Source organism: Aegilops tauschii, chromosome 3 (assembly GCF_002575655.3).
Source record: "Aegilops tauschii subsp. strangulata cultivar AL8/78 chromosome 3, Aet v6.0, whole genome shotgun sequence".
In the NCBI taxonomy this organism is placed as follows: Eukaryota; Viridiplantae; Streptophyta; class Magnoliopsida; order Poales; family Poaceae; genus Aegilops; species Aegilops tauschii.
Genome location: NC_053037.3, coordinates 513,979,026 through 514,050,215, shown reverse-complemented (window position 1 = coordinate 514,050,215; position 71,190 = coordinate 513,979,026). Strand labels below are relative to the sequence as shown.

At 47.5% G+C, this 71,190-nt stretch overlaps 3 protein-coding genes and 1 long non-coding RNA gene across 6 annotated transcripts; 1 reads left to right on the top strand and 3 right to left on the bottom strand.

The window, feature by feature from the left end:
* Positions 1-45,999: 45,999 nt before the first annotated feature.
* On the bottom strand, positions 46,000-54,613 carry LOC109736555 (uncharacterized protein At3g49140). Its single transcript, XM_020295768.4, has 13 exons — positions 53,974-54,613; positions 52,865-52,971; positions 52,555-52,780; positions 52,267-52,369; positions 52,105-52,169; positions 51,685-51,801; positions 51,482-51,577; positions 47,990-48,146; positions 47,855-47,905; positions 47,667-47,776; positions 47,373-47,525; positions 46,727-46,822; positions 46,000-46,642 (listed from the first exon to the last, which is right to left on the bottom strand). The coding sequence occupies exons 2-13, from the start codon at positions 52,939-52,941 to the stop codon at positions 46,547-46,549; spliced, it is 1,347 nt and encodes a 448-aa protein (XP_020151357.1). The 5' UTR covers positions 52,942-52,971; positions 53,974-54,613; the 3' UTR covers positions 46,000-46,546.
* A 454-nt stretch (positions 54,614-55,067) lies between these two features.
* Positions 55,068-60,523, top strand: LOC109736554 (uncharacterized). 2 transcript variants are annotated; one of them, XR_002226433.4, is made up of 4 exons: positions 55,097-55,958; positions 59,709-59,827; positions 59,933-59,994; positions 60,135-60,523. It is a non-coding gene; the product is annotated as an uncharacterized lncRNA (long non-coding RNA). The 2 variants fall into 2 exon arrangements; XR_005773550.3 differs by lacking the exons at positions 59,709-59,827; positions 59,933-59,994; positions 60,135-60,523 and adding an exon at positions 58,742-59,241 and having other exon boundaries at positions 55,068-55,958.
* On the bottom strand, positions 55,982-58,991 carry LOC109736553 (uncharacterized). Of its 2 annotated transcripts, none has more exons than XM_020295767.4 (3): positions 58,735-58,991; positions 56,970-58,183; positions 55,982-56,778 (listed from the first exon to the last, which is right to left on the bottom strand). In XM_020295767.4, the coding sequence occupies exons 1-2, from the start codon at positions 58,958-58,960 to the stop codon at positions 56,994-56,996; spliced, it is 1,416 nt and encodes a 471-aa protein (XP_020151356.1). In that variant the 5' UTR covers positions 58,961-58,991; the 3' UTR covers positions 55,982-56,778; positions 56,970-56,993. The 2 variants fall into 2 exon arrangements, with proteins under 2 accessions (XP_020151356.1, XP_020151354.1); XM_020295765.4 differs by having other exon boundaries at positions 55,984-56,784.
* A 4,097-nt stretch (positions 60,524-64,620) lies between the features above and the next one.
* LOC109736552 (uncharacterized) lies at positions 64,621-69,197 on the bottom strand. The gene is made up of 8 exons (XM_073510941.1): positions 68,894-69,197; positions 68,117-68,804; positions 67,633-67,715; positions 67,275-67,363; positions 66,905-66,978; positions 66,755-66,805; positions 66,550-66,626; positions 64,621-65,911 (listed from the first exon to the last, which is right to left on the bottom strand). Exons 1-8 carry the CDS (start codon positions 69,006-69,008, stop codon positions 64,989-64,991), a joined length of 2,100 nt encoding a protein of 699 aa, XP_073367042.1. The 5' UTR covers positions 69,009-69,197; the 3' UTR covers positions 64,621-64,988.
* Positions 69,198-71,190: the final 1,993 nt, after the last annotated feature.

The window sequence follows — 71,190 nt, the reverse complement described above, 5'->3', positions numbered from 1 at the left end:
CGCGCATCGCTCGGCCCCCGACCAGCCACCGTAACCGGGGACTCCCCGATTTTTCCGCGCCCTCGCTTCTACCACGGTTTTTCCGTCATGGACGGCCCAAAGAATGTCATGATGCTGCTACTCTGGCCCGCCCAGGACGAAAAGCCCATTTTCTGTCATGATTTTTTGTCATAGAAGTAGGACCCCACCACATCTATGATGATACTGGGTTTTGTCACAATTATCGTCATAGAAGTGTCATAAGTATGACAGAAAAGATTGTCGTTCGGCCCAAAATGTCACGGATGTGTCTTTTTTTGTAGTGGTTGTTTCCCGTAAAGCAAACGTCAAGTGTGCGTATAGTTGTATCGGTGGTCGATAGAACTTGAGGGAATATTTGTTCTACCTTTAGCTCCTCGCTGGGTTCGACACTCCCATCCAGACACGGGTGTAGTCTTCGGTCTTTGTATCTTCACAGCCCATCAGTCCAGCCCATGGCTAATAGGCCGGACGCCCGAGGACCCCTTAGTCTAGGACTCCCTCAGTAGCCCCTGAACCTGGCTTCAATGACGAGGAGTCCGGCGCGCAGATTTGTCTTCGGCATTGCAAGGCGGGTTCGCTTCTTTCTGAACTCCAACATAGTCTCCGGACGTGATGATTGTATCCGGACCTGTAACACACACCACACACAACCGCAGAGAGAATATAATATTACACGAGTCCAATCCGCTGACAACTTTTTATAACATGACGTCATATCTATTCGGTCGTAATTTCGAACCGTTTGTCATCTGTTGCTCCACGTTTCGAGACGCGGTTGTCATTAGCACGTCTTGTCAAAGCAGAGATCGTGTCCCCTTATTGCGGGATTCTCATGAATACGGGCGTGGGTAACCCAACTGTGTCGTTTACACAGCCCTTGGGAATATGCGAGTTTTAGGGTGAGTGGGGAGGCGTTCGACATTCGCGGCCTTTATAAGGGGATAAGGATTCGTCCTCATCCACCTACGCCTTCTCCTTCCTCTCCCCTTCCATCCTTGAGCTCCAGCGCCCAAGTTGTCGGTGTCAAAACCGGCGGATCTCGGATAGGGGGTCCCGAACTGTGCGTCTAAGGCGGATGGTAACAGGAGGCAGGGGACACAATGTTTACCCAGGTTCGGGCCCTCTCGATGGAGGTAATACCCTACTTCCTGCTTGATTGATCTTGATGATATGAGTATTACAAGAGTTGATCTACCACGAGATCGTAGAGGCTAAACCCTAGAAGCTAGCCTATGGTTTTGATTGTTGTTGTCCTACGGAATAAACTCTCCGGTTTATATAGACACCGGAGGGGGCTAGGGTTACACAGAGTCGGTTAGAAGGGACGAGATCTACATATCCGAATTGCCAAGCTTGCCTTCCACGCAAAGGAGAGTCCCATCCGGACACGGGACGAAGTCTTCAATCTTGTATCTTCATAGTCCAACAGTCCGGCCACAGTCCGAGGACCCCCTAATCCAGGACTCCCTCAGTAGCCCCTGAACCAGGCTTCAATGACGATGAGTCCGGCGCGCAGATTGTCTTCGGCATTGCAAGGCGGGTTCCTCCTCCAAATACTCCATAGAAGATTTTGAACACTAGGATCGTGTCCGGCTCTGCAAAACAAATTCCACATAGCACCGTAGAGAGTATAATATTCCCACAAATCTAATCTGCTGACAACTTTTCATAGCGTGACGTTCTGCCATGGTCTGGTCATGATGAACCGTTCTTCCCAGCCTGCCACTGCACGTGTTGCGAGGCGGTTTTATTGGCACGTCTTGTCGAAGCAGAGATCGTGTTCCTTTTATCATGGGATTCTCATCAATACGGGTGTGGGTAACCCAATCGTGCCCGTGGGTATGACTCCTCGATTTTAGGCAAGTTCCAAACGGTCACGCGGAGGACGCTTGATATTCACCCTCTTTATAAAGGGGCCAAGGCCTGTCCTTTTCTTCTCACGCTCGATCCTTCCCTTGCCCCACCTCGAATTCCAACACCCGAGGCTCCGGCTAAGCGCTTCGGACCTTCAATCATGTCTGGATCCAACCTTCAAGGCCGGTGGATAGCCTCCTCTGTAACAGAGGAGGACATCAAGAAGCTAAGAGAACCCAGGTATCTGACCGCCGAAATCTCACACAGGCTGCCTGCTCCAGGGCAGGTCATCCCTACTCCCGAACCCAACGAGAGCGTCGTATTTGTTTCCCACTTCCTCCGAGGGCTAGGTTTTAGTCTTGATCCCTTTGTTAGAGGGCTTATGTTTTATTACGGGCTCGATTTCCATGATCTGGCTCCGGATTCTATCCTTCACATCTCGTCGTTCATCGTCGTGTGTGAGGCCTTCCTCCGCATCACCCCACACTTCGGCTTATGGCTCAAGACCTTCAATGTGAAGCCGAAGATGATCGGTGGGCGACACGCAGAATGCGGAGGTGCCATAATAAGCAAAGGCGTCGATGCTCCATGGCCAAAGGGTTCCTTCCCGGAGATGTCTAACTTATGGCAGCAGGAGTGGTTTTACATCACGGCTCCCCGAAGTACTAAGTGGGCAGCTGCCCCGCCATCCGTTCGGGCCCCCCGCCACAACTGGCGTCATGGGTCAACAAGGGGCTGGACTGGGGGCCAGTTAATGACGTGCCGATATTGCAGAGTCGCATTCGAGATCTCCTCAAGAGAGATGTCGGCCTTGTCAAGGTAATGCAAGTCATGCTAGTTCGTCGGGTCCTGCCATGCCAACGTCAACCTCTCCGTATGTGGGAGTTCCACCCGGAAGGACCGCGAACTATTCAGCACTTCTTTGGCGTGACGCTCGAAGAGATGTATGGATTGTTCTTCGGATCATGAATAAAGTGTCCGGACACCACCGAGGATGCAGGTCTAAACAGCAATCGTCCAGATACCCACGTAAGTAATTCTGCGGCCGAACACGATGTCTTTTAATTTGTCACAACATCATTCTGAAAAATCGCTCTTTGACCAGGATTGGATAAAAAAGGCGAAGATGATCAGGTGTTCGGCCCCCCTTCCCGAGGGCTCACCGGATCCTGTACTAGCCAGGATGCTTGAGCTCGCACCTTATCAAGCGCCATCAGGGGAAGATAAAGGGAGGAATAAAGAAGCCGAAAGCGGGCCTCGCTCATTACTCATCCAAACCGGGGGAATTAGTGTCTCCGTGAAGGAGGATAACCGGGGAGAAGAATCTGAAATTCCCTCTCCCCAAGGAAGGAAAAGGACCGCCTCTGAAGACTTGGAAACAAGAGTTTCCAAACGAGGGAAGAAACCTTCACTAGAGGGCCCTGCCCCGGAGGGCATCCTTACCGCACAGTGCCCGCAAGGGGATCAGCCCTCCACCGAGCTGTAAGTGAACAAGAGTACTTTTGGTAAATATATCCTGCTTCATCTTCGAGGACAATAATCGAGACGCATGTCTTGCAGTTCGGATCGTAGCCCTTCTCAACAGAGTTCATCTTCGGGGGATCTTCTTCCGGAGATGATGGAGAGTGAAACGCCTCCTCCTGTCTCCCCGCCTCATGAGGCGGACAACCCTGAGGTGTCGTCACGGAGGATTTCTCCCGATCCGCCAAGGCCGGAAGGTAACCCTTCGGCCACCCGAAGTCCGGAGGATTCGGCTCCTAAGGAGAGCAATAGAAAGAGTCCGGGACTGTCCGGTGCACAACCGGACGTACTGATGGGTCTTCTGGAGCAAGAGGCTATCTCAGAGGTGCATCGTACTTTAATGGGTATGGTGGTTGAGAGGATTTCATCCGCTAAAAGTGGGTTGCATGAAGCTTTTATGAGCCTGCTAAAAGGCTTTGAAGTACGCAAAGTAATATATATTTTGACGGTACTGCACATGCTAGGTGTGACCTATATAGATAGTAGCCCCTGAGACTCTGGTTGTCGTCTTAAAGGCGGCAACCAGAGGATCATAGTCCCAGGTGATGATCATGCTGTTTTCATGTACAGGCGGCTGAGGGTCCGGTGGCTAGCCGGATTGGTGGGTTTGCCGAACTGAAGCGGCAACTTGATGCGGCAGATGCCGACATCGTGCTTGTAAACAAGCGGCTTGATGAGGCACAGGGTATGTATTCTTCGGTGGTTAACAGATATTTAAGAGGAGCATGATGCTAGTATCTATAATATGATGTGACTGCAGATGGAGCTGCCGCCGTGGAGACCCTTCGGGCTGAGCTTGCCCGAGCCAAGGAACAAGCCAGGAGAAGTGATCCGGCCGCCCTAAAGGCGGTCGAAGAATTAAGAGCCGAACAGGCTGCTCATCGCCAGAGCGAAGATAAAATAGCCAAGATGGCTGTTGAGCTGAAGGATGCCGCCGACCGATATGAGCTTCTTGAAAAGGAAAGCCAAGCGAAAGCGGCGAACCTGAAGAAAGCCATGGTAGCAGCCAAGGAGTCCCGCTCTAAAATTAGAGCGGCGAAGGAGGAGCTTCGTCAAGCCGGAGATATCACGGCTGTGAAGCCCTTTTTGTTGCAGACGAAGTTCGGAGATCCGAAGTATGCCCCTCTGGATCAATTATGGAGTGCTGCAGATGCGTACTTGGACTTGGCAGCGAGTGCTGCTGATGTGACTGAGTATTTCAAAGATCAAAAAGATCATGAAGTGGAAAGGTTGTTCTGGTCGCAGTTCAGTGCTCCAACGCGTCCGCTGCTGTTAAATGAGCAAATGGCCAAGTGGGCTGAGCTCCATAGGTTGTTCGGGCTTGCCATGAGGTCTGTCGTGGATCATCTTTGGCCGGAAGGACCAAGGCCGAATAGTTATTTTGGTTTAGTGCAACGATTCCTTGGTGTTGTGCCGCATATCGATGCTGCAAAGAGGTCGGCGTGCATAGAGGGTGCGCGGATGGCTCTTGCCCGTGTTAAGACATACTGGGCAGAGATGGAGGCCACCACTATTGTGACCCAGAGTTCGGCCGTAGGCCAGGTATCGACCAAGCACTATTTTGAAGAAGTCCTAGAAAGCGCTCGTTTAATAGAGGCTCAGTGCTTGAAGAGTATCATGTTCTAGTGACATGTAACCCGATTGTAAAAACAATGCTAGTAGGATTATAAAGGATGTGTTTATACTTTTGCCTGAAAGTATTATGATGCCTCCTGTGCGGCCGTTTATGTATGTATATAACCTGAAAGTTTGCAGTCGTCGGCTTCAGCCCCCACGCATATAATGCGGGGGTGTTCGGAAAAGCGCGTATTCACACTTGATCCAACATCTTGGTCCATTAAGGAGGTGATAGCGCGGCAAACAAGGCAATCGTACTATATTTCTTTAACACTTTCACTTAGCCATAGGAGTTTGACGGTGGGGCTACTATATAGCCCCTGGTACTTCCGCGTCTAGCCGGATACGGTGTGCGTACATACATGACCAGGAAACCGGTCCTTCATTAATGCGGAGGAATCGCGAAGATTCCGATGAGTCATCGAGTGGTTGACCAGTCTCGCGCTTTATCATGACAGTTAGTTTTCGGCTTTCTCTACTGAGGTGCTCATCCGGATGAACCAGGGCACAATCGTAGTAGTTCTCCCGGTGCCACCTTAGCCGATAGAGCGGAACGTAAGGTAGCAAAACACGGGAGCCGGGAAAACCCAACTATTGACCAAAGACATGATTCGGAGCTGATGCATATAAGGCCAAACTCGCTACGCCGAACACTCCCTAAGGTATTCGGTCTCTACAGCATATACCGGGCTGAGTAACGCCCTTGATAATGAACCCTGAATTTCTAGGTACGTGCATTAGTCTGGCGTGGCGAAATGCCAATAACGCCAGCATCCCTCTCGGATGTGTTTAGTATCCGGAGGGTGTGAAGCAACAAGAGACAGTAAGAAAGGTTTACACAGGGTCTTAATCTAAAAAGAAACCTTTGAGCGGGGCCCTGCTGCACGTCTGCGCCTGTGTCTCCATTGTGCCGTATCCTGGAAGGGTGTAGCACGATTATCATCTGTAAAAGAGAAAAACTCAGGTGAAAGTATTCGTGCGAAAAATTGGTTATTCTTAATAAACCACTAAAATTCAATCTAAATAAGTGCAACCTGAACTGTAGTTCTTTTTACATGCGGAAAGCCCCTAGCGCCACTTACGGGGATATATCCATCAACCCAATCTCAGGTTTATCTGAGCTGTTACAGCCAGTGTTGCGCCGGACTCGTCTAGCCGTGTCCGCGATCTTGACGACAGATCATTTATTCTGGTTGGAGAGGCCAGCCAGTGTTCGGCTGCTAAAGCCACCACACATTCTTCCTTATGCAAGGAACGCTCTGCGTTTCCGCTGACTATGATGGTGCCACGTGGACCGGGCATCTTAAGCTTAAGATAAGCATAATGCGGTAGTGCGTTAAAACGACCGAAGGCCATTCTTCCGAGTAGTGCTTGATAGCTGCTTCGGAATGGAGCGATGTCGAAGGTTAACTTTTAACTTCGGAAGTTGTCGGGAGAACCGAATACAACCTCTAGTACCAGAGAGCCCGTGCAGCGGGCCTCTGGGCCTGGTATTACTCCTTTAAAGGCAGTATTGCTTTGGTTAATTCTTGTCGGGTCTATCCCCATTTTGCGGACTGTTTCCTGATATATCAGATTGAGACTACTGCCGCCGTCCATAAGGACTCGGGTGAGATGGTACCCGTTAATTATTGGGTCCAGCACCAAGGCAGCAGATCCTCCCTGTCGGATACTATTCGGGTGATCCCTACGATCGAAAGTGATCGGGCAGGCCGACCAAGGGTTGAATTTGGGGGTGACGGGCTCCACGACGCATACGTCTCGGAGTGCACGTTTGCTCCTCCTCTTCGTTACGTGAATCATGTTCATTGTTTTGACCTCTGGCGGGAATTTTTCTGTCCCCCAGTGTTTTGCCGGAGAGGCTCATCCTCGTCTTCACTTGGTGTCTCCCTCCCCTTATGCTCGGCGTTTAGCTTGCCGGCTTGCTTGAAGACCCAGCATTCTTTGTTGGTGTGATTTGCAGGTTTGTCGGAGGTGCCATGAATCTGACATAATCTGTCTAGAATCTTGTTTAGGCTGGATGGTCCATCTCGGCTGCCTTTAAATGGCTTTTTCCATTGACCGGGTTGAGAGCCCCTGAATCCGGCGTTTACCGCCGTGTTGTCTGGGCTATCTTCATTGCTTCGACGCTTGCTTTTATGGCGTCGCGGTTTCCCATTACCCTCCCTGACTTCGGATGTGCCTGGGTCACTGGTGCCGCTACGGGCCAGCCAACTATCTTCGCCCGCGCAAAAGTGGGTCATACGGCTTGTCAAGGCTGCCATTGTCCTCGGTTTTTCCTGACCGAGGTGTCTGGCGAGCCATTCGTCCCGGACACTGTGTTTGAAAGCCGCTAAGGCTTCGGCGTCCGGGCAGTCGACAATCTGATTCTTCTTAGTGAGGAATCTGTTCCAAAGCTTTCGGGCTGACTCTCTGGGCTGTTGAATTATATGACTTAAATCGTCTGCATCCGGAGGCCGGACATAGGTCCCTTGAAAATTAGCCTGAAAAGCATCCTCAAGCTCTTCCCAACTTCCAATTGAGTTTTCGGGGAGGCTCTTCAGCCAATGCTGAGCTGGTCCTTTCAACTTGAGGGGCAAGTATTTGATGGCGTGGAGATCATCTCCACGAGCCATATGGATATGAAGGATAAAGTCCTCGATCCAGACCCCAGGGTCTGTCGTTCTGTCGTACGCCTCTATGTTCACGGGTTTGAATCCCTCTGGAAATTCGTGATCCAGCACCTCATCGGTGAAGCATAGGGGGTGCGCGGCACCCCTGTACTTGGATGTGTCAGGACGTTTTGACGGTTGTAGTGTTCGGTTTTGATTATGTGCCGGAGCGCGCTTCCTAGATCCGTAGATGGACCTGGTCATACCAACATCGTTAGCTGCCCTATCGCGGCCACAGGGTGGTCGATCCAACTGATCAGCCGTTTTATTTTTGGTTGTATGGGCTCTAAAGCCTCGTCATCGAATTCAGGCAGCAGCTTGCGCTTTGGATAGCTCTTTGTGTGGCGACTGCCACCGTACTTTTCTGCAGTGTCGAGCACTTTGTTCCATCTACTGTTGAGTGTATTTTGCGCGGCCTTGAGCCTTTGCTTCTGCTTCTTTAGACTCCTCGCGGTGGCAAGAAGCCTTCTATGGAGGTTCTCTTGCTCCAAGTGCCTTTCCGGGATGATGTGTGCATCGTCGTCCGGACTGTTCTCCTCTCCGGAGACAGGTTGATTAGCTTTACCCTCAGCGTCACCGTTGTCGCACAGCGGCTCCGTACTATGTTCGCCGTCCGCTGGTTCATCCTGCTCTGTCGCTGGGTCCATGTGGTCGTCGTTTCCTCTGGAGTCGTCCGGGGTATTATTCTTATTTGCGCTGTTACCGCTGTTTTTGCCGAGGCGGGGTTTGGAGCGGTGCCTACGCCGTCGCTTTGGTTGCTTCTCGAGGGAACTGTCCTTCGCTGCTTCTTCCCGTTCCTCGTCGTTGTTTTCTTTGGGGGTGTCCAACATGTATATATCGTATGATAAGGTGGCAGTCCAGCGCCCTGTGGGCGGCGGTCCTGTTCTTCTCCTGCATCGTCGTCCATACCGTCGATGTCTTCGGAGCCGAAATCGAGCATGTCGGTTAAGTCGTCGACAGTGGCTACCAAGTGGGTGGTGGATGGGGAACGAATTTGTTCGTCGTCCGCCTCCCACTCCAGCCGGACATAGTTCGGCCAAGGGTCTCCTGACAAGGAGAGAGACCTTAATGAGTTTAGCACGTCGCCCAATGGTGAGTGCTGAAAGATATCCGCGGAGGAAAACTCCATGATCGGTGCCCAATCAGATTCGATAGGCACATACGCAGGCGGTTCGGAGCCCGTGGCCGGGGATGAATCCGAGGATCCGGCAACACAGGTCTCGTAGGAGGTGAAGTCCGTATTTGGCTCTATTGCTGCTGCGTGCGCGGCCTCCGTGGCAGGGTCTATCCACCTGTCCTCGGACGACACGATCAGCTCCGGATTGAGGGCCGGAGTAGCCGCAGGTGTGATCTCCCGAACACTGTCCGATGGTAGAGCTAAGTCATGCTCGTCGTGACTGTGCGGCGCACCTGACATGGGCTCGAATCCGTCAAAGATCAAGTCTCCGCGGATGTCGGCGGTATAGTTCAAGTTTCCAAACCTGACCTGATGGCTAGGGGCGTAGCTCTCGATCTGCTCCAGATGGCCAAGTGAGTTGGCCCGCAGTATGAAGCCGCCGAATACGAAGGTCTGTCCGGGGAGGAAAGCCTCACCCTGGATCGCATCGTTGTCGATGATCGAAGGAGCCATCAAGCCTTTATCGCGTCGGCAAAGTGGAACTCTCAATGAAAGCACCAATGTCGGTGTTAAAACCGGCGGATCTCGGGTAGGGGGTCCTGAACTGTGCGTCTAAGGCGGATGGTAACAGGAGGCGGGGGACACAATGTTTACCCAGGTTCGGGCCCTCTCGATGGAGGTAATACCCTACTTCCTGCTTGATTGATCTTGATGATATGAGTATTACAAGACTTGATCTACCACAAGATCGTAGAGGCTAAACCCTAGAAGCTAGCCTATGGTTGTGATTGTTGTTGTCCTACGGAATAAACCCTCCGGTTTATATAGACACCGGAGGGGGCTAGGGTTACACAGAGTCAGTTACAAGGGAGGAGATCTACATATCCGAATTTCCAAGCTTGCCTTCCATGAAAAGGAGAGTCCCATCCGGACACGGGACGAAGTCTTCAATCTTGTATCTTCATAGTCCAACAGTCCGGCCAAAGTATATAGTCCGGCAGTCCGGCCAAAGTATATAGTCCGGCAGTCCGTTTGTCGTCTGCTGCTCCATGTTTCGAGACGCGGTTGTCATTGGCACGTCTTGTCAAAGCAGAGATCGTGTCCCCTTATTGCGGGATTCTCATCAATACGGGCGTGGGTAACCCAACGGTGCCGTTTACACAGCCCTTGGGAATAGGCGAGTTTTAGGGCGAGTGGGGAGGCGTTCGACATTCGCGGCCTTTATAAGGGGATAAGGATTCGTCCTCATCCACCTACGCCTTCTCCTTCCTCTCCCCTTCCATCCTTGAGCTCCAGCGCCCAAGTCCCCACCTTTCTACATCTCCGGCCAGCATTCGACCATGTCCGGATCCGGAGGCCAAGGCAAGTGGATGGTCTCCTCCGTCAAGGAGAAGGACATTACTCAGCTTTGGGCGGCTGGGTACTTGGGGAAGGAAATCGCACACCGTCTCCCAGCTCAGGGGCAAGTCGTCCCCACGCCGAAGCCCAACGAGAGGGTGGTATTCATCCCTCATTTCCTCCGCGGGCTAGGGTTTCCACTCCACCCTTTCGTCCGCGGGCTGATGTACTATTACGGGATAGACTTTCATGATCTATCCCCGAACTCCTTCCTCAACATCTTGGCGTTCATTGTCGTGTGTGAGGCCTTCCTCCGCATCCAACCCCACTTCGGGCTATGGCTCAAAGTCTTCAACGTGAAGCCGAAGGTAGTGGACGGCCAGCACGCGGAGTGCGGGGGAGCCATGGTGAGCAAGCTGGCCAATGTCTCCTGGCCAAAAGGCACTTTCATGGAGACTGTCAAGGAATGGCAGAAACAATGGTTCTACATCACATAACCCCACGGCACAAACTGGGCCGCGGCCACCGAATTTAACTCCGGCGCTCCCATGCGACTCACCTCCTGGGTCGAGAAGAGCCCGAACTGGTGTTCGCCAGACGAGCTGATAGCACTGCAGACGCGCGTTCAAAGCATGGTGGACAAGAATGTCAAACTTGTCGATGTGATCCAGGTGATGCTAGTTCTCCGGATTCTCCCGTGCCAAAGCCGAAGCCTCCCGCTATGGAAGTTCAATCCGAAGAAGCACCATACCCTGAAGAGGCTCTTTGAGACCACTCGCGAAGATGCCTAGAAATTGCTCTTCAAGGGCAACGAGATACCGCCAACCACGGATTCGGACCGTGGACACGACATTAACCACCCTGCCAGCGAGGTGAGTTTCCAACACGTCCTCTACTTGTCCGCTCTAGGGAAGACATCCGAACTTTCACCGTCATTCCTTTTTCAGGAATGGATGAAGAGGGCAAAGCGGATCCAGTGTCCGACTCCGCTGCCTGAAGGACCAGTCATCCCGCGTTTAGCGAAGATGCTGGTGCCGGCGACCTATAAGGCGCCAGAGAAGAAGGCCAAGAAGAAGGCCAAGGGGGTCCGGAGTGGCCCCCGTCGCAAGTGCGCTTCGGACACGACGTCCAAAGACGAGACCTGCTCCTCCGCCGCCGAGGATGACGACGATGAGGAGGAGGAGGAGAAGGACAACCTTCCCCCTGACGAGGGAAGGAAGAAGAGGGCGGCCTCCACGAACCTGGAGGCAGGGACGCCCAAAAAGGGGAAGGGCTCTTTTGCGGACAAATCCGCGTGGGACGTCGGCAGCAGTCCGGAGCGACACCCCCACACCAAGCCTCAAGCTGCTTCGTAAGTGCTATGACTCCCGTATGTCCAGCCTCTCTATTTCAATGTATTGACATGGTTAATTATGCTATCACAGTCCAGCCCACAACAGCTCCCAGCGATCCTCATCAAGAGGTTCGTTGGACTCAAAGGAGATGGCCAGCGAGACACTGCCAGCCGCCTACTCTCCCAAGGCCAAAGGAGATGATGAGGTGCTCTCTCAACGGACCTTCCCATGCCGGGGAGAGGATCAAGAGGCGCCTGAAGGCGAAGCCCCTATCGCCGAACACTAGGGGGACCAATCCCCCGGGAGACTGGGGAGGAGGGCCGTACTCAGTTCGTCCCTCAACCAGACTTGATTCCGGAGACCGATATGGCTCCAGAATCCGACACGCAACCTCCTTCGAAAGAAGGGGGTGTGCTTATTCCACCAGTGACCCCTGTCCAACCAGGGACACCAGATGATCTGCTGGAAGCACTACAAGGCGCTTCCATTGCGGATGAGCACCGTGTTCTTATGAGCACAGTGATTGAAAGGGTTCAGTCCGTTAAGAACGGACTGACCGAAGCCTGCAGCAACCTGCTGACAGGTTTTGAGGTAAGCGACGCAAAAGGAGAAAATCCCAATATAGACAGTAGCCCCTGAGACACTGTCTGGTGTTCGGAAAGAAAAGCCGAACAGAGGATCAATCCTCTTGTTGCAAGAAACTAACTAAATTTGTCTTGAATGAATATGCAGGCGTCATTGCTGGCCGCGGCCTCACGTGCTGCGAAGTCTCCAATCTGAAGCGGAGGCTGGAGCAGGCCGAGGAGGAGCTCGGCCAGGTGAGGAGGCAGCTCCAGGAGAATCAAGGTATGTGATAACCCGGGAAATATTCGAAAAGAGTAAAATATATATTGACCGAAGTGTCATGATATGTATAGGGGCGATGACCAAGGTGAGGCCCTAAAAAGGGCCCTGGGCGAAGCCGAGGGGAAGGCTGTCAGGGAGCAGGCTGCCCGTAAGAAGGTCAAGGCCCGAGTCAACGAGGTCCAACAAGAGCTCCGCAACGCGGTGAAGAAGTGTGAGACCTTAGAGCGTGACACGTCAGCTAAAGAGGCCGAACTCTCCAAGGCTCGGCAGAGCGTGGAGACGGCCCGGAACGAGGGCCAGGGCACCCTCCAAGAGATCCAGGAGGCGACGAAGATTGCGGTGGGTAAGGCATTCAGTATGCAAAGAAAATATGCGAAGAGGAAGTATCTTTTACTAACCCGAATTCGAAGTTCTCCAGGGGCTTTTGCTGATCTGCCGCGAAGTGTGTCCAACGCCGCGGAGTTCTTTCGAGCCGAGGAAGGGAGTTCCATGGAGAAGCTATTCTAGTCGCAATATCTTGTGCCAGAGCATCCCGTGCCCTTCACCGATCAGCTGAAACAGCTGGTAGAGCTGCATAGGGTGGCCGAACTAGCCATGGAGGATTTGATAATCCGGCTATGGCCAGCCGAAGCTATGCCCGCCAGCTACTTCAGACTCGTGAGGCGGATGGTAAATGCCTGTCCTCAGCTGGATATCGTCAAGCGATCGGCCTGTATTGAAGGTGCTCGTATGGCCTTTGTTCGTTGCAAGATGTGGTGGGCGAAGATGAACACCGTCGAGCTGGCCAGGGGGCCGCTAGAGGGCAAGGAGCACCACACACCCGAGCGCTATTTTGCGGATGTCTTGGAAGGGTCTCGCATTGTGGCAACGCAGTGTGGGCAGGATGTTATTTTCGAATGAATACATTCGTGTTGTCTTTGCCTTGTATGATGAAACAAAGTCAGTTTGTAATATAATGCTTGTTATGTTTTAATTTTTCCCCCCTGTGCGGCCGTATTGTATGGAATCTGAGGGTTGGCCAGTCATCGGCTTCTGCCCCCACGTAGGTAGTACGGGGGTGTTCAGGATGGAATCTAAACAATCTTGATCCAATTGTATGGTCCTTGAAGGAGTTGTTTAGCGCAACGAACCAGGCAATCAGACTATGCGGCTTAAACACCCTCACTTGGCCATAGGAGTTTTATAATAAAACATAGGCGCAACCCCTAGTTTTCGAACCAGAGTGCTATGAGCGTCTGATCGGGAAGTATTGATCCTTCACGTAATGTGGGAGAAATCTCCAACGATTTGTAACCTCCGAACAGCTGACCGGCTCTCACCACATCATGACAGTCAGTTTTTGGCTTTCTCTACTGAGGTGCTCCTTTGGATAAACCAGAGCACAATCGCAGTAGTTCTCCCTTTACTACCTTAGCCGATATAGCGGAATGTAAGGTAGCAAGCATAGGAGCCGGGCAACCCAACTATTGACCAAAGACATGATTCGGAGCCAATGCATATAATGCTAAATTCGGGGTGCCGAACTATACTATAAAGAGTGTTCGGACTTTCTTGCCGTATTGTGGGGCGCCTTGGAGCCCCTGGCAAATATGAAACATACCAAAGTGTATGGGTGCTAGAAGATAAGTTATTTAAAGGAAAAAAGAAAGGAAGCAGAGGTAATATCTTGGGCCCTTAAACTTGAGCCATGAACTGTTTCCATTATAATTGGATTAATGCATCAAAGCGCATTGATACCAATGGTGCGGTAAGCAACCAGATGTTTAACATGCCATGACCAAAGGCGAGCTGCGTATGGGTCCTGACAATAGGTAGAGTAGCCGTTAATCGGACCTCTAGAACTTCCCCTATACGTCTGTGCTTCTTGCCATCCTGGTGTTTTTATCCTTTGACAGGACCAGTAGTCGGGTCGTCCAAGAAGGCTTATGCAAAATAAACCTGAAAGGGGAAAAGGAAATAGTGACAATATATGTATGTCCGGGATCGGTCAAACCAAACTGTGGATCACAAGCTAGCTGTGCCTCCGTCGATGCCCATGGGATTTCTAGTGCATAATAATGCACGCGTGGTACAAATGCCACTACCTGATCGGGGCTGGGACGGACCCAAATTGCTAGTCGAGCTCTTGATGAGCCGCGCTGGCCTGGTGCAGCGTGGTCTGGACCCTCTTTACGATGTCCAGCGGCTCGGCAGCTGGATTATGGTCTGCTTGAGAAGGCCGCTCTGTGCTTCTGCTGCGAGGGCGGCGGTGTGCTCCTCTATACGGAGGGAGCGTTCCGTGTTTCCGTTGACCGTTATGACGCCACATGGACCAGGCATCTTAAGCTTTAGATAAGCATAGTGCGGCACCGCATTGAACCGAGCGAATGCCGTCCGTCCGAGCAGTGCATGATAACCACTGCGGAATGGGACGATGTTGAAGATTAACTCCTCGCTTCAGAAGTTGTCGGGGGATCTGAATACAACCTCTAGTGTGATTGAGCCCGTACAGCGGGCCTCCACACCTGGTATGACTCCTTTGAAGGTAGTCTTCGTTGGCTTGATCCTTGATGGATTAATGCCCATTTTGTGCACTGTGTCTTGATAGAGCAGATTGAGGCTGCTACCACCGTCCATGAGGACTCACGTTAGGTGGAATCCATCAATGATTGGGTCTAGGACTAGTGCGGCTGATCCGCCATGCCGGATATTGGTCGGATGATCCCGACGATCAAAAGTGATTGGGCGTGATGACCATGGGTTGAAGTTTGGGGCGACTGGCTCTATCGCATAAACGTCCCTTAGTGCGCGCTTGCGCTCCCTCTTGGGGATGTGTGTAGCATATATCATGTTCACCGTTTTGACTTGAGGGGGAAACTTCTACTGTCTCCCTGTGTTCGGTTGCCGGGGCTCCTCGTGTTGGGGAACGTAGTAATTTCAAAAAAATTCCTACGCACACGCAAGATCATGGTGATGCATAACAACAAGAGGGGAGAGTGCGTCCACATACCCTCGTTGACCGAAAGTGGAAGCGTTATGACAACGCGGTTGATGTAGTCGTACGTCTTCACGATTCGACCGATCCAAGTATCGAACGCACGGCACCTCTGAGTTCAGCACACGTTCAGCTTGGTGACGTCCCACGAACTCACGATCCCGCAGAGCTTTGAGGGAGAGTTCCGTCAGCACGATGGCGTGATGAAGGTGATGATGATGCTACCGACGCAGGGCTTCGCCTAAGCACCGCTATGATATGACCGAGGTGGATTATGGTGGAGAGGGCACCGCACACGGCTGGGAGAGATCAATGATCAACTTGTGTGTCTATGGGGTGCCCCCTGGCCATGTATATAAAGGATGGAGGGAGGAGGAGGCCGGCCCTCATAGGGCGCGCCCAAGTGTGGAGTCCTACTAGGACTCCCTAGTCCTAGTAGGATTCCACCTCCCACATGGAATAGGAAAAAGGGAAGGGAGAAGGAGAAGGAAGGAAGGGGGCGCCCCCTCCCTAGTCCAATTCGGACCAGTCCATGGGGAGGGGTGCGGCCACCCTTTGAGGCCTTTCTCTCCTTTCCTGTATGGCCCATTAAGGCCCAATAGGAATTCCCGTAACTCTCCGGTTCTCCGAAAAATACCCGAATCACTCGGAACATTTCCGATGTCCTAATATAGTCATCCAATATATCAATCTTTACGTCTCGACCATTTCGAGACTCCTCGTCATGTCCCTGATCTCATCCGGGACTCCGAACAAACTTTGGTCATCAAATCACATAACTCATAATACAAATCGTCACAGAACGTTAAGCATGCAGACCCTACGGATTCGAGAACTATGTAGACATGACCGAGACTCATCTCCGGCCAATAACCAATAGCGGAACCTGGATGCTCATATTGGTTCCTACATATTCTACGAAGATCTTTATCGGTCAAACCGCATAACAACATACATTGTTCCCTTTCTCATCGGTATGTTACTTGCCCGAGATTCGATCGTCGGTATCTCAATACCCAGTTCAATCTCGTTACCGGCAAGTCTCTTTACTCGTTCCGTAATGCATCATCCCACAACTAACTCATTAGTCACATTGCTGGCAAGGCTTATAGTGATGTGCATTACCGAGAAGGCCCAGAGATACCTCTCCGACAGTCGGAGCGACAAATCCTAGTCTTGATCTATGCCAACTCAACAAGTACCATCGGAGACACCTGTAGAGCACGTTTATAATCACCCAGTTACGTTGTAATGTTTGGTAGCACACAAAGTGTTCCTCCGGTATTCGGGAGTTGCATAATCTCATAGTCATAGGAACATGTATAAGTCATGAAGAAAGCAATAGCAATATACTAAACGATCGTATGCTAAGCTAACGGAATGGGTCAAGTCAATCACATCATTATCTAATGATGTGATCCCGTTAATCAAATGACAACCCATGTCTATGGCTAGGAAACTTAACCATCTTTGATTCAACGAGCTAGTCAAGTAGAGGCATACTAGTGACACTCTGTTTGTCTATGTATTCACACATGTACTAAGTTTCTGATTAATACAATTCTAGCATGAATAATAAACATTTATCATGAAATAAGGAAATAAATAATAACTTTATTATTGCCTCTAGGGCATATTTCCTTCAGTCTCCCACTTGCACTAGAGTCAATAATCTACTTCACATCGCCATGTGATTTAACACCAATAGTTCACATCACCATGTGATTAACACCCATAGTTCACATCGTCATGTGTCGAACACTCAAAGGATTTACTTTAGTCAGTAATCTAGTTCACATCGCCATGTGATTAACATCCAAAGAGTACTAAGGTGTGATCATGTTTTTCTTGTGAGAGAAGTTTAGTCAACGGGTCAGCCAAATTCAGATCCGTATGTATTTTGCAAATTTCTATGTCTACAATGCTCTGCACGGAGCTACTTTAGCTAATTGCTCCCACTTTTAATATGTATCCAGATTGTGACTTAGAGTCATCCAGATCGGTGTCAAAGCTTGCATCGACGTAACTCTTTACGACAAACTCTTTATCACCTCCATAACCGAGAAATATTTCCTTAGTCCTCTAAGGATAATTTTGACCGCTGTCTAGTGATCTACTCCTAGATCAAAATTGTACTTCCTTGCCAAACTCAGGGTAGGGTATACAATAGGTCTGGTACATAGCATGGCATACTTTATAGAACCTATGGCTGAGGCATAGGGAATGACTTTCATTCTCTTTCTATCTTCTGCCGTGGTCGGGTTTTTGAGTCTTACTCAATTTCACGCCTTGCAACACAGGCAAGAACTCTTTCTTTGACTGTTCCATTTTGAACTACTTCAAAATCTTGTCAAGGTATGTACTCATTGAAAAAACTTATCAAGAGTCTTGATCGATCTCTATAGATCTTGATGCTCGATATGTAAGCAGCTTCACCGAGGTGTTTCTTTGAAAAACTCCTTTCAAATACTCCTTTTGCTTTCTAGAAAATTCTATATTATTTCCGATCAAAAATATGTCATTCACATATACTTATCATAAATGTTGTAGTGCTCCCACTCACTTTCTTGTAAATACAGGCTTCACGCAAGTCTGTATAAAACTATATGCTTTGATCAACTCATCAAAGCGTATATTCCAACTCCGAGATGCTTGCACCAGTCCATAGATGGATCGCTGGAGCTTGCACATTTTGTTAGCACCTTTAGGATCGACAAAACCTTCTGGTTGCATCATATACAACTCTTCTTTAAGAAATCCATTAAGGAATGTAGTTTTGACATCCATTTGCCAGATTTCATAAAATGTGGCAATTTGCTAACATGATTCGGACAGACTTAAGCATCGCTACGAGTGAGAAAATCTCATCGTAGTCAACACCTTGAACTTTGTCAAAAACCTTTTTCGACAAGTCTAGCTTTGTAGATAGTAACACTACTATCAGCGTCCGTCTTCCTCTTGAAGATCCATTTATTTTCTATGGCTTGCCGATCATCGAGCAAGTCAACCAAAGTCCACACTTTGTTCTCATACATGGATCCCATCTCAGATTTCATGGCCTCAAGCCATTTCGCGGAATCTGGGCTCATCATCGCTTCCTCATAGTTCGTAGGTTCGTCACGGTCAAGTAACATGACCTCTAGAACAGGATTACCGTACCACTCTGGTGCGGATCTCACTCTGGTTGACCTACGAGGTTTGGTAGTAACTTGATCTGAAGTTACATGATCATCATCATTAGCTTCCTCACTAATTGGTGTAGGAGTCACAGGAACAGATTTCTGCGATGAACTACTTTCCAATAAGGGAGCAGGTACAATTACCTCATCAAGTTCTACTTTCCTCCCACTCACTTCTTTCGAGAGAAACTCCTTCTCTAGAAAGGATCCATTCTTAGCAACGAATGTCTTGCCTTCGGATCTATGATAGATGGTATACCCAACAGTCTCCTTTGGGTATTCTATGAAGACACATTTCTCCGATTTGGGTTTGAGCTCATCAGGATGAATCTTTTTCACATAAGCATTGCAACCCCAAACTTTAAGAAACGACAACTTTGGTTTCTTGCCAAACCACAGTTCATATGGTGTTGTCTCAATGGATTTAGATGGTGCCCTATTTAACGTGAATGCAGCTGTCTCTAATGCATAACCCCAAAACGATAGTGGTAAATCGGTAAGAGACATCATAGATTGCACCATATCTAATCAAGTACGGTTACGATGTTCGGACACACCATTACGCTGTGGTGTTCCAGGTGGCGTGAGTTGCGAAACTATTCCGCATTGTTTCAAATGAAGACCAAACTCGTAACTCAAATATTCTCCTCCACGATCAGATCATAAAAACTTTATTTTCTTGTTACGATGATTTTCCACTTCACTCTGAAATTACATGAACTTTTCAAATGTTTCAGACTTATGTTTCATCAAGTAGATATACCCATATCTGCTCAAATCATCTGTGAAGGTCAGAAAATAACGATACCCTCCGCGAGCCTCAACACTCATCGGATCGCATACATCAGTATGTATTATTTCCAATAAGTCAGTTGCTCGCTCCATTGTTCTGGAGAACGGAGTCTTAGTCATCTTGCCCATGAGGCATGGTTCGCAAGCATCAAGTGATTCATAATCAAGTGATTCCAAAATCCCATCAGCATGGAGTTTCTTCATGCGCTTTACACAAATATGACCTAAACGGCAGTGCCACAAATAAGTTGCACTATCATTATTAACATTGCATCTTTTGGCTTCAATATTATGAATATGCGTATCACTATGATCAAGATCCAACAAACCATTTTCTTTGGGTGTATAACCATAGAAGGTTTTATTCATGTAAACAGAACAACAATTATTCTCTAACTTAAATGAATAACCGTATTGCAATAAACATGATCAAATCATATTCATGCTCAACGCAAACACCAAATAACACTTATTTAGGTTCAACAATAGTCCCGAAAGTATAGGGAGTGTGCGATGATGATCATATCAATCTTGGAACTACTTCCAACACACATCATCACTTCACCATTAACTAGTCTCTGTTCATTCTGCAACTCCCGTTTCGAGTTACTAATATTTAGAAACTGGACTAGTATCAAATACTGAGTGGTTGCTATAAACACTAGTAAAGTACACATCAATAACATGTATATCAAATATACCTTTGTTCACTTGGCCATCCTTCTTATCCGCCAAATACTTGGGGCAGTTCCGCTTCCAGTGACCAGTCCCTTTGCAGTAGGAGCACTCAATCTCAGGCTTAGGTCCAGATTTGGGTTTCTTCACTTGAGCAGCAACTTGCTTGTCGTTCTTATTGAAGTTCCCCTTCTTACCTTTGCCCTTTTCTTGAAACTAGTGGTCTTGTCAACCATCAACACTTGATGCTTTTCTTGATTTCTACCTTCGTCGATTTCAGCATCACGAAGAGCTTGGGAATCGTTTCCGTTATCCCTTTGCATATTATAGTTCATCACGAAGTTCTAGTAACTTGGTGATAGTGACTAGAGAACTCTGTCAATCGATATCTTATCTGTAAGATTAAATCCCACTTGATTCAAGTGATTGTAGTACTCAGACATTCTGAGCAGATGCTCACTAGCTGAGCGATTCTCCTCCATCTTGTGGGCAAAGTGCTTGTCAAAAGTCTCATACCTTTCGACATGGGCATGAGTCCGAAATACTAATTTCAACTCTTGGAACATCTCATATGCTCTGTGGCGTTCAAAACGTCTTTGAAGCCCCGATTCTAAGCCATAAAGCATAGTACACTAAACTATCAAGTAGTCATCATATCGAGCTTGCCAAACGTTCATAATGTCTGCATTTGCTCCTGCAATCGGTCTGTCACCTAGCGGTGCATCAAGGACATAATTCTTTTGTGCAGCAATGAGGATAATCCTCAGATCACGGATCCAATCTGCATCATTGCTACTAACATATTTCAACTTAGTTTTCTCTAGGAAGATATAAAAAATAAAACAGGGGAGCTAAATGCGAGCTATTGATCTACAACATAGATATGCTAATACTACCAGGACTAAGTTCATGATAAATTAAAGTTCAATTAATCATATTACTTAAGAACTCCCACTTAGATAGATATCCCTCTAATCATCTAAGTGATCACGTGATCCACATCAACTAAACCATGTCCGATCATCACGTGAGATGGAGTAGTTTTCAATGGTGAACATCACTATGTTGATCATATCTACTATATGATTCACGCTCGACCTTTCGGTCTCAGTGTTCCGAGGCCATATCAGCATATGCTAGGCTCGTCAAGTTTAACCCAAGTATTTCTGTGTGTGCAAAACTGGCTTGCACCCGTTGTATGTGAACGTAGAGCTTATCACACCCGATCATCACGTGGTGTCTCGGCACGACGAACTTTGGCAACGGTGCATACTCAGGGAGAACACTTATACCTTGAAATTTAGTGAGAGATCATCTTATAATGCTACCATCAATCAAAGCAGAATAATATGCATAAAAGATAAACATCACATGCAATCAATATAAGTGATATGATATGGCCATCATCATCTTGTGCCTTTGATCTCCCTCTCCAAAGCACCGTCATGATCACCATCGTCACCGGCGCGACACTTTGATCTCCATCGTAGCATCGTTGTCGTCTCGCCAACTATTGCTTCTACGACTATCGCTACCGCTTAGTGATAAAGTAAAGCAATTACAGGGCGATTGCATTGCATACAATAAAGCGACAACCATATGGCTCCTGCCAGTTGCCGATAACTCCGTTACAAAACATGATCATCTCATACAATAAAATATAGCATCATGCCTTGACCATATCACATCACAACATGCCCTGCAAAAACAAGTTAGACGTCCTCTACTTTGTTGTTGCAAGTTTTACGTGGCTGCTACGGGCTAAGCAAGAACCGTTCTTACCTACGCATCAAAACCACAACGATATTTCGTCAAGTTAGTGCTGTTTTACCCTTCACAAGGACCGGGTGTAGCCACACTCGATTCAACTAAAGTTGGAGAAACTGACACCCACCAACCACCTGTGTGCGAAGCACGTCGGTAGAACCAGTCTCACGTAAGCGTACGCGTAATGTCGGTCCAGGCCGCTTCATCCAACAATACCGCCGAATCAAAGTATGACATGCTGGTAAGCAGTATGACTAGTATCGCCACAACTCACTTGTGTTCTACTCGTGCATATGACATCTCCGCATAAACCTGGCTCGGATGCCACTGTAGGGGAACATAGTAATTTCAGAAAAAAATCCTACGCACACGCAAGATCATGGTGATGCATAGCAACGAGACGGGAGAGTGTGTCCACGTACCCTCATAGACCGAAAGCGGAAGCGTTATGACAACGCGGTTGATGTAGTCATACGTCTTCATGATCCGACCGATCCAAGTACTGAACGCACGGCACCTCCGAGTTCAGCAGACGTTCAACTCGGTGACGTCCCACGAACTCACGATCCAGCAGAGCTTTGAGGGAGAGTTTCGTCAGCACGACGGCGTGATGATGGTGATGATGATGCTACCGACGCAGGGCTTCGCCTAAGCACCGCTACGATATGACCGAGGTGGATTATGGTGGAGGGGGGCACCGCACACGGCTGGGAGAGATCAATGATCAACTTGTGTGTCTATGGGGTGCCCCCTGGCCATGTATATAAAGGATGGAGGGAGGAGGAGGCCGGCCCTCATAGGGCGCGCCCAAGTGTGGAATCCTACTAGGACTCCCTAGTCCTAGTGGGATTCCACCTCCCACATGGAATAGGAAAAAGGGAAGGGAGAAGGAGAAGGAAGGAAGGGGGCGCCCCCTCCCTAGTCCAATTCGGACCAGTCCATGGGGAGGGGTGCGGCCACCCTTTGAGGCCTTTCTCTCCTTTCCTGTATGGCCCATTAAGGCCCAATAGGAATTCCCGTAACTCTCCGGTACTCCGAAAAATACCCGAATCACTCGGAACCTTTCTGATGTCTGAATATAGTCGTCCAATATATCGATCTTTACGTATCGACCATTTCGAGACTCCTCGTCATGTCCCCGATCTCATCCGGGACTCCGAACAAACTTCGGTCATCAAATCACATAACTCATAACACAAATCGTCACAGAACGTTAAGCGTGCGAACCCTACGGATTCGAGAACTATGTAGACATGACCGAGACTCATCTCCGGCCAATAACCAATAGCGGAACCTGGATGCTCATATTGGTTCCTACATATTCTACGAAGATCTTTATCGGTCAAACCGCATAACAACATATGTTGTTCCCTTTCTCATCGGTATGTTACTTGCCCGAGATTTGATCGTCGGTATCTCAATACCTAGTTCAATCTCGTTACCGGCAAGTCTCTTTACTCGTTCCGTAATGCATCATCCCGCAACTAACTCATTAGTCACATTGCTTGCAAGGCTTATAGTGATGTGCATTACCGAGAGGGCCCAAAGATACTTCTCCGACCGTCGGAGTGACAAATCCTAGTCTTGATCTATGCCAAATCAACAAGTACCATCGGAGACACCTGTAGAGCACGTTTATAATCACCTAGTTACGTTGTGACGTTTGGTAGCACACAAAGTGTTCCTCCGGTATTCGGGAGTTGCATAATCTCATAGTCATAGGAACATGTATAAGTCATGAAGAAAGCAATAGCAATATACTAAATGATCGTATGCTAAGCTAACGGAATGGGTCAAGTCAATCACATCATTCTCTAATAATGTGATCCCGTTAATCAAATGACAACTCATGTCTATGGCTAGGAAACTTAACCATCTTTGATTCAACGAGCTAGTCAAGTAGAGGCATACTAGTGACACTCTGTTTGTCTGTGTATTCACACATGTACTAAGTTTCCGGTAAATACAATTCTAGCATGAATAATAAACATTTATCATGAAACAAGGAAATAAATAATAACTTTATTATTGCCTCTAGGGCATATTTCCTTCACCTCGTTGTCGTCCTCGCTTTGTGATCCCTTTTCCCTGTTCTCAGCGTTTAATTTGCCGGCCTGTTTAAAAACACAACAGTCTTTGTTGGTATGATTGGCTGGTTTTTCTGGGTTGCCATGTATCTGGCACGGGCGATCGAGTATCCGGTCTAGGTTGGATGGTCCCTCATTGTTTCTCTTGTATGGTTTCTTCCTCTGGTTGGACTTGGAGCCACTGAATCCGGCGTTGACTGTAGTGTCGTCGGTATTATCACCATTGCTTCGGCGTTTGTGCCTGTTACGTCGGAGCTTGCCGTTGTTGTTCTTAACCTCGGAGGGGCCTGCCTCGCTGGCTGTGGTTTTGCTGCGAGCCAAGCAACTATCCTCACCCGCGCAAAAGCGGGTCATGAGTGCCGTGAGGGCTGCCATAGATTTTGGCTTTTCTTGGCCTAGGTGGTGGGCGAGCCATTCATCGCGGATGCTGTGTTTAAAGGCCGCTAGGGCTTCGGCATCCGGACAGTCGACGATCTGGTTCTTTTTAGTTAGGAACCTAGTCCAGAACTTCCTGGCGGACTCCCCGGGCTGTTGAACTATGTGGCTTAAGTCATCGGCGTCTGGTGGCCGGACATATGTACCTTGGAAGTTATCGATGAAGGCCTCTTCCAAGTCCTCCCAGCTGCCAATAGAATTTTTGGGCAGGCTGTTTAACCAGTGCCGAGCTGGTCCTTTAAGCTTTAGCAAGAGGTACTTGATAGCGTAGAGGTCATCTCCCCGGGCCATGTGGATGTGGAGGATAAAGTCCTCGATCCATACCGCGGGATCAATTGTCCTGTTGTATGATTCAATATTCACGGGTTTGAACCCTTCGGGGAATTCGTGGTCCATTACTTCATCCGTGAAGCAGAGAGGGTGTGCGGCGCCTCTATATTTGGTCGCGTTGCGCCGTAGCTCCGATGGAGTTCGTCTGCGGTTATCGGCTCGGGTGTGAATGGGCTTGTCACGTCCGAATAGGTAGCCATCATCTCGAGTCGAGGGACGTCCTCGCGATCCATAAATCGATCGGGTTTGTCCTGCTCTACTATCCAGGGTCTGCCGGAGGTCGTATGTATGACCCCGGACTGTTTTGTCTCTATTTTTCCGTGGCGGCGGGGCGGGCTGTTCGGCTTGAATTGCCGCTCTATCCTGACCATGAGGTGGTCGATCCGCCGTACTGTCCGGACCGCGTAGTGTTCGGTCGGCCGCGTTACGCGAGGGAGGTATGGGCTCCGGCGCCGCTTCATCAAATTGAGGTAGCAACCTTCGCTTTGGGTAACTCTTGGTTGGGTGTCCGAGGCCGTATTCTTCGGCTGCCAGGACATCAGTCCATCTGTCGACGAGTAGATCTTGGTCAGCTTGAAGCTGCTGCTGTTTCTTTTTCAGGCTCCTTGCAGTGGCTATTAGCTGGCGCTTAAAGTGCTCCTGCTCCAGAGGCTCCTCAGGCACGATGAAGTCGTTGTTGCCAAGGCTTGCCTCCTCCTCGGAGGGCGGATGGTAACTGCCATCCTCCGAGTCTTCTTCCGTTGCCTGTTCGTCAGGGCTAACTTGCCCATCTTCCCGATGGTCTTGTTCGGCAGTTTGTTCATCGGGCTCTTCTGTGTCTTCGGCACCATCCGGAGTGTTATCGTCTCCTGTGCCGGTGTTGTTGTCCCAGCTACGATGGGATTTAGAGCGGCGCCGCTGACGCCGGCGCTTTGGTTGTGTTTTAGGAGGTTCCTCCTTTGTGGTGTTTTCCTTGTCATCGCCGCTATTATTCTTCGGCGTATCTACCATGTATACGTCATATGAGGAAGTGGCCGTCCATCGTCCAGTGAACGGCGGGTTCTGGGCCTCCTCGTCTCCGGCATCATCGTTCATACTGTCGATGTCTTCGGAGTCATAGTCAAACGCGTTGGTTAAGTCTTCGATAGTGGCTATGAAGTGGGTGGTGGGTGGGAAGCGAAATTCTCCTTCATCATCAGCCTCCAGTTCGAACCGGACATAATTCGGTTGTGAGTCACCCGCCAAGGACAGATTTCTCAATGAATTTAGCACATCGCCCAAGGGCGAGTGTTGGAAGATGTCTGCGGCGCTGAATTCGAAGATCGATAAATGATCAAGTTCGGCGTCCCCGGGCTCACCTGGTTCGGAACTTATAACCAGAGACGAGTCCGGAATTTCGGTGACACAGATATTGTGTGAGGTTAAGTCTGTTGGGAATCGTAGCATAATTTAAAATTTTCCTACGCTCACCAAGATGCATCTATGGAGTCTACTAGCAACGAGGGGAAAGGAGTGCATCTACATACCCTTGTAGATCGCGAGCGGAAGCGTTCCAATGAACGTGGATGACGGAGTCGTACTCGCCGTGATCCAAATCACCGATGACCGAGTGCCGAACGGACGGCACCTCCGCGTTCAACACACGTACGGTGCAGCGATGTCTCCTCCTTCTTGATCCAGCAAGGGGAAAGGAGAGGTTGATGGAGATCCAGCAGCACGACGGCGTGGTGGTGGATGTAGCGGGTCTCCGGCAGGGCTTCGCCGAGCTTCTGCGAGAGAGAGAGAGGTGTTGCAGGGGAGGAGGGAGGCGCCCAAGGCTGTAGGTTGCTGCCCTCCCTCCCCCCCTTTATATAGGCCCCCTGGGGGGCGCCGGCCCTAGAGATGAGATCTCATGGGGGGGCGGCCAAAGGGGGAAAGGGGTTGCCTTGCCCCCCAAGGCAAGGGGGAAGTCCCCCCACCCTAGGGTTCCCAACCCTAGGCGCATGGGGGAGGCCCATGGGGGGCGCCCAGCCCACTAAGGGCTGGTTCCCTTCCACTTTCAGCCCACGGGGCCCTCCGGGATAAGTGGCCCCACCCGGTGGACCCCCGGGACCCTTCCGGTGGTCCCTGTACAATACCGGTAACCCCCGAAACTTTCCCGGTGGCCGAAACTTGACTTCCTATATATAATTCTTCACCTCCGGACCATTCCGGAACCTCTCGTGACATCCGGGATCTCATCCGGGACTCCGAACAACTTTCGGGTTTCCGCATACATATATCTCTACAACCCTAGAGTCGCCGAACCTTAAGTGTGTAGACCCTACGGGTTCGGGAGACATGTAGGCATGACCGAGATGCCTCTCCGGTCAATAACCAACAGCGGGATCTGGATACCCATGTTGGCTCCCACATGTTCCACGATGATCTCATCGGATGAACCACGGTGTCGAGGATTCAATCAATCCCGTATGCAATTCCCTTTGTCAATCGGTATGTTACTTGCCCGAGATTCGATCGTCGGTATCCCAATACCTTGTTCAATCTCGTTACCGGCACGTCTCTTTACTCGTACCGCAATGCATGATCCCGTGACTAACGCCTTAGTCACATTGAGCTCATTATGATGATGCATTACCGAGTGGGCCCAGAGATACCTCTCCGTCACACGGAGTGACAAATCCCAGTCTCGATCCGTGCCAACCCAACAGACACTTTCGGAGATACCCGTAGTGCACCTTTATAGTCACCCAGTTACGTTGTGACGTTTGGCACACCCAAAGCACTCCTATGGTATCCGGGAGTTGCACGATCTCATGGTCTAAGGAAAAGATACTTGACATTGGAAAAGCTCTAGCAAACGAAACTACACGATCTTTTATGCTATGCTTAGGATTGGGTCTTGTCCATCACATCATTCTCCTAATGATGTGATCCCGTTATCAATGACATCCAATGTCCATAGTCAGGAAACCATGACTATCTGTTGATCAACGAGCTAGTCAACTAGAGGCTTACTAGGGACATGTTGTGGTCTATGTATTCACACATGTATTACGATTTCCGGACAATACAATTATAGCATGAACAATAGACGATTATCATGAACAAAGAAATATAATAATAACAATTTATCATTGCCTCTAGGGCATATTTCCAACAGTCTCCCACTTGCACTAGAGTCAATAATCTAGTTACATTGTGATGAATCGAACACCCATTGCGTCCTGGTGTTGATCATGTTTTGCCCTAGGGAGAGGTTTAGTCAACGGATCTGCTACATTCAGGTCCGTATGTACTTTACAAATATCTATGTCTCCATTTTGAACACTTTCACGAATGGAGTTGAAGCGACGCTTGATATGCCTGGTCTTCCTGTGAAACCTGGGCTCCTTCACAAGGGCAATAGCTCCAGTGTTGTCACAGAAGAGAGTCATCGGGCCCGACGCATTGGGAATCACCCCTAGGTCGGTAATGAACTCCTTCATCCAGACTGCTTCCCGCCCTGCCTCCGAGGCTGCCATGTACTCCGCTTCACATGTAGATCCCGCCACGACGCTTTGCTTGCAACTGCACCAGCTTACTGCTCCTCCATTCAAAATATACACGTATCCGGTTTGTGACTTCGAGTCATCCAGATCTGTGTCGAAGCTAGCGTCGACGTAACCCTTTACGACGAGCTCTTCGTCACCTCCATAAACGAGAAACATATCCTTAGTCCTCTTCAGGTACTTCAGGATATTCTTAATCGCTGTCCAGTGTTCCATGCCGGGATTACTTTGGTACCTTCCTACCAAACTTACGGCAAGGTTTACATCAGGTCTGGTACACAGCATGGCATACATAATAGACCATATGGCCGAGGCATAGGGGATGACACTCATCTTTTCTATATCTTCTGCCGTGGTCGGGCATTGAGCCTTGCTCAATTGCACACCTTGCAATACAGGCAAGAACCCCTTCTTGGACTGATCCATACTGAACTTCTTCAATATCTTGTCAAGGTATGTACTCTGTGAAAGACCAATGAGGCGTCTTTATCTATCTCTATAGATCTTGATGCCTAATATATAAGCAGCTTCTCCAAGGTCCTTCATTGAAAAACACTTATTCAAATAGGCCTTTATACTTTCCAAGAATTCTATATCATTTCCCATCAATAGTATGTCATCCACATATAATATGAGAAATGCTACAGAGCTCCCACTCACTTTCTTGTAAACACAGGCTTCTCCATAAGTCTGTGTAAACCCAAACGCTTTGATCATCTCATCAAAGCGAATGTTCCAACTCCGAGATGCTTGCACCAGCCCATAGATTGAGCGCTGGAGCTTGCATACTTTGTTAGCATTCTTAGGATCGACAAAACCTTCCGGCTGCATCATATACAACTCTTCCTTAAGGAAGCCATTAAGGAATGCCGTTTTGACGTCCATCTGCCATATCTCATAATCATAGTATGCGGCAATTGCTAACATGATTCGGACGGACTTCAGCTTCGCTACGGGTGAGAAAGTCTCATCGTAGTCAACCCCTTGAACTTGTCGATAACCCTTAGCGACAAGTCGAGCTTTGTAGATGGTCACATTACCATCTGCGTCCGTCTTCTTCTTAAAGATCCTTTTGTTTTCTATGGCTCGCCGCTCATCGGGCAAGTCTATCAAAGTCCATAGTTTGTTTTCATACATGGATTCTATCTCGGATTTCATGGCTTCTAGCCATTTGTCGGAATCCGGGCCCGCCATCGCTTCTTCATAGTTCGAAGGTTCACCGTTGTCTAACAACATGATTTCCAGGACAGGGTTGCCGTACCACTCTGGTGCGGAACGTGTCCTTGTGGACCTACGAAGTTCAGTAACTTGATCTGAAGCTTCATGATCATCATCATTAACTTCCTCCCCAGTCGGTGTAGGCACCACAGGAACATTTTTCCGCGTTGCGCTACTTTCCGGTTCGGAAGGGGTGACTATCACCTCATCAAGTTCCACTTTCCTCCCACTCAATTCTTTCGAGAGAAACTCCTTCTCCAGAAAGGACCCGTTCTTGGCAACGAAGATCTTGCCTTCGGATCTGAGGTAGAAGGTATACCCAATAGTTACCTTAGGGTATCCTATGAAGACGCATTTCTCCGACTTGGGTTCGAGCTTTTTAGGTTGAAGTTTCTTCACATAAGCATCGCATCCCCAAACTTTTAGAAACGACAGCTTAGGTTTCTTCCCAAACCATAATTCATACGATGTCGTCTCAACGGATTTCGACGGAGCCCTATTTAAAGTGAATGCGGCAGTCTCTAAAGCATAGCCCCAAAATGAGAGCGGTAAATCGGTAAGAGACATCATAGATCACACCATATCCAATAGAGTGCGATTACGACGTTCGGACACACCGTTTCTATGAGGTGTTCCAGGCGGCGTGAGTTCTGAAACTATTCCACATTTCCTTAAGTGTGCACCAAACTCGTGACTTAAATATTCTCCACCACGATCTGATCGTAAGAATTTTATTTTCCTGTCACGTTGATTCTCAACCTCACTCTGAAATTCCTTGAACTTTTCAAAGGTTTCAGACTTGTGCTTCATTAGGTAGACATACCCATATCTACTTAAATCATCAGTGAGAGTGAGAACATAACGATATCCTCCGCGAGCCTCAACACTCATTGGACCGCACACATCGGTATGTATGATTTCCAATAAGTTGGTTGCTCGCTCCATTGTTCCGGAGAACGGAGTCTTGGTCATCTTACCCATGAGGCATGGTTCGCACGTGTCAAATGATTCGTAATCAAGAGACTCCAAAAGTCCATCTGCATGGAGCTTCTTCATGCGCTTGACACCAATGTGACCAAGGCGGCAGTGCCATAAGTATGTGGGACTATCGCTATCAACTTTACATCTTTTGGTATTCACACTATGAACATGTGTAACATCACGTTCGAGATTCATCAAAAATAAACCATTGACCAGCGGGGCATGACCATAAAACATATCTCTCAAATAAATAGAACAACCATTATTCTCGGATTTAAATGAGTAGCCATCTCGAATTAAACGAGATCCAGATACAATGTTCATGCTCAAAGCTGGCACTAAATAACAATTATTGAGGTTTAAAACTAATCCCGTGGGTAGATGCAGAGGTAGCGTGCCGACGGCGATCACATTGACCTTGGAACCATTCCCAACGCGCATCGTCACCTCGTCCTTCGCCAGTCTCCGTTTATTCCGTAGTTCCTGTTTTGAGTTACAAATATGAGCAACCGCACCGGTATCAAATACCCAGGAGCTACTACGAGTACTGGTAAGGTACACATCAATTACATGTATATCACATATACCTTTGGTGTTGCCGGCCTTCTTCTTGTCCGCTAAGTATTTGGGGCAGTTCCGCTTCCAGTGACCACTTCCCTTGCAATAAAAGCACTCAGTCTCGGGCTTGGGTCCATACTTTGACTTCTTCCCAGTAACTGGTTTACCGGGCGCGGCAACTCCCTTGCCGTCCTTCTTGAAGTTCTTCTTACCCTTGCCCTTCTTGAACTTAGTGGTTTTATTCACCATCAACACTTGATGTTCTTTTCTGATCTCCCCTTCCGCTGATTTCAGCATTGAATATACCTCGGGAATGGTCTTTTCCATCCCCTGCATATTGTAGTTCATCACAAAGCTCTTGTAGCTTGGTGGAAGCGACTGGAGGATTCTGTCAATGACCGCGTCATCCGGGAGATTAACTCCCAGCTGAGACAAGCAGTTGTGCAACCCAGACATTCTGAGTATGTGCTCACTAACAGAACTGTTCTCCTCCATTTTACAGCTGAAGAACTTGTCGGAGACATCATATCTCTCGACCCGGGCATGAGCTTGAAAAACTAATTTCAGCTCCTCGAACATCTCATATGCTCCATGTTTCTCAAAACGCTTTTGGAGACCCGGTTCTAGGCTGTAAAGCATGCCGCACTGAACGAGGGAGTAATCATCAGCACGTGATTGCCAAGCGTTCATAACGTCTTGGTTCTGTGGGATTGGTGCATCACCTAGCGGTGCTTCTAAGACATAATCTTTCTTGGCTACTATGAGGATGAGCCTCAGGTTCCGGACCCAGTCCGTATAGTTGCTGCCATCATCTTTCAGCTTGGTTTTCTCTAGGAACGCGTTGAAATTGAGGACAACGTTGGCCATTAGATCTACAAGACATAGTGTAAAGATTTTAGACTAAGTTCATGATAATTAAGTTCATCTAATCAAATTATTTAATGAACTCCCACTCAGATAGACATCCCTCCAGTCATCTAAGTGAAACATGATCCGAGTTTAACTAGGCCGTGTCCGATCATCACGTGAGACGGACTAGTCAAGATCGGTGAACATCTCCATGTTGATCGTATCTTCTATACGACTCATGCTCGACCTTTCGGTCCTCCGTGTTCCGAGGCCATGTCTGTACATGCTAGGCTCGTCAAGTCAACCTAAGTGTATTGCGTGTGTTCCGAGGCCATGTCTGTACATGCTAGGCTCGTCAACACCCGTTGTATTCGAACGTTAGAATCTATCACACCCGATCATCACGTGGTGCTTCGAAACAACGAACCTTCGCAACGGTGCACAGTTAGGGTGAACACTTTCTTGAAATTATTATAAGGGATCATCTTACTTACTACCGTCGTTCTAAGCAAATAAGATGCAAAAACATGATAAACATCACATGCAATCAAATAGTGACATGATATGGCCAATATCATCATGCTCCTTTGATCTCCATCTTCGGGGCACCATGATCATCTTCGTCACCGGCATGACACGATGATCTCCATCATCATGATCTCCATCATTGTGTCTTCATGAAGTCGTCACGCCAACGATTACTTCTACTTCTATGGCTAACGTGTTTAGCAACAAAGTAAAGTAATTTACATGGCGTTATTCAATGACTCGCAGGTCATGCAAAATAATAAAGACAACTCCTATGGCTCCTGCCGGTTGTCATACTCATCGACATGCAAGTCGTGATTCCTATTACAAGAATATGATCAATCTCATACATCACATATATCATTCATCACATCTTCTGGCCATATCACATCACATAGCACTTGCTGCAAAAACAAGTTAGACGTCCTCTAATTGTTGTTGCAAGTTTTTACGTGGTTTGTAGGTTTCTAGCAAGAACATTTTCTTACCTACGTATGACCACAACGTGATTTGCCAATTTCTATTTACCCTTCATAAGGACCCTTTTCATCGAATCCGTTCCGACTAAAGTAGGAGAGACAGACACCCGCTAGCCACCTTATGCAACTAGTGCATGTCAGTCGGTGGAACCTGTCTCACGTAAGCGTACATGTAACGTCGGTCCGGGCCGCTTCATCCTACAATGCCGCCGAAACAAGAAAAGACTAGTAGCGGCAAGAAGAATTGGCAAACTCAACGCCCACAACTGCTTTGTGTTCTACTCGTGCATAGTAACTACGCATAGGCCTGGCTCATGATGCCACTGTTGGGAATCGTAGCATAATTTAAAATTTTCCTACGCTCACCAAGATGCATCTATGGAGTCTACTAGCAACGAGGGGAAAGGAGTGCATCTACATACCCTTGTAGATCGCGAGCGGAAGCGTTCCAATGAACGTGGATGACGGAGTCGTACTCGCCGTGATCCAAATCACCGATGACCGAGTGCCGAACGGACGGCACCTCCGCGTTCAACACACGTACGGTGCAGCGACGTCTCCTCCTTCTTGATCCAGCAAGGGGAAAGGAGAGGTTGATGGAGATCCAGCAGCACGACGGCGTGGTGGTGGATGTAGCGGGTCTCCGGCAGGGCTTCGCCGAGCTTCTGCGAGAGAGAGAGAGAGGTGTTGCAGGGGAGGAGGGAGGCGCCCAAGGCTGTAGGTTGCTGCCCTCCCTCCCCCTTTATATAGGCCCCATGGGGGGCGCCGGCCCTAGAGATGAGATCTCATGGGGGGGGCGGCGGCCAAAGGGGGAAAGGGGTTGCCTTGCCCCCCAAGGCAAGGGGGAAGTCCCCCCACCCTAGGGTTCCCAACCCTAGGCGCATGGGGGGAGACCCATGGGGCGGCGCCCAGCCCACTAAGGGCCGGTTCCCTTCCACTTTCAGCCCACGGGGCCTTCCAGGATAGGTGGCCCCACCCGGTGGACCCCCGGGACCCTTCCGGTGGTCCCGGTACAATACCGGTAACCCCCGAAACTTTCCCGGTGGCCGAAACTTGACTTCCTATATATAATTCTTCACCTCCGGACCATTACGGAACCTCTCGTGACGTCCGGGATCTCATCCGGGACTCCGAACAACTTTCGGGTTTCCGCATACATATATCTCTACAACCCTAGCGTCACCGAACCTTAAGTGTGTAGACCCTACGGGTTCGGGAGACATGTAGGCATGACCGAGACGCCTCTCCGGTCAATAACCAACAGCGGGATCTGGATACCCATGTTGGCTCCCACATGTTCCACGATGATCTCATCGGATGAACCACGGTGTCGAGGATTCAATCAATCCCGTATGCAATTCCCTTTGTCAATCGGTATGTTACTTGCCCGAGATTCGATCGTCGGTATCCCAATACCTTGTTCAATCTCGTTACCGGCAAGTCTCTTTACTCGTACCGCAATGCATGATCCCGTGACTAACGCCTTAGTCACATTGAGCTCATTATGATGATGCATTACCGAGTGGGCCCAGAGATACCTCTCCGTCACACGGAGTGACAAATCCCAGTCTCGATCCATGCCAACCCAACAGACACTTTCGGAGATACCCGTAGTGCACCTTTATAGTCACCCAGTTACGTTGTGACGTTTGGCACACCCAAAGCACTCCTACGGTATCCGGGAGTTGCACGATCTCATGGTCTAAGGAAAAGATACTTGACATTGGAAAAGCTCTAGCAAACGAAACTACACGATCTTTTATGCTATGCTTAGGATTGGGTCTTGTCCATCACATCATTCTCCTAATGATGTGATCCCGTTATCAATGACATCCAATGTCCATAGTTAGGAAACCATGACTATCTGTTGACCAACGAGCTAGTCAACTAGAGGCTTACTAGGGACACGTTGTGGTCTATGTATTCACACATGTATTACGATTTCCGGACAATACAATTATAGCATGAACAATAGACGATTATCATGAACAAAGAAATATAATAATAACCATTTATCATTGCCTCTAGGGCATATTTCCAACAAAGTCCATGTGCGGCTCCAACGCCGGGGAGTCTGTGGCCTCCGTGGTGGGGTCGAGCCTCCGATCCTTGGATGCCACAGTGTGCTCTGGATCTAAAGCCAGAGGGGTTACAGGAGCTATCTCCTAGATGCGGTCTGACGACAGATTTAGGTCATGTCCGTCAAGATGACTAGGAGCGGTCGCCGCGGTCTCGAATCCGGCGAAGATACGGATGTCCGCAACATAATTCAAGCTCCCAAATCTGACTTGATGGCCAGGGGCGTAGCTATCGATCTGCTCCAGGTGGACAAATGAGTTGGACCATAGTGCGAAGCTGCCGAACACGAAGATCTGTCCGGGGAGGAAGGTTTCTCCTTGGACAGCGTCATTGTTAACAACTGAAGGGGCCATCGAACCTTTTGGGGACGACACAGTGGAACTCTCAATGAAAGCACCAATGTCGGTGTCAAAACCAGCGGATCTCGGGTAGGGGGTCCCAAACTGTGCGTCTAAGGTCGATGGTAACAGGAGACAGGGGACACGATGTTTACCCAGGTTCGGGCCCTCTCTATGGAGGTAATACCCTACTTCCTGCTTGATTGATCTTGATGGATATGAGTATTACAAGAGTTTATCTACCACGAGATCGTAATGGCTAAACCCTAGAAGTCTAGCCTGTATGACTATGGTAATGAGTCTCTCTTTTCGGACTAAGTACTCCGGTTTATATAGTCACCGGGAGGATCTAGGGTTACACACGGTCGGTTACAAAGGAAAAGAATCTACATATTTGGTCGCCAAGCTTGCCCTTCACGCCAAGGAGAGTCCCATCCGGACACGGGTGCAGTCTTTGGTCTTCGTATCTTCATAGCCCATTAGTCCGGCCCATGGCTAGAAGGCCGGACGCCCGAGAACCCCTTAGTCCAGGACTCCCTCACTGACCATAATGTTACTGTCTACAAAGCTCGACTTGTTGCGAAAGGTTTTCGACAATTTCAAGGAGTTGACTACGATGAGACCTTCTCACCCGCAGCGATGCTTAAGTCCGTCCGAATCATGTTAGCAATTGCCGCATTTTATGACTATTAAATTTGGCAAATGGATGTAAAAACTGCATTCCTGAATGGATTTCTGGAAGAAGAGTTGTATATGATGCAACCCGAAGGTTTTATCAATCCAAAGGATGCTAACAAAGTGTGCAAGCTCCAGCGATCCATTTATGGGCTGGTGCAAGCATCTCGGAGTTGGAATAAACGTTTTGATAGTGTGATCAAAGCATATGGTTTTATACAGACTTTTGGAGAAGCCTGTATTTACAAGAAAGTGAGTGGGAGCTCTGTAGCATTTCTAATATTATACGTGGATGACATATTGTTGATTGGAAATGATATAGAATTTCTAAATAGCATAAAAGGATACTTGAACAAGAGTTTTTCAATGAAAGACCTCGGTGAAGCTGCTTATATATTGGGCATCAAGATCTATAGAGATAGATCAAGACGCTTAATTGGACTTTCACAAAGCACATACCTTGATAAAGTTTTGAAGAAGTTCAAAATGGATCAAGCAAAGAAAGGGTTCTTGCCTGTGTTACAAGGTGTGAAGTTGAGTCATACTCAATGCCCGACCACTGCAGAAGATGGAGAGAAAATGGAAGTCATTCCCTATGCTTCAGCCATAGGTTCTATCATGTATGCAATGCTATGTACCAGACCTGATGTGTGCCTTGCTATTAGTTTAGCAGGGAGGTACCAAAGTAATCCAGGAGTGGATCATTGGACAGCGGTCAAGGACATCCTGAAATACCTGAAAAGGACTAAGGATATGTTTCTCGTTTATGGAGGTGACAAAGAGCTCATCGTAAATGGTTACATCGATGCAAGCTTTGACACTGATCTGGATGACTCTAAGTCACAAACCGGATACGTATTTATATTGAACGGTGGAGCTGTCAGTTGGTGCAGTTCTAAGCAAAGCGTCGTGGCGGGATCTACGTGTGAAGTGGAGTACATAGCTGCTTCGGAAGCAGCAAATGAAGGAGTCTGGATGAAGGAGTTCATATGCAATCTAGGTGTAATACCTAGTGCATCGGGTCCAATGAAAATCTTTTGTGACAATACTGGTGTAATTGCCTTGGCAAAGGAATCCAGATTTCACAAGAGAACCAAGCACATCAAGAGACGCTTCAATTCCATTCGCGATCAAGTCAAGGAGGGAGACATGGAGATTTTCAAGATCCATATGGATCTGAATGTTGCAGACCCGTTGACTAAGCCTCTCTCACGAGCAAAACATGATCAGCACCAAGACTCCATGGGTGTTAGAATCATTACTGTGTAATCTAGATTATTGACTCTAGTGCAAGTGAGAGACTGAAGGAAATATGCCCTAGAGGCAATAATAAAGTTGTTATTTATATTTCCTTATATCATGATAAATGTTTATTATTAATGCAAGAATTGTATTAACCGGAAACTTAGTATATGTGTGAATACATAGACAAACAGAGTGTCACCAGTATGCCTCTACTTGACTAGCTCGTTAATCAAAGATGGTTAAGTTTCCTAACCATAGACATGAGTTGTCATTTGATGAACGGGATCACATCATTAGAGAATGATGTGATTGACAAGACCCATCCGTTAGCTTAGCACGATGATTGTTTAGTTTGTTGCTATTGCTTTCTTCATGACTTATACATGTTCCTATGACTATGAGATTATGCAACTCCCGAATACCGGAGGAACACTTAGTGTGCTATCAAACGTCACAACGTAACTAGGTGATTATAAAGATGCTCTACAGGTGTCTCCGATGGTGTTTGTTGAGTTGGCATAGATCGAGATTAGGATTTGTCACTCCGATTGTCGGAGAGGTATCTCTGGGCCCTCTCGATAATGCACATCACTATAAGCCTTGCAAGCAATGTGACTAATGAGTTAGTTACGGGATGATGCATTATAGAACGAGTAAAGAGACTTGTCGGTAACGTGATTGAACTAGGTATTGAGATACCGACGATCGAATCTCAGGCAAGTAACATACCGATGACAAAGGGAACAACGTATGTTGTTATGCGGTTTGACCGATAAAGATCTTCGTAGAATATGCGGGAGCCAATATGAGCATCCAGGTTTCGCTATTGGTTATTGACCGGAGATGAGTCTCGGTCATGTCTACATAGTTCACGAACCCGTGGGGTCCGCACGCTTAACGTTCGATGATGATCGGTATTATGAGTTTATATGTTTTGATGTACCGAAGATTGTTCGGATTCCCAGATGTGATCACGGACATGACGAGGAGTCTCGAAATGGTCGAGACATAAAGATTGATATATTGGACGATGTTATTCGGATACCGGATGAGTTTCGGGGGTCACCGGATAAATATCGGAGTGCCGGGGGGTTATCGGAACCCCCGGGGGAACTAATGGGCCAACATGGGCCTTGTGTGAGAGAGAGGAGGGGCCCCTAGGGCTGGCCGCCCCCCCCCCCCCCTTGAGGAGTCCGAATTGGACTAGGAGGGGCGGCGCCCCCCTCTTTCCCTCTCCTTCCTTCCCCCTCTCTTTCCTTGTTGGCCTACTAGGAATAGGATTCCTAGTAGGAATCCTACTTGGGGCGCGCCCCAGGAGGGCCGGTCGGCCTCCCCCTTGCTCCTTTATATACGGGGGCAGGGGGCACCCTAGAACACACAAGTTAACAGTTGTTTTAGCCGTGTGCGGTGCCCCCCTCCATAGATTTCCACCTCGGTCATATCGTTGCAGTGCTTAGGCGAAGCCCTGCGTCGGTAACATCATCATCATCGTCACCACACCGTCGTGCTGACGAATCTCCCTCAGCCTCAGCTGGATCTAGAGTTCGTGGGACATCACCGAGCTGAACGTGTGCAGATCGCGGAGGTGCCGTGCGTTCGGTACTTGATCGGTTGGATAGCAAAGACGTTCGACTACATCAACCGTGTTACTTAACGCTTCCGCTTTCGGTCTACGAGGGTACGTGGACACACTCTCCCCGCTCGTTTCTATGCATCTCCTAGATAGATCTTGCATGATCATAGGAATTTTTTTGAAATACTGCGTTCCCCAACAACTTTCTCACCCGTAGCGATGCTTAAATCTGTCTGAATCATGTTAGCAATTGCCGCATTTTATGATTATGAAGTTTGGCAAATGGATGTCAAAACTGTATTCCTTAATGGATTTCTTAAAGAAGAGTTGTATATGATGCAACTAAAAGGTTTTGTCGGTCCTAAAGGTGCTAACAAAGTGTGCAAGCTCCAGCGATCCATCTATGGACTGGTGCAAGCATCTCAGAGTTGGAATATACGCTTTGATGAGGTGATCAAAGCATATGGTTTTATACAGACTTTCAGAGAAGCCTGTATTTACAAGAAAGTGAGTGGGAGCTCTGTAGCATTTCTAATATTATATGTGGATGACATATTGTTGATTGGAAATGATATAGAATTTCTGGATGGCATAAAAGGATACTTGAATAAGAATTTTTCAATGAAAGACCTCGGTGAAGCTGCTTATATATTGGGCATCAGGATCTATAGAGATAGATCAAGACGCTTAATAGGACTTTCACAAAGCACATACCTTGATAAAATTTTGAAGAAGTTCAAAATGGATCAGTCAAAGAAAGGGTTCTTGCCTGTGTTACAAGGTGTGAAATTGAGTCGGACTCAATGCCCGATCACTGCAGAAGATAGAGAGAAAATGAAAGTCATTCCCTATATGCCTCAGCCATAGGTTTTATCATGTCTGCTATGTTGTGTACCAGACCTGATGTGTGCCTTGCTATAATTTTGGCAGGGAGGTACCAAAGTAATCCAGGAGTGGATCACTGGACAGCGGTCAAGAACATCCTGAAGTACCTGAAATGGACTAAGGAAATATTTCTTGGTTATGGAGGTGATAAAGAGTTCGTCGTAAAGGGTTACGTCGATGCAAGCTTTAACACTAATCCAGATAACTCTAAGTCTCAATCTAGATACATATTGAATGTGGGAGCAAATTAGCTAGAGTAGCTCCATGCAGAGCATTGTAGACATAGAAATTTGCAAAATACATACGGATCTGAATGTGGCAGACCGGTTGAGTAAACTTCTCTCACAAGCAAAACATGATCACACCTAAGTACTCTTTGGGTGTTAATCACATGGCGATGTGAACTAGATTCTAGTAAACTTTTTGAGTGTTGGTCACATAGCAATGTGAACTATGGGTGTTAATCACATGGCGATGTGGACTAGATTATTGACTCTAGTGCAAGTGGGAGACTGAAGGAAATCTGCCCTAGAGGCATGCAATACTAAAGTTGTTATTTTATATTTCCTTATTCATGATAAAGGTTTATTATTCATGCTAGAATTGTATTGATCGAAAACTTAAATACATGTGTGAATACATAAACAAATACTGTGTCCCTAGTAAGCCTCTACTAAACTAGCTCGTCGATCAAAGATGGTTAAGGTTTCCTAACCATGGACATGTGTTGTCATTTGATAATGGGATCACATCATTAGGAGAATGATATGATGGACAAGACCCATCCGTTAGCTTAGCATAATGATTGTTCAGTTTATTGTTATTGCTTTCTTCATGTAAAATACATATTCCTTCGACTATGAGATTATGCAACTCCCGGATAACGGAGGAATACCTTGTGTTCTACCAAACGTCATAATGTAACTGGGTGATCACAAAGATGCTCTACAAGTATCTCCGAAGGTGTTTGTTGAGTTGGCATAGATCCAGATTAGGATTTGTCACTCCGAGTATCGGAGAGGTATCTCTGGGCCCTCTCGGTAATACACATCATAAGCTTGCAAGCAAACGAATAAGCAGTTAGTCACAAGGTGATGTATTACGAAACAAGTAAAGAGACTTGCCGGTAACGAGATTAAACTAGGTATGAAGATACCGACGATCGAATCTCGGGCAAGTAACATATCGATGGACAAAGAGAATTACGTATGTTGTCATAACGGTTCGACCGATAAAGATCTTCATAGAATATGTAGGAGCCAATATGGGCATCCAGGTTCCGCTATTGGTTATTGACCGGAGAGGTGTCTCGGTCATGTCTACATAGTTCTCGAACCCATAGGGTCCGCACACTTAACGTTCGATGACGATATTGTATTATATGAGTTATGTGATTTGGTGACCGAATGTTGTTCGGAGTCCCAAATGAGATCACGGACATGATGAGGAGTCTCGAAATGGTCGAGAGGTAAAGATTGATTTATAGGACAATAGTATTCGGACACCGAAAGTGTTCCGGAGGATACTGGGTATATATCGGGTCACCGGAAGGGGTTCCGGGCACCCCCGGCAAAATATATGGGCCTTATGGGCCAAGAGGGGAAACGCACCAGCCACTGGAGGCTGGTGCGCCCCCCATATGGGCCAAACCAAGGGGAGAAGGAAAGAGGGGAATAGAAAGGGAAGGGGGGATTCGGCCTCCCCCTTCCCTTTCTCCCCTTCCTCTTCCCTTCCCCCTCCGGTAAATAGGGAAAGGGGAGGCACCGGCCTAGGAGGAACCCAAGTAGGATTCGGTCCTACTTGGGGCGCCTCATGACCTGTCCCCTCTCCCTCCCACCTATATATATATATATATATATATATATATATATATATATATATATATATATATATATGGGGGGGGCGCCCCTAGCACACACTAGACAATTGCCTAGCCGTGTGCGGCGCCCCCCTCCACAGTTTACACCCCCGGTCATATTCTCGTGGTGCTTAGGCTTAGCCCTGCGAGGATCACTTCACCATCGCCGTCACCATGCTTTCATCCTGACGGAACTCATCTACTACCTCGACGTCTTGCTGGATCAAGAAGACGCGGGACGTCACTGAGCTGAACGTGTGCAGAACTCGGAGGTGTCGTACGTTCGGTACTGGTGGAGCGCGAAGAAAGTTTGACTACATCAACCGCGTTGTGAAACGCTTCCGCTTACGGTCTACGAGGGTACATAGACACACTCTCCCCCTCGTTCCTATGCATCTCCATGGATAGACCATTGCGTGTGCGTAGAATTTTTTTTGTTTTCCATGCAACGTTTTCCAACACAATGGTCCCTTGGTGTCTTCACAACTCGGTGCCCTCAAGTAGTCCGCCCCCATAGATCTCTATATCTCCAAACGACCTCCGGGATTGGATATTCCACAATGCGGACATAGTTATCAATGGTGTCGGCCAAACGCCCATAGGCAAGCACTCGAGCATCTGCGAGAACTTCATCAATGTGCTCGCACTTATATCCTGTGATGCACCTCGCCTCAGTTTAAACCATGCATCATGCTTCTCTACAACTTTTTCAATGGTGGAGAAGAGACTTCAGTGCACCCAAAAATCGATGAAAAAATACTTCTTCGTATAGGTTGCATTGTGGCTGAAGTAATCCTTCATCAGCTCGACATGACCCTCTTCACTATCTCGATTGATATACAAAAGGCCGAACTGTGATCCTAGTCTCATACTTCTCCGGATAGGTTGCATTGTGGCTAAAGTAACCCTTCATCAGCTTGGCATGACCCTCTTCTCTATCTCAATTGATGTGAAAAGGCCAAACTATGATCCTAGTCTCAGTCGTTAGAAGTCCTCATGAATGATCATGGTGATGGCCTTTTTGAAATCATCATTTTCTTCTTCCTCCTCGTTCGATGAAGAGTTGTCGAAGAACATCCCCCTCAACCTCTTCATCTACACTATGCAATATTTTTTGTTGAATTTGATTGTAAAAACATCAGTGTAATGAAAATAGCTAAAAGAATGCACCTAATCAATTCGTCGAACACTTTGAGGGCAAAGGAGGTGAGAGCCTCGATGAGCCGATGCTGGAGCTAGGGGTGGAAGGCAGGTCTGCGAGACGACCAACAGTAGACGTTGTGGCTTCAAGGAGGAAGATTCCCCTCAAACCGATCCCCGGACAATGACAAAGTTCGCCGGTCCGGCCGCGATAATGGCGCCGCCAAGCTCCTCGGCGGGTCCTCTACATCATCTCCGTCGTCCGCCAGCTTCATTTTGGAACAAACGAAGCTCCTTGATTGGGGTTTCTCGTCCATGAGATCGAGGTGACAGTGGCTTAGATATCGGTAGATTCCAGCGATAGCGGCGACTGGCGGCCGAGATATCGATAGATTCCTACGAAGGCGGTTGGGGACCAAATCAAAGTGGAGTAGGAGGGGCAATGGAAGCTACGGGCCGGCGGGGGAGGGCCGGAATTTATCCTGAGAAATGATGTCAGTCGAGTATATTTGAGGGCCAGCCGAGCCGTCGCTTAAATTTTTTTAAGGAGTTAAGCCAGATAAAAGTTTGGCTAAGTCGGGTTTAACTCTTCAAAACAAAAAATATATAAGAAGTTAAAGCCTTTTAAGGGACCTATCTACTACTGAGAAAAAGGGTTCCCCCGCTTTGTATTACAAAGCAAACACCGATACATCCAATGATAGGTGCTGGGGCCGCAGCATAGATAAGCCCAAAGAAAAAACAGAGAAAAAGAAAGAGAAACAAATGCCAACAACGGCAGATCAATGGAACGAAGAGGACCGGCGACCGCTGCACCCTCCGGAGAAGTACCACCACTCGCCCAGCACTCCGAAGCGCCGCGTACCAAGCAACACCTTCAAGAAGGAGGCGACGACGACGCCGTTGTTGCCCGGACTAGTCCTAGGGTTTCCCCCGGTACGCGGGGGGGCAGTGAGGGGAGGGTGTACCCGACGCCCTTCAGGAAGGTCCGGCGGCACCCACAGGCGTCGCCGCGTCGGGGCCGGACGAGCCGCCGGAGATTTCTCCCAACCCAAACCCCCACCACCACCCCAGACGAATCATAGTGCACCGCCCATCACGCCGCCCACCAACATGTGCCACCACGGTCACCGAAACAACTTCGTCGTCTCCCTGTGGTCACCGACACGAGGCCTGGAGGACGGAGAGGAGATAATGGCCTCGGGGGCATCCGCAACATCGCCGACGTGAGGGGACAACCACCACCGCCGCCGCGGAGCCGACCGGACGCACGGACAAGGGGCCTGCCGGGCGCCAAGGCCCGGCCGGACCCGAAAAGGGATCCGGACAGCCCCTGCCGTCACGCTGCAGCTCGCCGGCCGACGAAGCCGCCACCACCCGCCGACCACCGCCTCCTCGCCACCAACCAGGGAGCAATGTAGCCGCGCACCAAGCCGCCGGCCCGCCCTAGCCCAGATGGGGCCCGAAAGGGCCCAGATCTGGGCCGCCCGGGCGCCGCCGGCCACCAGCACCGCCACGCCGCCCCGCGACCAACGGCCGCGCCGCCGCACCGAGGATCCCGAGGCCCGCCGCCGAGCCGCACCGCTGCAGGCCGAGCAGCACCGCCGCCAGAGGGAGGCCCCCGCGCCTCCCCAAGTGCGCGCGGGGAAAGAACGGCCCGCCGCCGCCGGCGCCGCGTGGGTAGGGCCCGGCGGACCTCTCCGGCGGCGGCGGGAGGAGAAGGACGGGGAGGTGGGGCTGGGGGCGAGGAGGATGCGGGGGTCCGCCCGACGCCCGCGGGGGGCGCGCGAGCGGACAAGGCGGGGGAGGGGGGAGGGGAGGGGGGGCGCGACGCGCACGGCCGGTGGCCAGAGGTGGCGGGAGGGGAGGGGGGGCCGGCGGCGGCGGGGAGGAGCGGGGGAGGAAACCTAGTGGCCTGGCCTATCTACTACTAGAGGTGCTCTCACGAGGACACGGCGATTTGAGCATGCGTTTTTGTTATGCCTATGTTTCAAGAATTTTGTGCGTTTTTGTTACACCTTTGTTTTAACAATTTTGTGACTGTTTCGTGAAAAGAAGAAAGAACTCTGCGAATCAAAGAGGCCTTAAAGTAGCCGTGGTTGGAAGTAGCTAGTAGCATAGGTGGAACTTGATGGATTCGATCGGAGCGGTACGCGCACCGACGGAGCAACCACAGTAGGAAACTTGCCGCCCCACGCGCCAAACAATCTTCAATCTTGTGGCCGAAGCGATCGATATGCAGCGTCCGCCCTCCACGTACTCCTCGACGGCGACCGGCGGGCGGCGACGCATGCATGTTCCGACCATGGCAGCGACGGCACTCGACCGACCAGTCTCCTCGCCGTGTCACTGCTTCCCCCCGTCGCGGCGCGCCTGGCCGCCCCCGCGCCACCGATCAGTCGGCCTCGCGCGCTCGCGCTCGCGCTCGGAGGCCGACGTGCCGCGAGGGGGGCCGGCCGGCGGCCGCTTGGTTAATTTCCGCAGATTCTTGGAGGGCTCTCACGATCACGATCCGGCCACAGTTTCCGCGTGTGGTTCGGCTGCTGGGTCCTCTTCGTCTTCGATCGGCGCCCGCGGCGTCGCTCTCTCCCGCACACTCGCCGTACGTACGGACCCGGTTACAGCGAAAGGACGAGAGGAAGTTTCGACTCCGTGTGAATGGATGCATCTCCTTCGTGTCTCGTCATGTCTCTAAGCGATAGTGGCATAGTGCACGTCGTTTTTGGCTGCTGCTTTGTGCTTGATGGACAGAGAGAAAAGTGCCACTGTCGATTTACGTCTAGGAATCAACGCGGAGTATGATTTTTCTCTGGACCTGCGTGAAGTTCTCGAGAAATTCTCAGGCTCCAAACGATAATGATGATGCCAGGCGGCGGCCGGCTCCATTTCATCTTGTGAAACTCTTCCTGGTTAGCCTCTTTGAACTGGATTGATGAAATTTCATCCACAATTCCTATGCTTTGTACTCAAAGTGCGACACTTATTTTGAATCGGAGGGTATTTCGTGCTATACGTAACATCTAAATCCTGCGTTACCTATTCCTACGTGACACACGATAGACTGATAGAGGCTCTCCCGTCAGGCCAGTCCAGCGACCTCTTTCATTCTGTCAATCTATGCTCAAGAACTCCATAGCTTTCTTTCTTCATCAGCTTCCACCGAATCCGGCACACAAAAAAGTCGCCACCGGCCAATCCAGGCAGAAAGAGACGATCAGAGGGCGTCACCATTTTCGTTCCAGGACGGCGACTGCCACTACCTTGCTAGTACTCCCTCGGTCCGAAAAAACTTGTCCTTCAAATGAATGTATCTAGCACCAAGTTAATGCTATATCCATCCATTTGAGGGACAAGCTTTTTCGGACGGAGGGGTATGAGCAAACACTATCTTCTAATCCCTTCGGTCACACAACACAACACAGCAGCAGAAAGGTACTTCACTGAAAAGAAAGCTACACACCAACAGACAAAGCAAACAAACAAACATGCCCAGTTACATCCCGCTCTGCACGATAAGCATGTTTCATGTCTGATGTCTTTTCACACTTAACAGCAAATTAATACTTTATTGCCGCGACACCATCGAGGTTTCGACAGCGCGGCGGGGCATGTTGTCAATAGATAGAAATAGAATTGCACTTTATTCAGAATGGAAAGGAAACGAATGAGAGCGACTTAGTTACATGTTTGCAGTAAACTAAGACGTTGTTTATTCAGGCCAAAGAGCTGTCACTTTGCATCCTGCGTCTCCTGCACCTTATTTTGTTTAGAGGGAAACTTATAGGCTATATGGCTGATCAGCTGCAGTTTTAACTGACAACGAATCACCTCGCATCCCGTCCAAGGATGCTCCTCTATACATGGCCACCACCTTATTTGTCAGAAACCATGGGTGGTCGGCCTTCTACAGCTGACGAAGCCAAAACCTCGATCAAGCACTCTAGCACTTGAGGTCATTTCATGTCGACGGGTGTTAGCTTCTCCAAACGAATTGGGAGCTGACTGGGTGCACATCTTCTGTGGAGTTCCCTGCACACCCTTTGTCCTCACCAGTTTACTGTTAGGCGTTCGAAGCTAAAATTAAATAAGTTGGCTAACATTCATCTTCAGTGGAAGCTTTCACAGTCTTGCGATAACGCGGAAAAAGCATTCGCTTGATCTTCTTTTCGGCTGAACGTTCAGATAACGCCTGAAACCAAAAGTTCAGAAAGGTTATTCTGGATTGCATGGAAAGGCCAGAGGTACTTTGAAAAGTTTAAGCCCAATAACCCACCTGGGCATTGAATGAAAATCGAACTGTCCGAGCTTCCAAGCCAGAAAAGGCTCTGACGTCGATACCAAGACTATCGACACCTATCAAACTTGCATCCTGCAAAATGAATAAGACTGAGCTCTATGAGAAAATCAAATCGTGTCATCAAGGTAGAAACAGCACTGTCACAACCAACATACGGAAAGGTACTGTTATAATCTCACAAAATATAAACAAGGAGAAAATGTCTGTTGATGCCATTTTCTACACTGAAGTATTAAGTTTATAGGCAAAGCAGAGCTTCTTGTACATAAGAATGATTAGTTTCAGATATTGTAGTAGATGTAAATTCACACATATTACCAGGATTAAATTTCAGGTAAAGTATGATAGTTCCACTAGATGTAAATTCATGCATATTATCAGGATTAAATTTCAGGTGAAGTATGATAGTTCAAATATATGCAAGTTCACACATATCACCAGGATTAAATTTCAGGCACCGTATTTTTGAGGAATCTTTATTTTTTCAGGAATAAATTTCAGGTATAGTATGATAGTGCAACTCCAAAGTTCAGTTGATGGTAAGAATTTTCCTATTCATCATGCACAATAACCCACTAAGGAGTATCGAACCTGAGTAAAGCATTACTGAACAGAAACACACCTCTACTGTAAGGCCTTTTTTCCGGCTACAGAGGGACCTTAGAGCCATGGTACACTGATCACTGTTTTCTTTGACGCGTTTTATAATGTCTGAAGCATGATTTGAAAGAAGATCTGGTTCTGCATCTTGAAAGTCTTGTGGATCAATCATAAACTGCAACAATCAACATGATGACTACCAAGCCAAGAAAAATGATGCTGATTATTTACCATTTTCACTTTACAAAGTAATACATCGATTGAACTATCCTTTACTTGTCAACTGAAAGCATTGGGTTGAAGAGGGATGCTTTACCTGCTTACCATAGACGGAAAACAGCTCAATTGACATCATTTCCAGCTTGTAGATGGTTGAATCAATGCTACTTTCCGTATTGTTGATGTCCAATCTCGATTTATCACCATCTGAATATTCAGTTACTATCAGTTATATGGATGTTCAAGGCAAGTAACTGAATGAAAGATTTACACTGATCAAATTACCAATTAGGCCATTGGTTCCAGAAGCTGGCTGGGGTTCTCTGTTGTATTCCTCTGTTAGGTTGACTCTCATTAGAACAAATAACTGGATAGAAGCACATGAGTGATAAAAGCAACTATGAGCAAGCTGAGAAGCACCTCTCCAATTAGATGAATAACCATCGGCACTGCATTCAGCACCAAATAAACTCCTCAAATAAGACTCTTCTTCTATAAAAGCAGGTCTCAGGTATCCTACAATAGATACACCGTTTGATGGATTATCAATCTTCTCCCCATGATTATCATGAACAGCCTGCATAAGAAAAGTGTGCTTAATGTGGTTAAGAAAGGATGCAGATAAGGTAGCGCTCCTTGTGACAATTCAGGCTATGAAATATGCTAGCCAATGCATCTATTATTTACTTTTTCGAAACGGAATGCATCTACTATTTAATGAACTTCTACAGCAAAATTCAGGATAATAGTAAAAAATAGGTGGAGTTTTGCAGATTTTATTTTGTTCTGCACTTTAAAATGGCATGTTTCAGCAATCCACTCCAGTTTTTGCCGCAACTTTTATACACCATAGTAACTGACGGAATGCATACAAGATAGCAACAAAAAATATATAACTCATTTATGTTTGTCTTTATTTTCCTTTGACTAGCTGAGTGCATATCTTGATTATTATTTTTGTTCCGGTTGACAGAGAGCACGTATCTTCGACAGAAATTTTAGCAAATCTTGTATTCTTATACCCTTTTTAGTCTTAATATGAGTATACCTGATAGGCTAAGTGAAAGAACATGCGGTGCCCCCATGTTTGGTTTTGGTAATTGATGACAATCTCTATGGACTAATGGTTGCCTTGAGTTATATTTGAAGGTTTTGTCCATAGGCTTTTCTTGGAGTACATGTGTTGGTTTCAAGGAGAGTTTGTGTCGACCAAGGTGCTATTCGAGGAATTATCCAAAGATTGGTCATGTGAGTGTTGAGCTCATTGCAAGCATGTCTTGGAGAAGAAGATTGTGTGATCATTCATGTATATCTTCAAGACATCATCCAAATGAAGAGAGTTGGAAAGATTCAAGGTTGATCAAGACTAAGTCAAGAGTGAATCAACTTGATCAACTCACAAAGCGTAGAAGATGTACCAAGAGGGATCAAGCGATCCCATGGTATGGTAAGCATTGTCAATTACGCTTTGTGTACTAACCCATGATCTTTGTGAGAGTTCTTTGTGGGGTTAGGTTGCGGTGTGCAAGTTCAAGTGAAGCATCATGAAGAGATCAAATGCTTGAAGCTTGCCGTCCATTGTGGTGACAATGGACTTGTGAAGATGTGCGAAAGAGTGGCTCACCCATAGTGGAGTATGGGGGAGCAATCAACTAGTCTTCATCGAGCCAACGCAACCAAGAAAGGTGGTCCAACTTGAGGGAGTCAAGATCGTCATCATCTAGCTCAAGTGGACCATGTGCAAGGCAAAGGTTTGCCCTTGATAGGTTTTCTATTTTACCGGTCTCATGATGGTAGTTGGGAGACCGGGTTATAGGATCGATTGCCGTACTATCAAGGGGGGCTCTCGATGAGTAGCTTGATCGTATCATTCGTAGAGAGCTCAAACCATTGCATCCTTGCATCATCTTTCTTGGTTCTTGTTTGCTTCTCTTTGTGAGTTTTGGAGCTTTTTGTCATCTTGTTGACAAGCTCGAGTTCATCGAAAACGGAGTTCACTTGCATCTTCTATGATGTTTTCGATGTTGGAGGTTATGTCCGTTCTTCTCTGTTGGAGGTTTCACTCCTCCATTTGTTAGGCATACCTCCCCTGCCTCTTCTTACTATAACCAGTCGCTGTTTTGATGCTACTCGTCGTCTTGTTTCCAACAAGCTTGAGTTTGCTCAATTCGGAGCTCATATGCAGAAGTTATGGCAGTTTTGGTTTTCCGTGGAGTATACTTGTTTTCGTGGAAGTGGCTTTAGAATGGCGCCAGCGGTAGTACCGCTGGGCCGGAGCGGCAGTACCGCGTATCGCCACAAGCGGTAGTACCGCTGTCCCACAGCGGTAGTACCGCCCATGGCCATAAGCGGTAGTACGTCTCCGGTTCCGCGCTGGTACCGCCTCGACTCGAGACGTGGTTTTCTCGTGTCGGGTTCAGCGGCAGTAGGAGCGGTAGTACCGCTCATGTGCGGTAGTACCGCGGCTACCACCGCCCCTAGTGCCGCTCAATGGCCCTCCTCCCTGTTCCTTCTCCCTGTGCTCGTGGTAGGCGCTGTGCGCGGTCTACCGCTGGCTCCAGCGGTAGTGCTGCTCATACGGCTCTGCCTCGCGCTTTGCTTTGCTCCGCTCTCCGTGTTCTACCGCCCGGGCGGTAGAACCGCTCCCCTGAGCGGTAGTACCGCTCGTGCACGGACTGAGCACATAACGGTTGGATTCGGGAGCTCCTATAAAAGGGGGTCTTCTTCCTCATTCAACCTTATCTCTTGAGCTCGTGTTCTTCCCCCATTGTTGACCTTCTTCGAGCTTGCTAACTCTCAATCCCTCCATGGATTCTTGCTAGTTTTTGAGGGAAAAGAGAGAGGAGATCTAGATCCACATTTCCACCAATCACTTTCTCCTCTATGTGAGGGGAACCCCTTGGATCTAGATCTTGGAGTTCTAGGTGTTCTCCTTCTTGTTCTTCCTCTCATTTTCCTACCTAGCATTCGTTGCTTCGGTGGGATTTGAGAGAGAAGGACTTGGGCACTCCGTGTGCCCTTGCCATTGCATTTGTGCATCAGTTTGAGTTCTCCACGGTGATACGTGGAAGTTACAAGTTGAGAAGCTTATTACTCTTGGGTGCTTGGTACCCTTGAGCTTGTTCCTCTTGGGTGCTTGGGCGCCCTAGACGGTTGGTGGGGTTCGGAGCTCAATCATTGTGGTGTAAAGCTCCGGGCAAGCGTCGGGGTCTCCAATTAGGTTGTGGAGATCGCCCCGAGCAATTTGACGGGTACCGGTGACCGCCCCCAAGGGTTGCCAAAGTGTACGGGTTCGGTGACCGCCCCCAAGGGTTGCCATTTGTACGGGTTCGGTGACCGCCCTCAAGGGTCCCTTAGTGGAATCACGGCATCTTGCATTGTGCGAGGGCGTGAGGAGATTACGGTGGCCCTAGTGGCTTCTTGGGGAGCATTGTGCCTCCACACCGCTCCAAACGGAGATTAGCATCCGCAAGGGTGTGAACTTCGGGATACATCGTCGTCTCCGCGTGCCTCGATTATCTCTTATCCGAGCTCTTTACTTATGCACTTTACTTTGTGATAGCCATATTGTTTCTTGTCATATACCTTGCTATCACTTAGTTGTCTATCTTGCTTAGCATAAGTTGTTGGTGCACATAGGTGAGCCTAGTTGTTGTAGGTTTTGTGCATGGCAAATTAACCGCTAGGTTTATTCCGCATTTGTTCAAGCCCAAACCGTAATTATTTTAAAGCGCCTATTCACCCCCCCCCCCCCCTCTAGGCGACATCCTCGATCTTTCACTAAGATTGTTCTGGGTCTGTTATTTACCTAGGACACCCCCACCCCCACCCCCACCTCCCCTCCATCGCAAGAGAAGGCACTTCGATTTATTTCAGTAGTTGCTTATCACACAGTAAATGTTCGGGACTTACCTTTGTCAAACACTTGGCAAAATATATAGGATGTATTGAACGCATCGTCACTGGCATTCCCCACTCTATAAGAATATCCGTTATTTCTGTGTCAACCTGTGGTATTTCACAGCGGAGAGCATCAATAATGACATGGTTTGTTGTTAATGAGAAAACTGACAGATAATGCCAGCTGAAAGCAGCTACAAACTTTCTTAGCGAACCTTGCTGTCGTTATCATGCATGTCCATAGAATCCTCAACGACCACGTGGTCGCTGAAATCACTAGTTACCGCACTAGTTTCACCGATAATGGCACCATCCGTTCCGATCAAAACTGTCTGCAATAAAAATGCCATTTCAGTCGTAAGAAAATTATTCTTGCAGCCAAAATGTTGATGCACACTACACTTGAGAATAGCGTTCATGTCAAACAAGACAACATTATGACGACTTAATCACAAAATACAGACTCGAGAACTAAGTTGACGATGCATCACAGGGTCCTTATAATGCCAACTCAAAATGGAATTTGGAAGACAGTGAACCGTTTTGGCCTGTCAGTAGACCATTGATAATCATATTAAAACATCTGTGCTTGTCAAGAGACACACCGACGGAAAAGGAAACAGAAGTCATCTTACCACAGGGTTGTTTGCATCATCATCTTCCAAGATGTTCCCATCATCAGGTACTTGAAAGAAAATGTCTGTATGCAATTTCGCCCAGTGTAAGTGTTAGATGCACAACATGGTAAATGATGAAGATTCTTCTGTAAAATATGTGCTTGCGCACCAAGGAGTTACCTCCATAGTCATCAACAACATACTGAAACTCTGACCAAGAAACATGTCCATGAGGTTCATTATGCACCCTGGCAGGAAATACGAGCAATCCCTTGCTATTTGCCTACACAAGATGGAAACATTGTCCAGCAAACGATAAGATATTTACTACAGCGGGAGGGATTTATGTTAGTTATTTACAAATGTATGCTCAGACTTAAGCCAGGCACTTTATAGTCATTGATATGCCGAATTAAAACGACTGGATGCACTTAGCAACAAAAGCACTGTTTTGTTATCATAGGTTACCTCTACTACTGTTCTAGCTGTTTCTACATCCGTCAGTGAAATGTCTTTTTTCTTTGGGCGTTCTTTGATTTCTTCAAGAGGATGGTATCCTCGATCTCTCATGTACTTGGAATCTGGCACTGAATCTGAGTAGTCTGCAGCCACACGGACTTTGGAGAGGGATGAATCCTGATCAGTTGCCAACCAGCAAGGCTGAATTGATCCAAAAGTGTTTCGGCATCTAAAACTACAATACATTGTTACATCAGTCAGGTTCAACAAAAAAGCGTCATTTAAGGGAGTAAGTTGAAGCAATGAAGGAGGGAGTGACCTTAAACTTGAGAAGTCATGAAATCTCTGGGCTTGAAATGGGGTTCTGATCCAGTTTATAGTGGCACCGGCCGACATTGGTAAGCTCCAGTGATGGGCAATCAACGTCTGCAAAAATACACCAATTCGTAACTAAGAAAAGCACTGTGCAAACATGAAAAGGAAAATAAATAATAAGATATGATGCAGTACATATGATTATTCTTTTATGACAAACGAAAACATGTCGATGATTTCTTTCAAAAACAAAAGTGGTATTAATCGCCAACTTACAAGTAAAAATGGCTAAAGCAGGGACTGAAACAATGAAACAATGGCATGACTAGTCGCAAAGCGAAATGTTAATTTCTTCAGCAAAGGCAAGGTGCACAATCAGCATTCCCCCTTCTCCATCAGTGATCCCAATTCAGAGTAGCAGAACAAGCCAACCATCTAGAGCTCCTCAAATCATATAGCAGACTAACAGAGCACAGAACACTGGATACAGATTGGGAGAAAGATGATTTTGAAAAGAATAACAGAGCACAGAACAGTGGATACAAATTGGGAGAAAGATGATTTTGAAAGGAAAAATCAACAACTCATGTAAATCCAATAAAAGTGTCAGCATTCCTCCTCCCAACTGCAATTCTACATGTCCACGAAGAAAAGAGCCACTCTGAATTGTGTCGAATTGCCACTCACACTAAGGAGCAGCACACTCCGCAAATTCCTTTTTTTTTGGGTCCCTTCAATCCATAACCCTAGTTCCTGAACGCCTCGCTTTCTGGTGGGGCCTAGCGGATCAAGAACACTGGCAAAACTGAAGCCGCTGCCGCACGCAGCACAAAATCGCACGCTCCAACACAGAAGTGACTCGACCAAATCCTCCAGCCTGAACCAGGAGCTGAGGTGGAGGCTCACGTCTTCAGGAAACAGTTGCACCGATGAAGAGACAGCCGCCCCCTCTCCGCTGTTCCTCCAACGGCAGAACGAAACAAGATTACTTCTGTTCTCCTCCTCCTGAGACCAGCTCTTTGACACCGCCGCCTTGTCCCGAGATCACGCAGACACGCGCTGGTCGCGGCCAATCTTAATTGGAGGAAAATAAGAGAGAAGATCAGCACGCACCTTCAGCTCGCCAGCAAGCCGCGGCGGGATGGTTTGGTCCCTGAGACCCAAGCCACGGAGAGGGCAGGATCAGAGGAAAATATTTGCCGGAGGAGGCGGCGAGGCCAGAGCGACTCCCTCGCTCTCTCAAGCAGCCCCGGCACGGCGGAACCCGGGCGGATCACGGCGGCGAAGAGTGACGGTGGCTGGCTGCAGAACACGGCCTTGGCGAGCCGCGAGGAGCCTATTTTCTCTCCTCTGTTTCCTCTGCCCCTTTCCCCCCTCTCGCCGTGCGCTTTCAGGCGTGGGGCAGCGGCACTACGGGAGGGCGCTTTTGGTAATTTCACTTTGTTAGTATAAGATTTTTTTGGTTGCCGCTGTGCTGACCCAAGTTCCAAACCGATTTTTTATTTCTGCAGCTGCAGATTCTTCTCTCTTTGAAACTGCAGATTCTCGTGTATGTTTCTCTTGTTTTCTGAGTGTTTTTGTTTCTGAATACAACGCGCAGCGGCAGTGAGATGAGATGTTTTTGGTTCGGTTGGGGTTGGTGAGGAGTGGATCTCGAGGGTAATTTCTGCATTTAAAGTGTACCGTGCTGGCCCCACTGCTGCTAAAATGAGTGAGTGAATGATGTTGGCAAGGACACTTTGGTTCACGCTTTAATTATTCTAAAGATCAGACGTGTTGGCGGTTTTGGCACACAACTCTACGTACAACTTCCCGCAGAAATAAAAATAAAACTCTCCGCAGAACTACTACTGCTACTGCATCCATTTCCTTCGATTTTCTTGTCAAATTCCTATTAACACCACTTGGCAGTAGAAGAACTGTATAGTTTTTTTTTTTAAGGAAAGCGAAAATCGGCAGGGTCTCATTCATCATGCACCATCTTGGCGTTGGGCGATAAGCCTCGTGTGCAGCGGATGAAGGATGTATGGATGGCATTCGAGTGAGAAGATACCCGAGATAGGGGAGCGTCTTCTATTGCACTATGCGCATGCATGTCAGTTGGGATGGGATGGGATGGACGTGTGCCATGTGTCGTACTTAGCCTGAGGCCTCCAATCGCAGCAGAGCAGGAGAGGGGAATATGTCTTCCAAGTTGTACCATTCCGTTGGCATCAAAGCTTGGGCCTCCAGGCGGAAGGAATCTGCAGCGCCAGCCTCACGCTCGTCATCGGCGGCCGGCACGCACCAAAACCGCACGATCGGCTGGATTATCAGGCGAGGAAGGAGACATTTTCCACCCACGATGACGATGCACTCATTACATCTGCATGCATGCCCTCTATTTTTGTATCGAAAAAAACTTTCCGTTTTGCTAGTATTTATTGCGTATGTTTGGATGCTCGCTTTTTGTTTGGGAAAATGACATCTACATATACTGCCGTGTGGCATGGCCCATGTGATGCGAGAGAGCAAAGGTCTTGTACGATACTCCAGCACTTGCTGTTACCAACAACAAGCTTCGAGTTCGAGCACTCACCGATTTCGCCACTTCTATGCCCATCTGATGCGGGGTGTAGTCGAGCCATGACGACGTACTGTGTTTAAACAGAAACTGAAAATAGGCAGGCAGGCAGGCAGGCAGGACACGTATGTTTTGCACCACACGGCGACGAACCTTTTTCAGTTTCTACTGCTCGCTGTCGCCGTCGACGCAAAACCGTGAATCGTGCCGTGCGGCCTGCACCGGCACCGAAATGGAAAGCCAACCGCCGGCGCCGTGCACGGCGTCGTCGTCACTCGTCACTGCCCGCCGCTCACGAGGTGGCCCCGACGGCCCAGCCCATAACACGTGCGGACCATCTACGGCCTAAGCCCACCCAAACTGGCCCGGGCCTTCTCTCCGTCCCCGACGCCGCCACGCCAGGCTCTGCTACCCGCAGACCCTGGCCGGAGCGGACCACCGGCCGTCCGCCAACTCCGGCGATAAATTCTCGCTCAGAGACCGCCGCTTCCGTGGTCGCCGTCATCAATCTGCGGTGGGTTACTGGAGGCAGCAGGTCAGTCCCCGGGTTACTCGTTCCTCTTGGCACTATCTGCGTAGGTCTCCTCCCTTCATCGACTGTACACGAACAATACATGGTAGATACATACCGCGAGATCCGGCAGGAAGATAAACTACTTTCGTTGAGCAGTCGAGCGCTGCTGTTATTGTTTACACCCGTTCAGCAGCCGAAATTTCTCTGAAAACCCGCCGCGACCCACTGAAGAAATGTGCCTTGCGGCGGCGCGTGGTTGGGTGATGGATTCTGTGATTTTATTATTTTACCTAGGACCGCGCTGCGCTGATTTACTGGTGATATTATGCTTCCCCTGAGATGATGCTGACCGGTAGTGACTCATGAGCGCACTGCATTCCAAGCCCAGTTTTCTAACTTTTGATTACTGAATTGAATTTGACCCATAGAATTTCACGGTGGAGAAGTACCCCCTGGATTTGTTCTATCTTGGATAGATGCCGCAGCATAAACGGTGGGACAAATCTGGAATAAGTGGAGTGGCTAGTCAAGCCACACCATCTCTCTATTTTGTTCCAGTTTCTCGAGACAGAAATGCGCAGTAGAAAATATTTTAGGGATGTAAAGGAAACCTCCGCCGTATATTGGATTGAAAATAGAACACTGATGTACTACTAAGAAAAGCTCATACAACTTATGGTTACATTGCTGAAATAGCTCTAGGCAACGGAGTGCAAGCTGAAACAACACTAGATGCTTGGGTAAATAATACTAGAGACTGAGATCCTCAGTTGAAAACTCCAGCTGCGGCGCTTCTTCCTCTCGAGATAGGCTTCACCTCTTCTGTTTATTCTGCCCACGTCTGATCCTGAAAAGAGATGGATTGAGTCATATACTTTGGGAATCTAATTACTTGGCAGTCATCTAACCAATGTTATCTTTTATGTTGAGTTTATATGAGCTCTTGTGAATGTTTAAGACTTCACATTACGGCATTTTGTAAAAGTTTGAATGGTACTATACTGTTACCACACATCCCACTAGGAAACTTACATTTCAAGAAACCCTTCCTGATGCTTATGACAGGTGACTCGGTGGTGGGGGGGATTGGTAGGAGTTCAGAAGCGATGGTGGTGGTGAGCTGTAGTGGTGCAGAGGCTGTGGAGGCGTTGAAGAAACTGGTGGCGATTTTACATGAGGAAGCTGAATCGGTGGTGGTGGGGATTGGTACGAGTTCAGAAGCGATGGTGGTGGAGAGCTGTAGTGGTGCAGAGGCTGTGGAGACGTTGAAGAAACTGGTGGCGATTTTACATGAGGAAGCTGAATCGGTGGTGGTGGGGATTGGTAAGAGTTCAGATATGGTGGTGGAGAGCTGTAGGGGTAAAGAGGCTGTGGAGATATTGATGCTGGTGGTGGAGAGCCATAGGGGTAAAGAGGCTGTGGAGATATTGATGCTGGTAGCGGATTAGCATGAGGAACATTTGGTTGTAGATGTTTTGGAGGTAGCGGTGGAGAATATTGGTAAGGTGGGGGTGAAGATCCATAGTTAAATGGAGGTGGAGAGTTATAATGTTGAGGAGGCGTTGGTGACAATGGTAGAAGAGGCGACTTGTAGTTGTACGGAGGTGGGGACTGCAGGTATGGCAGTGGTGGAGCTACGTGGCTGTTCGGAGGTGGGGAGTTGTAGTAGTATGGGGGTGGTAAATACTTCTGGGTTGGTGTTTGATTGTTAGATGTTGGTGGAGCTTGGTAGTTGTTTGAAGGTGTGGACTGTTGGTACGGTGGCGGCGAAGAGTAGAAGTTCTGTGGAGGTGATGGATACTGATATGATGGAGGTGGAAACTTGTTAGAAGGAGGTGGTGAATGCTGGTATGGTACTGGTGGGGATTTGTAGTTGGACGGAGGTGAGGAATGCTGGGATGGGAGTGGCGGTGAATTATATGGATACATTGATGGTAGAATGTGAGGTTTTGAACATCCAGCAAATGTCTTCTTTGATCCAAATGCCATTACTTGGTTGGCTTGGAGAACCACTTCTTCATTGGACTTTGAGTAAACGCTAACTCCAGAGAGATTTAACTCCATGGGCACATTGCAGTCAGATCCTCCTGCTGCTGCATGGAGCTCAACCTTGCACGAGTCAGCCCCAAAGGTGCCGCTAAGTGGCAACCCGGTAATGGCCACACTGTATTTGCCATTGCTTTCGGTGTAGCCAAATCTCACTATTGCCTGGTCATTGGCCTGGCAAGTGACCTTGACCATGGCTCCTGCACCAGATAATGATAAAAAAGTATTAAGTTGCAGTATGAAATACTGAAAGATATTCAGGAAGAATGAACAATTTGTAAAACATCATTCATTTTTAAGTACTTTTTCGCTTCGATGAATTTAGCTACACTTTGGGTTCACAGTTCATCTTGGTATTAGTCGCATATCCATATATGTATATCCTTAGTCTAATGTACTTTGGCCTACCTGGTAGCAAACTTTAACTTGGTGTTTTTTATTTAAGCAAGAACGTATAGGCTTCTAAAACACTAAAAATGGCTTGTACCAAAGGAAATGTGCAGATCCTTCTTGTGCAGACTTTGGCAGGTTTTCTTTTTGTAACTACAGCAGATAATAATGATAACCAAGCATAAAATTTTCCTCTAGCCATGTTCTTGGATCTTCAATATGGTATGCTTGAATACACTTTTCTTGTCAACAGGCAGTGTTCAAGCAAGATAACTATGAACAAGAAGAAACTTGACGTATTTCCAAGCTGACTGCATTAACGTGCGTAGATAACGAGAACTGCAAATAACCGAAATGTTACCTTCCAGGTGCTCCTTCCCATGGGATTCTTCTGGGTGTGCCTCGTTGAAGCATCTATAGCAGTATGCTTTGCCTATCACCTTAATGATAGGAGCATACGTTGGCGATGCTGAAAGAGAAGGTGGTGGCAAGCTTCTGGCTGCCTCACCGAGCATTGCAAAGGCAACCAGCACGGCTAAGACCAGCCATAGCTGACCCTTTGGCTGGCGTCCAACGCTTACTTCCATGGCTGAACAGTGCTTTCTCAAGTGAGATGAGGAGATGGGAGAATGTGAATGATTTTGGCTTTGGTATGGATGGGTATTTATAATGTTCAGGATGGCGCATGGCAGGGTCTCTGGGGAAGCAGGTGGAGCTGGTAAGGTAGTATGGCCAATGGAGTGATTAGAGCCTGTACTTCCCTCAAAAAAAGATTAGAGCATGTACTTTGTCGCCACTTGATTTCAGGGACAATATGGAATTAGTTGTGATTTATAATAACCTTTTGTGGTTGCATGGTGTATATAAATCTGCTTCTATGTTATTTCAGAGAATAGCTGTTGTAGATTTTGAAGTAATCGCAGATGCATGATTATGTTAGCCATGAAAAATCACCAGTGTGATGCGCATATTTATTCAGTTGCTTGTAAATCCTCAAGGGTCTTTGTACATATCTTTTGCAGTTTATCCTGCATACTGAATTCATCGCACCTGAATGTAAAAGAGCAGAGCAGTTTGGTATTTTTTTTCTATTTATCTTAGAAAAGTTCATGTTTCATAGTAATCAATAGCATAAACTGGAAGTTTGTGATGCAAATTTTCCTACGTTTCTTATGGAAATATTTAACCTGAGCTGTGTAAACCCAGTGTCTTTGAAGGTGTATCATATATAACCTCTGACCACCCGGGTAGATCGAGGTGGTGAAGTTTTTTTTGTTTTTTTTTTTGCGGGCGGAGGTGGTGAAGCCTTATTTACCAAAACTGGCAAATTTCCAGGTGTGTCCACTTGGAATTGGAAGAAACGCATGGCTTGTCAGGCTACGGTATCAAATGAAATAGGCCTGGCCGTCATATTCGACTTCGACGACAAAACTGTGGCGGTAACAATCCGGAAGGTTTGGTGTGATGTCAATTAATTTCGTCGGGCACCTAAGTTTCCACTCCATTGAGTGTTCACAGTGGTGCAGTTAAACTGAATCCATTCTGGTAAACATCTACAGTGCGGCATCTTTGGCATGTTTGCCCTTCGTTCCTCATAGGGATGGCCTGATGCTGATGCAAGGTAACATTTGCAGTCCGTTGATGGCTACCTTAGCCATTTTTTAGACTCCGGCTGTCAATATTTAGTCTTAGCTGCAGATTCACCCTTGCTTAAAATTAATAAAATAGTACAGGAAAAATGGATTCACCATTTTTTTGCAGCTGGTGGCAGAATCTAACAAGAGGCGGAAAAAAAAGAGATTAAAATGAACTGCCACATTATCTTGTCAGGTGAGCCGAGGAGAGTGAGTGGTATGTGTAGCTTCAACTGCTCAAATACACTAGGCCGCTGACCACAACATAGCAGCTCACCAAACCCAGGGCAAAAGAAAGCAAAAGCTGTATGCGTGCCCTTGGTCAAGGGAAAGCTTTTGCATCCATGTCTCGTCTCCTCTGCTCCACGAATGAATTGAGCAGGTTTAACTAACAATTCAACATGCTTCGATCTTGTTTTTCCTGCTACTTTGTTCTCTTGCAATCATCATCTGCGAGACCCATGTTTTATAGTTGGAGGCTTATATTTGATTAATAAGAGAATAAGAATGGATTGATATTTGTATGTTCCTTTTTTGAACTGGATATATGTATTTTCTTGTTTGCCTCAAATGGAGCTTTGGTGGCAGCCAGTTCAGAGAGTTATTTGCATTTACGGGCTTACTGGACTTCAGTATCAAACAACTCGGCCCAATCCAACCCAGCCCAGCCCCATAGATTGTGTCCATGACATGTTCTGTTCGCTACTCAAATTCTTTTGGCCAAACTAGCAAAAGTGCCCGTCCGTTGCAACGGGAGAAATAAATTATCACCCCTAGCGCCCCCATCCCTGTTACCACTTCTTTTCTTTGTCATCATTGTCGGTAACGATGTCCACTACACGGTGAACATTCCACGTAAGCTTGGAACCAATAAAGAATTGCATCACCTGCATGGACAGACCAGCGAACGCTCGCGTTTGAGATCCCGGCCACATGACCCACATCTACACAATGAAATACTTGTGCCTTGTGTTTATGTTATCTGGTTTTACATCATATTAGTTTAGTACCAAGCCGTGAAGGACACAAACAAAAACTAAATTTAATTTTATTTTAAAATGATCAACACTTTTTTGTAGGGTAACACGATCAACGCCAAAACACACTGGAGGTTGTGAGTTTTATTCCAGTAACGGTCAACTATTTTTTGCCTCATCTCCTAAAAGGGGTGGTGGGTTTGATTTGTTGGGCCAGGTCGCACGGACATGTTGGGAGGGCACCGGTTCTTTTTACTGGTGGAACATTACGCGGGCGAACGTGGCAGAGGCCAAGTGGCCCAAGACAGACGATTAGTAGAATAGCCTAGCTCAATATAAGGAAACACCATGGACATACGAAATGGGAGGACCAATAATATTATACCTCCATTTATATATTAAAAATACTATATATGCCTGTGGGTTAGAACGGTTGAAACATTTGACATAAATTTAGTGAGGATTGTATGTGCAAACATAATGTTCAATGTGCTACAAATTTGGCGCAAATTTAGTAAAGATTATAAGAGCAAGGAAAACATAATGGAAGAAAAAAATGACATGAATTTAGTGAGGATTAAAAAATGCCACATCATTTTTACTCATAAGATGGCATGGCAACCTGCCATTGATTCCCGCACCTCCTGTTAATTAGTTTTTCCTTCTCTTTCTTTCCTTATATCATGATGCCCACATAATTACCGTCCATTTCCTTCCTCTCTCTTTCTCCTTCCTTCTTTATTTCTCATGCAATTATTTTTTCCTTTTTTGCTAGGCCTGCTAATTACTCATGCGATTACCTTTCTTTATTTCTTATTCAATACATATTACCTTTCTTGCCGGCTCCACATAATTACCATCTTCCTTCTTTATTTCTCATGCAAAGAATGTCTATTTCCTTTCTTTATTTCTTTGCTTAATTTCCAAAGCAGCTTCTTGATGCCTGACAACCTAAAAATTGTATATAAACTGGTAAAAATTAATGTAAAATAGCAAGGTGGGACTATTTGACAAGTAAACAAATATGAAAAACAACTTCCAGCCTGGTCCCTTGTCCGTCCAGTGGGCCGCGGCACTCGTACATGCCCATCACGACCGTGCCTGTTGATCTCGGCCCGAGTACGCCTGTCCTTTATTCTTAAGGTTCCAGACGCCCAAATTAGCAAGCTTAGGAGCCTAGCCTTAGTGGTCTGCTGCGCTGCAATCTATACATGGCAGACCATGGATCAAATCCCAGCGGCGTCAACCATATTTTTTCTCTAATTTCCTTTAATTCAAGCACACGCACATACAACCAGATATGGAAAACGACGGTGAACTACGATGGACACAATTGAGCATGGATGCAGGCCCAGCCGAGGCCCAGTTTAGCGAATCAGACGCGGCGAAATAGATAGAGCGAAAATTTAGTACCACCTCGAATATGTTTTAAATTCAAACTGAAAGCGTAAAATCATGGGAAGAAGCGTATTGTGACGGTGAACCCGACAAAGTCAATCCGTGCTTTATTATTATTATTAGGGAAAAGATAATACTTTTCTCACAACATTGACTCCGTGGGTTCACCGTCACAATACGCTTCTTCCCGTGATTTTACGCTTTCAGTTTTTTTTCTTCAATGCGCTCCAGATTTAACTACCTCCGTGTGGAATTTTACTTGTTGGCGTTTTTTTTCTTCAATGCGCTCCAGATTTAACTACCTCTGTGTGGAATTTTACTTGTTGGCCTTCGAATTGGAATTGGAAAAACAAAACGGGCAAATAAACCTAGTCCTCCAAAATAGAACCCAAGACCTCCACTTCTGCCCAAGAGTGCGACCAATTGAAGCATATGATGCTGTTTGAAGCGCGCCGTTCGCGTTAATGAAATAGTCGTACCGCTGACCTTCAGTGCTTTGCTGGGCTTGAAAAATTGTACCGCTGGGCCTTCCCAAATAGAGTGTTAGGCCTTTGCTGGGCCGCAAGCCGCGTGGCTGGGGGTGACCGAACTCAGGTGCATCCATATTTTATGTTAGATTAGCCCCACATCGTTTGTTTAGATCAATTTGTAGCTCTTTATATATGTAGAAATTCTCCTGTATGACCAGCAAGTTGCCTAAGAAATGTTAACGTGAGAGCGGACAAGGTTATAAGAGGCCTGGCTGTCTTGGGCATTAAAACTTAAAGGAAATCTAAGAAAGTTGTCCGTGACGTGACAGTGCGGACAAGATTATAAGAAAGAGGAATTATTAAAGGAAGGAATCGGGGGATATCTAAGGCATTAAGTTAAAGGAAGGATGAATTTCAGGACTGTGATTAAAGCGGGATTGTGTGTTTTACATAGGTTCGTGTGTTTAGCACCATTTCTTTCTGGGGTCATTATAATGCTCTCTCTTCTTTTTAATTGCTTTGCCACATCATTTCTTTTTGCTTTTGTGGCATCCTTGGCACCTATACAACATGGAGCACTGAGGGATATCTTTGGCGTTAAGTTAAAGGAAGGATGAATTTCAGGACTGTGATTAAAGCGGGATTGTGTGGGACAATTTGACTTCATGGCCTGATTGCACGCTGCTTGCCGGAATTGTGGGAGATTCATGGCCGAATTTGAAAGCAGGAATGTGGACAACTAGATTTAACGGTCACAAAACAAAAATGACTCCTACTTAAACGGGATTGTGGAAAATTAATCATTGCGATGTGTTATTTTATTTTAATTTCAAGCTTGAGACTTTGTGTTACTAATCTGGTTTTAAACAGAAAATCAAGTGTCTTAATTGAACAACTCTATTTTTTGAAAACTTAATTGAACAGATCTGAAGTGAGGGAATTAAACAAAAAATTGTGAGTTCCACAAGTTTTTCTTTCCATCATTCTAGCTAATTTTCTTTTTTGTTCTTTTACTGAAACTCTGGTGGACATGACAGCAATAACATTATTTTTATACTATATCACTACAAATGTAAGGAATACCCGCTACTCAAGGAAGGAGGAATAGGAGAAATATGAAGTGAGCTATATGTTTTTAGGATTACGTTCCCTTCTTCTATCTATATTCACAGAAAATTTGTTAGAGTTGGATAGAAGAAGTGGCGCACCAAGTTTTTCTTTCCATCATTCTAGCTAATTTTCTTTTTTGTTCTTTTACTGAAACTCTGGTGGACATGACAGCAATAACATTATTTTTATACTATATCACTACAAATGTAAGGAATACCCGCTACTCAAGGAAGGAGGAATAGGAGAAATATGAAGTGAGCTATATGTTTTTAGGATTACGTTCCCTTCTTCTATCTATATTCACAGAAAATTTGTTAGAGTTGGATAGAAGAAGTGGCGCACCAAGTCGATTTGTAAAATGAGCAACATTTCACAATTCTTATTATATTTCAATCCACGTCAAAGTTTTTTCCGTTGCAACGCGCGGGCATTTGTGTGTTGAGATTGACCACATTTAGACTTGTTGATGAGATGGGAGACCAACGTCATTGATGGGGGAAGCAGGATAACAACCACTATGATGGGGGTGTCAGGGGGAATAAATGGCGTCAACAGTGTGACAGAGGAGGGGGTTTTCATATTATTATTATTACCCCGTTGTAACACACGGGCATTTTTGCTAGTAAAACACTAAAGGAAACAGAAATAAAGTTGAGAATTTTGTTAAAAAAATAACTCATTTGCGCATTGACCGCCATCATGCAGTGCCATCCACCCTAGCAATTCAAAATTTACAAGCAGGCTAGTTTTAGCTCCATTGATTTCTAAACCATCTAATTCCCTAGTCAATGCCCCAATATATGTTCTTCTGAACTTAACCCCAAAATGATAATAGCAAAACTGATCCAAGAACAATGCAGTGCAATGCATAGCCCTCTCACAGGCCATTACCTTCCTGCAGAAGAACACCATCCCAACTAGCTACCGAGTAACAATAATTGAACACGACAGTAACACCTTAATGGCCATCTCATGCATAAACACCCTAAGTGCTTTGTGATGTTAGTGTTTCTCTCTCTAGCTGACCTAATTAGTGTCGTTCCAGACGCTGAAGAGCTGCGTGCCGGTCATGTCGCTGCTGCTTGTCGCGGGCGGAGCTGAGGCCGGCGCCCACGCAGCCATCCTTCCCCCACCGTAGGCTTCTGCGGTGCTGACGAGGTAGTTCTCGTAGGCGATCTTCCCGTCGTCGTGATCCCTGCTCATGTTGCCGCCGCTGTACGCCTGTGCAGCCACCGCGCGTGCGTGGGCATGCGCTGCCGCCTGCTCGTGGGCGTGGCTCACCGCCGCGGTGCTGGTGGTGCTCATTGGCAGCATATAGCTCTCGACGGCGCCGTTGTTGTACACTACGGAGTTGGAGCCAGTGCTGTGCTCCAGCGAGGCGCCGGCCCCGTTGTCGATGCTGCCAAGGCCGCCGTGCTGCTGCTGCATCGCCTGGGCATGCTGCGAGAAGAAGTCGTGCGCGCCGCCACCAGCACCGAGGTTGAGGTGGTGGAGCTCCTGCAGGCTGTGCGCGGCCGCGATCACCGCGTGGTCCGGCTCCTGCTTGCACCACCCGCGCAGCGGCTGCGCATGGGCGTAGGGGTGGTACATGTGTCCACCACCGCCGCCAGAAACCTGCTGAGGCGGCGCCTGGAACGCGATGGTCGGCCACGCAACAGCGCCGGCGACGGAGGGGTGATGGTGGTGGTACGCCGCACCGTAGGCGGCCAGGGCGCCCATGTCGTAGCCGCTCACAACGCCTGCGTGCTGCTGCTGCTGCAGCGCGAGGGACGACGCCGTGGCCGCCTCTGCGTCCTTGAGGCGCTTGGCGGCGCTGCCTATGGGGAGCGCGGTGCTGTCGAGGATGCTCTTGACGTCGTAGCGCGTCATATCGAAGTTGGTGACAGCGTTGAGCCCCCGGAACTTGATCGCCGCGATGTCGTACGCCTCGGCAGCCTCCTCCTGCGTGCCTACATTACACAGGCGATGCCCATGGTTAGGTACCAACAACGCAATCTACCAGTCGACGCCATGCATGCATGCATGCAAGCAAGGTGTGACAAGCTAGCTTAGTTATTTTAATTGATCATTAGTTTACTGCAAATGCATGCATGCATGCAGACGCAGCTCGAATATTTTGACTAGATGCGCCGGTGATTGGAGACAGCGGCAGCACTAAACATGGAAGCTACGTTTAATAAAGCATGTGCACTCATGCACAAAGTACAATAGTAATATGCTCGATGCAACTTGGCATGACTTGCAGGTCCATTTTCAACATGAAATCTACGATTTTGTCGCGCCATTCATTGGCATTTTACGGTTTGTCACTCCATTTCTCACATGCCTACGTATGGGTTGGCCTTTGGGCTCACACGTCAGCTGGACATGGATTTGAATTTGGATAATCAACGAGTACCATCCGTAAAGAGATTAGTTCGCAATGAATGACTATTAATAAATGTCAGCATAAAATGTATCCGGTTGTTTTTTTTAAGAAACACAGTACAAACGCATACGCTCTAATGCCTCTGATAGTTAAGGTGGCAATTTCAGTGTAACCAGATTAACATATTCAGTGCAATTGATTGTGCGTATCTATACTTACTGAAGGTGCCCAAGTAGAGATCCTTGTTCCCTGCAACTCTCCCTATCCTCGCTTGCCACCTCCCATGTTGGTGGTGCCTTTATTATACAAAATTCAAATGGATCAGCAGCAATAATCAGATTTTTATGTAGCTAATGTTAGGATTATCCTGACGACCTCTGCACCATACGATGCACGCAACCAAGAAAAGGAAGCACGTGCATACCTAGTTACTCCACGATAAATGGATGCACCTCTGGAGAAACCACTGCTCTTCCTGCACATACACACATCAAATAACATTAACATTAGTTGATTTGAAGATTGATTTGCTAACCATGTACCTGGATTCATATATAAAAGATAAGAGACCGACCTTCGCAGAGACGCCACAAACTCCTGCCTTGTCATGTGTTTCATCTCCTCTAGCTCTTTTTCATAGTTGTTTACCTAGAAAAAATGGAGAAAATATGCATGACTTTAAGTACGACTTCAGTAAGCTAGGCTTCCCAAAAGATAATAATTAGAGAGATGTGGCTATGTAGTTCACCATTACATTGATCAACGAATAATAAAATGGTACCCCCTCTGTAAACTAATATAAGATCTTTTAGATCACTACTTTAGTGATCTAAAAGATCTAAAAATCTTGTATTTGTTTACAGAGGTAGTAATAAATAACAATGACTTCTTCCAAAAACAATGACAACAACAATGACAACAAGAGCAGCTAGCGTAATGCTTACTGGGAAATTTGTCGTCGTCGTGGCACCCCAATACTTGAGAGCAGCCAAATCATAAGCTCTTGCAGCTTTCTCCTCTTTGTCATACCCACCTATATATGTATTTCAAGATTAGAACATGCACAAAACATGTAGTTTAAAGAATTGATAGCAATGAATGCATCGACAAAATGTGTCAAAAACAAATGTAATTACTCCGATCTGGATCTTGCTTACCTAGATAGACTGTGTGGAGTTGAGAAGGCCGAGTTCAAACAAAGTTGGATAATCAATCAAAGAGTAAATTTAATTAGCAACATTGAAGGGGATTGATCATATATAGGTATATCTGTAAACAGATTAAAAGATAACACATCAGTACCTTGACGACCCTTGCGAGTTTGCCCTTCTCTTCTGCAACTGTTGTCCCATAAGTGAGCCTCATATCTCCCAGTCCATCTATGCCTATTAAAGCCAATTGCAAAAAAGAATCACACGTTGTAAGCCTGCCACAATCATGCCCACATAATGGCATTCCACATTTCCTATGCACCTACATTATTCAAAAAGAGACTCAAAAGCAAATGACATACTCACTTGATTCAAAGAAATAAATAAGAGAAAAATATAAAAAGTGATACTAGTGTCATCGAAAAAACAGAAAAAAAGGAAAGAAACTACATTGATCCATGCTTAGCAATATCAGTGTCTAAGTTGATGATTAGCTAGAAAACAAAAATGCCTGAAACTATGCATTAGCTGGATGCTCAGTCTAATGACACAAAAAGCAATCAAATATCCCATTTTGAAAAATAGAGAGTATGTTCAGATACTTTCATGTTTATTGCAATGCACTAGTACTATACCTGGTCACGCCACGGTAAATCGAAGTTCGCTGCCCAAACGTATCGGCCGTCTTCCTCGATGCTGGGGTCTCCACCACCGCGCCACTGCTTCCGCCGGTGCTATCCGCACCGGCCGACACCACAGCCCCAGAACCAGCGCTGCTGCCACCGGCCGTGTCATCCTTCCTGACAATCGCTAACTCCGGCACGCCACGCTCCCCGCAAGCGAGCGGCGGCATGCACGCCGCCATGTTCATGGACAGCGAGAGACCCTGCGCCGCCGCGTCGGCCCTCTGCTGCTCCGGTGGTTGTGCCGGGGATGGCTGGCTCCGCAGCCAGCTCTTGATCATGGACAGCCCGATGCCACCCCCGCCGCCGCCATTATTAAGGTCACCGTTGGCTGTGGTGTTTGCCATGATGCCAGCGCCGTCGTGGTGGACGCCACCGCCGGAGGAAGCCACCATGACGGAGTCGGCAAACTGGAGGGAGGCCGAGCTGGGGTGGTACAGGTAGCCCACGCTACTGCCGCCAGAGCTCGCGTAGCAAGCGGCACCGCCGCTGGCGCTGCCTGCAGGGACGACCATATTGTTGCCGCCGGGCTGCTTGTGCTGGTGGTGGTGATGGTCCGAATAGGATATGCCGCCGAGGAAGTCCTCCAGCTTCGGCTCCGCCACCAGAGCTGATAGCTCCGATCCCCTCATGTTCCAATCTGCGAAACAAACCAATCACAGGATTTTCATACAACTGCTTGATGCACTTAAACCAATCACAAGAATACTACGATGTGTATGTATCTACCTTGCGGGATGTTGTAGCAGACGTCGGCACCGGAGACGTCACCTGAGGCGGCGGCGGAGGGAGGGAGCTCCTGCGGGGAGAGGGAGAAGCCCAACCAGTTGTTCACGGTGGCCATGGTCGAAGCTACCTAAAAGCAACACAGTACGTGGAAGTGATTAACTTGTCTCTACTTAAGCTTGCTGTTGGATAGGCCGGGAAAGGGAGAGCAGCAGATCAAGAAGCCATTGTTGCCGGGAGCCCAAGGTTAGGAGAAGCTGGAGAGGCCAAGACCCAAGAGAGCTTTGGAGTTTGGAGACTTGAGGAACTGTGTGCTACTAGTAGTAGTAGTAGACAAGTACTACTGGGGCAGATATTTATACAAATTATTATAGTACACTAATCCTTAACGCCATTAACACTCCTATGTCAGAGTGTGAGACTACTGTGGATGATTATGCATGTACTCCTTGATTAATTAGTGAAATGTACTCTACGTAGTAGGAAGCTTTTTCCACACATAAAAAAGGGTACTATATTTTTGTATCTTTGTGCAATACAAAAAACAGTGGCATGGTTTAACTGAGCAGGGACATCTTTTTGCTTGTGCTTTCTGGGGGGAGATCGAGTCCACCATATTTTGTCTCATTTCCCCCAAAAACATGTAAGATATGCCAACATGAGTACACCCTGTTGCCTGCATGTACATGTACTACTAAAGCGGCGCCCTTTACTCGATAACAGTATGAGTTGTCATGCCCTTTTTTGACTGGAAAGCTGGTATTCACAGGTGATTAGAAAACTGATCACCCCCTTGAAAAATTTAAGAAATGTCGCAAGATCTAGCTTCATTCTATTTGTCTAGGATCTCAATTCGATCGCGAGCAGATGTTCTTTGCGTACATAGTATCTCCTCTCTTTTTCAATTGCGGGGGTGCACATGCGGGCGCACGGTTGGGTGCCCTGGACATATATGCACGCAGTTCGGCAGTTGACATATGCATATGTGTGTGTATAACTAGTACTGGTAACATAGTTAATCAATTGCTAACTATGCGCCAAAACACTGTTCAACAGTGGTGAACCCACGTATGAACAATTAAGTCTTGGCCGGCCTCTCTCAAACCCTAAAACCACTCGCCGCTGCAGAAGCTGAATCCCTGACAAGGGTTATTTCTTTCAAAGCCCTAGGCCCTGCCCCCCTCCTCCTGACACAGCAACACACACACAATGGCACAAAGGGTGGCATGCACGCACAGTGACAGGCGCCCTACATTTGGATGTACTACAATATTTCAACAACTTAGACGAAATCGCTGATAATAATCTCATGAAAAATGCTAATAGCACCGCAAGTGACAATACACATGATGAGATTAAACTCTGTAATTCGCACATAACCACTTATATAGTTTACTAATTACTTATCATTTGATAGATAGTAGTAATATAACATATTGCAAAATATACTTTTGCTTGTGGTGAAGATGAAAACATGATGGAAATGAAGCTAGCCAAGGATTCATTTGGCTTCAATGGAAAGCATAAGCTAGCTACATATAGCTAGTAGCAGAACAACGAGAGGCTGGAAAAGGGGGAAAGAAAATCATACTACTAGTAGAGTGATTGATGGATGAGAGGGCGCTGGGGAGGAAGAGGGGAGGAGATAATGTGCTACCTGCACCCTAGAAGAGGACACGGACCCTCGTCTTCCGGCCATAGAAAAACCTTGGCGTCGATCCTCTCCAGAAACGCATAGAGAAACGCGCGAGCGGAACCCTAAACCTCGCATAGGATCCCCCATGACAACTTGTTACCAGTACTAACAAGACCCACCCAGCTAATCTCTCTCTCTCTCCCTAACAAGACTAGAGTGAGAAGCAAGCGCCAGTACTAGAGAGAGAGGGGAGGGATTAACAATGCCTGTGTTGCTTTCTTCTTCTTCTCTCTCTTTATGGGGAGAAGGAGAAGCGGAGGTTAAGATAGGCCGGGTGTGTGTGTTTTCACCTTGGTAATTGCACCGCTTGCCCCCGCCTAAAACTTTGACCGTCAAAGCTGGATCGTATTCAAACCGGAAGCAAGCAAGCGTGCGAGAGGTATGTACGCGCGTGTCTCTTTAATTGCCTATTCTGCTCAGCGTTCAGACTGGAACCTCATCATCTTTTACTGATTAACCGCGCTGTTAATTAATTACCAGTACTACTAGTACTACTCGGCAGTGTGAATATGCTATCATAAGGTGGAGACGTACTCCTCGAGATTCCCTCAGAAATGAAGTATACGTACGCGTACACATGTATATTCATGAGCGTATATATCTA

Bases quoted from the DNA above. Each gene is read 5' to 3' on its own strand.
- LOC109736553 (XM_020295767.4), bottom strand. From the start codon at position 58,960: ATGGAAGTAAGCGTTGGACGCCAGCCAAAGGGTCAGCTATGGCTGGTC. The intron at 58,184-58,734 runs GTAACATTTCGG...TATCTGGTGCAG, and splicing joins TGGGAAGGAGCACCTGGAAG to GAGCCATGGTCAAGGTCACT.
- LOC109736555 (XM_020295768.4), bottom strand. From the start codon at position 52,941: ATGTCGGCCGGTGCCACTATAAACTGGATCAGAACCCCATTTCAAGCC. The intron at 52,370-52,554 runs GTAACCTATGAT...CATCTTGTGTAG, and splicing joins CAGCTAGAACAGTAGTAGAG to GCAAATAGCAAGGGATTGCT. The intron at 47,526-47,666 runs GTAAAGCATCCC...TGATTGTTGCAG, and splicing joins TTTCCGTCTATGGTAAGCAG to TTTATGATTGATCCACAAGA.
- LOC109736552 (XM_073510941.1), bottom strand. From the start codon at position 69,008: ATGGCCACCGTGAACAACTGGTTGGGCTTCTCCCTCTCCCCGCAGGAG. The intron at 68,805-68,893 runs GTAGATACATAC...TTTGTTTCGCAG, and splicing joins CTGCTACAACATCCCGCAAG to ATTGGAACATGAGGGGATCG. The intron at 66,979-67,274 runs GTAAGCATTACG...CATTTTTTCTAG, and splicing joins CGACGACGACAAATTTCCCA to GTAAACAACTATGAAAAAGA.